Raw genomic sequence first — 72,089 nt, 5'->3', positions numbered from 1 at the left:
TCATTGCTACATAATTTTTCTTTTCTTCCATTTATTGCAATATATTAAAGTTATTGATCTAACAATCTATTTGTTTTTAAAAAGGTGGAATTTACAAGCTGTGGAATTAAAAAATCAGCTCATTGCATCTTTTGACGAGAAATTCGGAAAAAACATTTTTGACAATTGCCTACTTCTCAATCAGCAACCAACTATCATTGTAGTTCTTCAAGAATATTCCTTCAATAAATTTTTATCATCATTGAGAGAGACAGTTGGGTCTACTAAATGTTTGTAGGTTTCAAGGGCCTGCTAAAGGAGTTCTAAAGTTTGAAGGAGGGAAAATTAATTAAGAGTAGTTTAAAACACTTCCCCACCCCGCCCCCAAACTTGTCGTGTTGACTGGAGGTATTATTTAGTAGTATGATTATCAAGTGAACCCTGAATTTAATGCAATATTCAATTATTTACTCTTTTACATCTATATATCTTATGTTGCAATACATCTTGTCATAACTAGCATTTTAAGTGCCATATGTATAGTATACACAACCTTGTCCCCACCACCACCCCCTATCGTCCCCAAATGAAGACCCCTTAGTCCTCTTGTCCCAGAAACTTGTCCCCCATTCTGCTGTCACCTATCTCTCAGGGTAGTGTAACTATGGGTTTTTGATATTATGTTTTGCATTGCAATTGTTAGATTGAGTCAATGGAATGTTAGCAAATGAATTGGGGCTTGGCAAGTTGTAGCTCTAAAAATGGAGATAAATGTTAAGCAAAGAAGCCATTAACGTTGGCTTTGGTTTTTGATATTATGCTTTTCATTGCAATTGCTAAATGTGGGTCAATTGAATTACAGCTAATGAATTGGGGCTTGTTAAGTTGTAGCTCTGAAAAATGGTATATAGGTGTAAAGGCAAATGTTTAAGGAGAGACATTATCAATGTTGGTTTTGGTTTCTGTTATGGTTTTTATTGCAATTGCTAAGTGTGGGTCAATTGTATGACAACAACGGCCCTGGGATTGCCATTTTTGAGCCCATATTTGCAGCCTGTTGGATCTAACTTTTGGCATGGAGTGAACTTTGCTACTGCTGGTGCTACTGTTAGAGAGACCAACTTTATTGCCCCTATTTCTCTAACTATTCAAATCAATCAATTCAAGGTCTTCAAGCAAAAGGTTCTTGACAGCATCAACACACATGGTATAGATAGATACAAGCTCTGATAAAGTTGTCATTCTTTTTAGAATTCAGCTGGTTTACTCCCTTTACATGCATTAGTATATCTCCATTTGTATAAAACATATTTAAAATTAATTTGCATCCAGCATGTTTTTTACTGTTTGGGTATCTTACTGTTGTGGTCTAAGTTATGGTTCAGAGGGGACTAAATAGTCTTTTTGTTTGAGGTTTCTTTATTTTTTACATTCTATTTTGTCCAAGTTGTTTTGGGTATGATCTTAGTTTATTTTTTATTATTGTAGTTTGAATGAAGTCAATTTTTTTTTATAGATGTTAGAATCATTAACAATACTATCTATCTTCACAAATTGTATTCAATCAACTAAATTACAATTGATTGATTTAACAACAAATTATTATAACTATAAAAAAATTAACAACATCAAATCAAACCAAATTTTCAACTATATACAAATATTACATATTTTTATTTGAAATTAGATAAAAGATGATTTTCATTGATAACTTAGGTGGCAAAGTACTCCAGATCTACAGTGCAGCATAGGTGCCACCCTTAATATTTTTGTATAACCATTTTTTCAGTTACTGTTAGAGCCAACTTACTCTCTTAGTTCCTTTTTCGCATTTTCTATGAATGATTCCCATTCTATTCGTCAAAGTCTATTGTTAAGGCTCATCAAAGTTAAAAGGAGGAATTATGAGTACTCTCACTGCAAAGTCTTTTTTCATGTTTCAATGGGCTAGTTGAATATTGCCCGATAGACTTTTGAAGTTACAAAAGATAAGTACTTCTACACTATAAGATATGATTCATAAAAACATTTAACATTGAACTGTTGATGTTTCAATCAGCTAGCTGAATATTGTCTGACAGACTCTTGAAGTTGTAAAAGATAAATCACTTCTAAACTATAAGATATGATACATAAAAACATTCAATATTGAAATGTTAAAAAATGGTTCACCAAGTCTAAAAAAATTAGTTTTTAGCATTTTTATATTGGAATGAGATGAATGGTGGTTTTATGGAAGTAATGGTAGTAGGTTTAAAACTCTCAAATGAGTTTTAATAATATATTCTAAGTTTTGATTTGTTTAGATGGCTTATATATGTGTGTGTGGATATTTATTTATTTTTCTTATAAAATTTATCTATTACTGTGATTTCAAATGAACCATCTAAATATGAGGATGACTTCATGTAATAGGTCCTCTCGACTATCTTCCTTCCGAAGAGAAATTCAAATTTGGTGCTTACGTTCTAGAAATAGGTGGCAACAATTTTAACTATGGATACATGAACCTCAACCTCACCCCTGCCCAAGTGAAACAAACCATGCTTCCCAGAGTAGCTAGGGCAATTGCAGGAGCAGTGTAGGTTAGTAAAACCTATGATACCCACATGCAAACTTCATTTGATAGATGGATGAATAGTTACTGAAATAAATTGTACAGGCATTATATGATGAGGGAGCAAGGATAGTTGTAGTAAAGGACATGGCACCACAAGGTTGTGGCTCATTCTAGCTCACTTACTTTTCCCCCACTGATTTTGACCAATACGGATGCTCCACCTCATTAGAGATGAAGTGGGGCTGACCCTTGACACTGTTGGGAATGAGGTTCTAGGAACTACTGCCAAGATAGTGCTGATGAAAGATTCAACAACAATAGTTAGTGATGGAATGACTCAGGAGGTTGTTGAGAGAAGAGAATCAAATTAGGAGCATGATTGAGGTATGCTTTCTTGTCTCTGTGTGTGTGTTCTTCGGGCCTTAACATGGACTATTAGTCTTATGCTTTGTAATTAGAGCACTTTAGTTTTATTCTTTATGTTATTTCTTCTTTGTCTGCACCTAGTATCTCATCATGGTTAACACTGTGTCTTTTTTTGAGCATATCAATATATTGGTGAATAATAACTCAATAGAGAATTGTGCTATTGTCAACCTAGCTTGTAGAATGTATTTGACAATTGAATATTTTCTTTATTTCCAGGTTTCTGAACAAGATTATGAGAAAGAAAAATTGCATGAAAGAATTGCTAAACTATCCAGGGGAGTTGCAGTTATACAGGTGAAGTTATTGAAATGTGTCTAGTCTTCTGTAGTGTTTCACTGTTAAATACTTCTATGAGTAATAGATAAGTTTTGTCAATGATAAAGTCTTGACTAGTAATCCTTATAAATTGTAATGTCTCTCTCCTATTTCCAAAATTATTTCTAATCTATTCTCCAAACAATTTATTTGTGATATAAATACTTAATTTTTTGATTTACTTATGGTTTGCTGGTGTACTTTGATTGTTGTGGTTTTCTCAGTATAGGCAATGCCACACAATATATTTATAGTTGAGCCACTTGTAACTGGATGTAGAGCACTTTCAGATTTATTTAAATACCAAATTGTGTGATAGAAACTCTTATTATATTTCTTTAGCAAGTTAAATATTAGAAAGCTTGCCTACCATAACACCCCCCAAGTCAGATTATAATTTCTAAGAACCAAAATATGATTAAACAATTCTCATCAGCCTAAATGTAGATAGCTCTTTCTAGTCCTAATTGCAGATAGCTCTTTCTAGTCCTTATGAAACCTGTTGAATTTAAGTAAATTGACATTGTGCTTGGGTGTACAATCTTATTCAATTTCATTGGATGTCGTACTGGATGCAAATAGCTCATGATGTCTTACTGGATGTCGTACGTGTGAATGATATCTATTCAGATATCATATGACAACCACTCAAAGGTACAATGTCACATAGTACAACATCATTATATGATCCAATTAGTACAACATCATTATATGATCCAATGGTGAAGGGAACATAAGCTTGCTCCTTCACATCAACATAACATCCAACATCCAATCCTTGTGCTTTGTAAGGACTAACATGTGCTATTCTTGGTAGATTCAATTTGTTAACCATCTCAAATGAAACAAGATTTGTAAATGAACCACTTGAAACAACAACCTTACAAATTTTACCTTTACATCTACAATGTGTCTTGAATATTTGATACCCCTGATTGTGCTTTGTATCCTCAGCCATGATGACCACCATGTTGGATACAATTGATAATTGCATGATTGTCTTTGATGTTACACAAATGTCATATCAGTCATCAGACAGAGTCTACCAAGCTCAGAAGGTAAGTACAGCTGTTGACAGAGTTTACCGAGCTTGCAAGGTAAACAAAGGAAGTTCAGTGTTTACCGAGCTCACTCGGTAATCAAAGGATTTGTTGCCGAAAGACAGTGTTTACCGAACTCACTCGGTAAACAAAGGATATGAGATAGGTTGTCAGTATTTACCGAGTTCACTCGGTCATCGAAGAAAAGAAGCAGACAGTGTTAACCGAGCTCACTCGGTCATCAAAGGAAAGTCGGAGAAATCGGTGTTTACCGAGTTCACTCGGCAACTGAAGGATTTCACGAAATTCTCTGTATTAACCGAGCTCAGTCGGTTAACACAGGAATTATTTTCTGTGCAGTATTTACCGAGTTAAGTCGGTCAGTGAAGGATTTCACGAAATTCTCTGTATTAACCGAGCTCAGTCGGTTAACACAGGAATTATTTTCTGTGCAGTATTTACTGAGTTAAGTCGGCCAGCGAAGGATTTCTCGAAGGTTAAGTAATTAAAGTTAATTACTTTATATAATGTATGAAGCCGACTCATAGATTTATAATTGTAACTTGTATTTGAGCCGACTCAATAATCTGAAAGGTATATATGAAGGATCAAGTTGCGAATTCAAGTATGGAAGTATGAATGTGAAAAAGCGAGCAGATATGATTGAATATCTAATATGCGAATTATAAGGAAGGTCAGAGCAAGTTTTTGAAGGATCAGAGATGCAGAGTTGCATTTGATCAAGAGAGGAACAGAACAGAGATCTGTATCAGCAAAAGATAAGTTGTATTTATTTCAGATCACTCATTGTTACTTTCTAACAATTGTAACAGTGTTTTCAAAATCTCTTAACAGAGTGGGTTTAACAGCCTTTTGTAAAATCCTCTAACAAGGTGGCAATTCAGTTGAATTGATCTAAAGACCTCTAGCAAGGCCACTCCTAGCAGGGTGATTAAATCCTCTAACAAGGTCGCACCTAACAGTGTGTTTTGTAACCTTTAACAAGGTTGGCTCCTAATAGGGCTCACTTCAGAAGAGTGAAAAACAGTAACTAGTTACATTGGTGGTTTTTCCCATATTGGGTTTCCACGTTAAATCTGGTGTTTCTTGTCTCTTGTTTCTTGTGTTTTCAGTTTGATTATATGAGTATCAACAATGAGTATTTCCTTTGACATCTTAAGGGACTTGTGGAAAAAGTTTTTGTAGTAACTGATTCACCCCTCCCCTCTCAGTTACTCCATTCTCATTTCCAACACACCATACCTGCTATCAACCTTCTTCAAACAACAACCTTAGAAACCACCTTCAATCCAAGATCTATCTGATTTGGAATCACCACTTTGGAACACTCAAGGAGGATAATTCAACTCCAAGGCCTCAACAAAGGATTCCTTGTCTTCAAAACCTCAGATCTTCATCCCAAACCATCAACAACTAGATCTCCAAGCTCTCCCCAAAGGATTCTACTGAGCTCTAATACCACTTGATGCAGAGCCTTTCAATATCCCCTTAAGGAACCCTATTCAACTCGAGGACTCAACAACGTCTTGGAATCCACTCAAGGAATTAGAGTTCAACTCAACGATCAACTAGAAGTCTCTGACTTTAGGAAACCAACAAAACACTCCTCTTGAACAGGTTTACTCCCCTGAATCATTTCAACCAACTTATCAACTCACCTTGCCTTTGTTTCAAATTCCTTCTCCTTGGGAACACTCCTAATGCACCCCTCATGCAACCAACTCTTGATCTCTATACTCAAGGATTCCCCTGTTAGAATCTGAAAAGATTAATAACCCAGAAAACTAGTGCAAAGAATAAATATCTGAACTATGAATGCAAATGATACAAAATCAAAATAGCATCATAGAGTTAGTCTTCAAGAGAGTGATGCAAATGCTAGAAGCAAAATAGCATTAAGAGGATGCAAAAATAAGAGATGCAAATACAAGCCAGGTAGCATGCTTATATAGGCTAGGAAGAGGGAGGAGGTGGCAACACCAACCAATGAGGAGCAACCATCTATCGGACTAAAGATAGCAAAGTATCTTTCCAAGATAGCTAATGGATGCTCACATGTATGAAGGTGACACCTCACAACCATTCACCTAATAAGACATGCTTTATTAACTTCAACGAGATTATTAAAAGTGTAGGAAAAACCTAGCAAAATAGTAAAAATAAAAAACTACACTAACACCCCCCCATAAGCGAAGCTTAGGTGGATGTAGAAATGGGTCCCGGCAAGTCAAGCATGATGAGGTACCCATGTACATAAAATTCCCCCAAAAGAGAGAGAAAATGGACTCCCCAAAGAAAATTAGAACTCCAAGTGAGAGGAAGCAGCCCCCCAAAAGATGAAGCATCCCATACCCCCAGCAAAGCTTGCAAATTTTGTCTAGTAGATCCACTTACATAGAACAATTTTTCTTCCCTTAGAAAAAGGGACAAGATCCCAAGTGTGGTTCCTCATCAAGGAACTATACTCTTCCTACATAGCTATATCCCACTCAAAAATACCAGAAGCCTCATGAAAGGACTATGGATTTGAGGCAATAGCAATGAAGATATGTAGAGCATCCTGGAATTGTGAACGAGTCTGCTTGGTGTCTGATGGATCCCCAACCCAATCACCTGCAAACTGCAAGGTCTATCTAGCCCAAAGTGGACTAGAAGATGGAGAATCTAGAGGAGAATCATCAACCTGTGAATGATGACTAGGAGAGGAAGGAGGTGAGTCCTCTGAATCACTCTTTGCATCAAAAGTGGAGGTAGAAGACTGCTCAAGTGAATCTGACCCATTAGAAGATCTATCATGTATTCCAAGTGACTCCAATGTCAAAGTAGAAGGCAACCCTGTGACCATGCTCTGATGGTTAAGCTGATGCAAGTAGTGGAAGTTAAGATGGCCAAACTGCTCATGCCATAATCTACTCACATCATTAGAGTGAGTGAGTGAAATAGTCAAAGGAGGATCAGGAACAAAGTGAGAAAACATATAGAGTCGTGACTGATGATCTGCTCTCCCAACTGCAACTGTAGAATCATTGTGCAACTCGCGTATCTCCACTGAATCAGGAGTGAACTCAACCTGCTTGCCTAAACTTGTGTGAGTGATCTGGTATACCAATAGGAGATTAGTTGACAATGAGGGTACACAAGGAACATCATGGAATGTCCCATCCCCCACATCAACAGACCCTCTCCCACACACCTCAACAGGAGTATTATCACCCATCAACATAGAAGGCATAGTACATGGCTCCAAGGATGCAATTTCTTCCTTAGATGAAGCCATGTGGTGTGAAGTACCCGAATCAAGAACCCAAGTGGATGGTGAGGAAGCAACTACAAAAAGAGCCTTGCCCTTTCCTTTCCCCTTGCTATTTTCTTTTTCTTTGTTAGACCCTTCATTAGAACTTTGTTTGATAGACTCAGGAACGCTGATATTATTCTTCTCAAGAATGTATGTCAAGTGATCAAGTTGTTTCTGCAAACATTTATGTTCATCATGACCAGGTCTTTTACAATAGGCACATTTGACCTTTTCTTTCTTAAGCTTATCGCCCTTGGAAGATGGTGTATCGATAGTTGCTTTTGAAGCAACTAGTATTTGATCCTTCTTCTCCTTGTTATTCTTTTGTTTCTTTTCCTTACTATTTTTGTAACTACTTTGCCCTTTTTGTTCTTTTGTGCCTTGGTTGGCAGCTAAGGCATGTGACTTAGAGGACTTAAGAGTGCCCATCTGGATTAACTTGTCCTATTCTCGAGTGAGATTGACAATAATATCATCTAAAAATGGCATGGTGAATTGAGTACCAAGTGCACCCTTAGTAGCATAGAAGGTAGAGACAAACACAGAATATTCTGAACTTAGCTTAGAGAGAATACTAAGAATCAATTGTTCATCTTTCTTTTCAATTCCACATTGTTTTAACTGCAACCTTAGTGATTTCAATTTGGTGAAGAAATCTTGGATTGTGTTGAAATTGCCTGGACTCAAACTAATTAATTCATTTTCCAACATATGACCCCTCATTGAATCTTGTGTGCCAAATAATGTTTCTAGCTTTGCCCATACTTCATTTGGTGTATCTAAAGACTCAATGTGAAATAGCAAGTTAGGAGAAACAGAGAAACACAATGTTCCAAATGCCTCATCACATTTGTTAAACCACTTAGGCTTATCTTCATCTTTAGCAGGTTTAGTTTCAAGTCCCATAGTTATCCTATTTAATCCAACTTTCCTTAAGTGAATTATCATGCATGATTTCCACTCAAAGTAATTGTATGGAGTTAGGATAGGCATATTTGTTTGATCCATGATGAAGAAATGCAGAGAAGAAATGCTAAAAAGAAGAGAACTCAGCCATGACAATGCCCCCCACTTTTTACTCAATCAAAGAACCCCCCCCAAAGAAATATGATTTGGCACATTATTTTAGTGCGTTTACAACTACCACTAGAAATAAATACTTAGTGGTCTTGATTTCAATGCATTACAAACTCTCATGAAGAGCATATGCTAAAAGTGAAACTTGGACACAATAATCAAGGAAACAAATAGCACCACTGTGATCTACTCGAAAAATCATGCACTTTCAAAAAAAGAATCGCCTCGATACGAGGTCGTATGAGAAAGTTATGATCCTCTGAAGTTTCCAAAACGAGAACTGTGCATAGTCACGGCCGAAAATCTGCAATTTCTGAAGAATTCATGCATGAAAATCAAAAAACAACTCCACTAGTGGATAGAGCACAAAAAAATAGCCAAGTTCATAACAAGAATCATCAAAATTGGAGTCCGTATGAGCAAGAACGAGACATTTGAAAACTGCATTCAAATCTGTGACTGCCAATGGAGAGGGGTATGGTTGTAGCTTTGCATGCTCGATTCTGCAAAATATACAGCTTGCATGCAAAATCTAAAAGATATCCAGATGGTTTTTTGGGGCTGCAAACAAAACTCAAAAAGCGTTTTTCTTGCTGATGTACACAAGATGTTGCTGTAGTGTAAATCAGATGCCTTTAATAGTAAAAAAATGGCTCCAAAAATCAAAAAATGACCCCAACAACCAGAATATGACATGCAAATGCTGGATCAGCTTCCTAAGTCCATCAATGGCATGCTAGAACTTGCAATACTAATTGAAACCTCCAAATATGCAAGTTGGTTGTTAGATTTGAGATTGAAACCCCAGAAAAAAATCATTTTTGTCAAAACTTTTCTGATTCTCAGGATCATCCAAAGATGCAAGAGAAGAGCATACTTCATTTTTTAAAAAACTACAATAAAGTTTATTAGCCCCCCCCCCCCCCCCTGAATCTCTCAAATAAGGAAACTAAAATCTATTCGTGCACATAGAAAAGCTCTGATACCATGTTAGAATCTGAAAAGATTAATAACTCAGAAAACTAGCGCAAGGAATAAATATCTAAACTATGAATGCAAATGATACAAAATCAAAATAGCATCATAGAGTTAGTCTCCAAGAGAGTAATGCAAATGCTGGAAGCAAAATAGCATTAAGAGGATGCAAAAATAAGAGATGCAAATACAAGCCAGGTAGCATGCTTATATAGGCTAGGAAGAGAGAGGAGGTGGCAACACCAACCAATGAGGAGAAACCATCTATCGGACTAAAGATAGCAAAGTATCTTCCCAAGATAGCTAATGGATGCTCACATGTAGGAAGGTGACACCTCACAACCATTCATCTAATAAGACATGCTTTATTAACCTAAGCGAGATTATTAAAGTTGTAGGAAAAACCTAGCAAAATAGGAAAAATAAAAAACTACACTAACATCCCCTGATCCTTACAATGCTTCAATACCCTTCAAATATCATAACTAAGAAGTTTCAACCTTCTCCAATCCTTAATTTTATCTCAAACCTCAAAACTGCCTTCAATAGGACTGTCCTACTAGCCCTGCTTAGTTAGTAACTTGCACTTTACTCTCGAACTTCCCAAACAACCTAGTAACCTCTTCACCTTTTCAAATACGCTTTATTGAGTTCTTCAAACCCTATGAATCTCATCCCTTCAACCTGTGACTGATGAACCTTTCTATGACTGCTCCTACATGCAACTAGGCCTAATTAGCCTCCATTTAAAAGCAACTCCGTTTTGCTCTCACTCCCAACATTCCAAACCTTGACACAATCTTAAGGAATCTATTAAATAGTAGGATTCCTAAATTTTTTTGCACATCTGTTCATATCTAATCACTCTTTAACCAAACCCTCCTTTTAAGAATTTCTAACCTAGGACTCTCAAGAAAAGACCCTTCTTAGACTTTCAAAACCATTCAAATGGTTTAAACACCTTACAATATTCTCCCTCAAATGTTTCCAATCAGTATTTAGCCAATCCAACCCTCAGTTCCTCTTATCCAACCTATGGTGCTCTCCAAGTGCACCTTCACTGTTTTGTCCACCAGTCATAGTTCTGCCAGTCTACTCAAAGACCTGCACTCATTTCACAGTAAAAGACCTGCAATCATATGATGGGGACTCATGCACAGGTGGCAAGAGAAGAGAAGTTGAACAACAAATTGTTGCAAGCCAAGTCATAGTTATATCAGAAACGGGTAAGGATCAAAACATATCTTTCTAAAGTTCAGTGACATGTCTATTCCATAGAACAAAATTTTAGTGGAAATCATTGTCAATTATAAACTTGAGTTCTCAACATGTTATTAATTACGAAATGTGACGGTACACTCATAGGCTCAGCAAGTTTATCTGACGTAGCAATCCAAGCTACAGATGACAAGCGCTCAAGCAGGGGCGATAGCAAAAAAAGTTGCTTAAGGTTTCTCAAATTTCCAGTCAGAAATGTTGTACGTGACTTTATAGATGGACTACGAGCTCTATGGAGAACAAAAATACAAATGGGTAATTAGTCACAGGCTTCTAACTTCTGTGTTATTCTTAAATTCTTCATTAATATACATGTTCATTCCGTGGGGCAGAAATTAAACATGTGCTTATAGTTAAATATAACTTTCCGCTATCTCATGCTTATGTTATTACAGGTCCTTCCAATCTACCAGAGAAAACTGAGCCCACTGAAGCTGGTGAAGATGCTCCCTCACAAACAGGTGAAGATGCAACTTGAATATTTAATAGGAATGAAGCTAAGTAAAAATGAGATCTTTTTGTGTTTGCAGTTACTAATTCATATTTCTTGCGGTTTTAGACAATCTGCAAAATTCAAGTTCATCAATTCTTATAAGAAAAATGTTGTTCGTGAGATATAGCCAAGGAGAAGAGGATGCCTTTTTCTACTTTCAGAGGTTGGCTACTGAAAGCAGGAAACTTCCTCGTGAATGGAAACGCCTTCTCAATTACCACAGATTGGTGTGATACATTTTCTCTGTGAGCAAAGAGGCAAAGACTTTAGCTGGATGGCAAGTAAAGTTATAACGTCAACTAACCTTGTATTTTATCCCTAAAGACTTATGAAACCTTGTATTTTATCCCTAAGGACTTCTAAAAGACCTTTATACACTTATAACCTCAACTAACCCAACTCAAGCCTTATTTGGCTTATGTTGCCAACATTGGCAATTTACAAGATATTGCACTTTCAGTGCCTTTTACCCCTTTAGAGGCTTTGATAGCCTTATTACATTATTTTGGACATTAATATAAACTTGTTACACCTAAATGACCCTCTATATCTCTCACATTACATTGAATGACTCTTAACTCTTCACTTGTGCCATTTGGCCTAAATTTGCCCATTCTTGGCAATACATTACAATTTTGACAATTTCATGCTTCCCTTACATTTTATGGCTTCAATAGCCATAATTCATCATCAAATGACTTGACATGTCTTCATTAGGCATTGATTGCCCTTGGTACCTTCATTGTCTCCTTCATAGCTCCTGGTGTACCTTGTAGCTTCCTATGTCCATTGGGAGCCCCTGCACCAAAGTTCCTCTTGGCTCTCTTTAAAAGATAATTTTTGAGAACAATTTTAATTTGATCATATAGTAATTTTGTTTTAAAAGATAACATTTTAAAAAACAGTTTTCACTCATTCTTGTTATTCTGCAGGATAAGGATTCCCTATCCATTCGAATGGGGAGTGCACATATTTGATGCAGGACAAGCATTTGCAATGATGGCTTCTGCTTTTGTCTCACTCATTGAGGTTAGCTTGTCAAATTCCAAATTTTAGTCTTCATATTTGATTGTTTTTGTAGTTGCTGACTACTTTGTTAATTATCCATATGCTGCAAAGTGTATTGATTATTGTGCTTTGAATTGGCTTTGTATTGATGTTGTGCTTTGTATCCATATGCTGCAAAGCATAAATAATAAATATTTTGTTGCATGTTGCAGTTGCCACTAGCCTGGTGGACATCTATGCAAGTTGTGGAAGAATACACATGGCATGTATGTGTGTGTATGTATGCATGTTTCTTTATGTATGTACATATATAATATCTATATGTATGTATATAGCTATGTGTGTACATGGATGTATAGCATTTTTAATGGAATACCTCAAAGAAATGTGGTTTTATAGCATTCCATAATTCTAAAATACGCACAAATTGGGATATATATGTGGATACATGCATGCACTACAATTTTATCACATGAACGTATGTAGAAACCTGATTTTACATGCATGCACTACAATTGTTTGAAACCTGATTTTATTTGAAAATGAAATTTTCTTGAAACCATAAAATATCTGTGCAAAAACACCATCAATTACACCCTAAGAACGCTATAACCCTTGTCACATTTGAGCAACACAATTTGTGGCACCTTGCACCTTGATGGCTCTCATGGGCTCCTTTGGCTCCAAAAAATCTACTCTCTTGGATGCCCTTGTAGGTAATATCAATTGGGTTTCCAATTCCCATGAAGTAGATGATGAATTTCATATTTGATTTGTGATTCGTGAAGCTTTTTAGATGTTTTATTTGTGTTGTGGAAATCAGGTAGATTGACAGCTAATGCATTTTAGTTTGGATCTATCAAGCTGAATGGCTGAAAGCAAAAGCTCTCCTTTGGAACTGCTGTATGATTTAATCAAAGAAGTATTTTTTGGGTGAATTGTTGATGTTTGATGTTATATTCTTACATGGGTGTTTTTTTCCTCTCCTCTTTTTTCTTGTAGGCATATGTAGCTCAAGAGGATACTCTAATTGGGACCTTGATGGTGAGAGAAAGCATAGCATACTCTGGTCGTGTAAGGCTCCTTGATAAAATGCCCTAGTCAAAGAAATCAGCATTAGTAGAGTCTACACTTGTGGAAATGGGTCTTTAGGAATGTGCCAACACTCCAATAGGAATCTGGCACCTAAGGGGAATCAATGGTGCAGAAAAGAGAAGAGCGGACCTTAGAAATTCTAATGAGGCCAAGGTTGTTGTTTCTGGATGAACCAACAAGTGGCTTAAATAGGTATGAATCTTTCTAAATTGGTGGCAGATACTAAATCCATCATCAAGGTTTTTGTTTGTTAGAAGTTTTGTGGATGTTCCTCAGATGATACCATTGGTTCAAATTCATCTAACAAGGAACCTTTCAACCCAACGACAGTTGGTTGAATTGATTATATTGTGAAGTCTTATATTTGTAAGAGGGAGCCGCTATTATAGATATATAAGAGGGAGTCGGGTGTACTTGAAGAGAATGTTTCGAGACTTGTTCGTGCAAGAAAGTAATAATAATTTATATTGTAGTCAGCTTCAGTTTTATCTTTCCATTGAAGCTTTTAGTCCAAGGCAAAACTAACAGCATATAACAACTAGATGCTTAATTAAGAGTATACCATTTAAGCAAAACATTTTCAGATTTTGTTCAATAGTTACACACTTTTCTAACTTGATAAACCTTAGATGTGACAATGAAGATGGTCATGTCTAGTCTTGCAAGCTGTAATGGACTGTTCCTAAGGTTTTCCAAGCTCCTAAATAGCTATGTTTTAGTGATTTTTCATTCTTAGCACCTGAATCTACTTTGAAAATCTTGGGTGCAGCCTTCATTCAGGTGGATTCTAACCACTAAATGCTATTCACAAGTGTTCAGTCCTACATATGATCAACACCAACATCATATGATAAAGGTGATGCTTTTAATATGGATGATATAGTAATCAAAGGTGATTAAATGGTAGTTAACTTGTGTTTAAAAAATTGGTAATATTCAAAATGGAAAATCAAGAGCATTGTGGAGGAACATTACATTCAGGCATCTTGTCAAACAGTTCACATGACTTATCTATGCTTCCATTTTGCAAGCATGTCTCCCAAGGAAAATGCTACTACTTCATCTACACTGTCGAACAAAATCCTTTATGCTTTGATGGATGCCTATAGCTTATCCCAAAGCTCTCATTCAACAATTATGAGATGATCAATCAAGAGGAAATAGTTGAGAGCTTAAAGTGACACAATTCATTTGTAATGCAAGTTCATTTTGGATTTGATTGTGTATTTTTTAGTGTCATCGTTTTAGATCACTCTCCGTAATCCATCATTAGACGGATGAGAGAGTGTAGGATGCATGCAAAATGTCATATCATACGCAAGGCATGTGAACTGTTTTATAGAATGCCTAAAATTTTTTTTACACCCAGGCGTTGGTAGAAATTTCTACCTTCATTGGTCAAAATTTTTGACCTTGATTGGTTGAAATTTCTACCTTCATTGGTCGAAATTTCTACCTTCATTGGTCGAAATTTCTACCTTTCTTGGTTAACATTTTCTACTTTCATTGGTCGAAATTTTTACCTTTCTTGGTCAACATTTTCTACCTTCAATGGTCAAAATTGCTACCTTTATTGGTCAAAATTTCTACCTTTCTTGGTCAATATTTTCTACCTACATTGGTTGACATTTCTACCTTTATTGGTCGAAATTTATACCTTAATTGGTCAAAATTTTGACCAATTCCCAACAGAACTTGTGCCATGGTTATGGAAGTTTTTCGACCAACGTATTGGTCAAAATTTTGACCAACCTACTGGTTGGTTGAAATTTTGATCAAAAATTTTTTTACCAATGGGTTGGTCGAAGTTGGTTGAAGTTTGGTCGAAAACTGGGTCAAAATTTCAACCAATAATGGTCGAAAAATGGTCTTAGATGTAGTAGTGGGTGAATTAGTAACCTCTAAAAACTTTATCAATTTCAACAATTAATTCCAATGTTCCAATAACCATTTAGTTCATCATATCTTATCTAATTGCATTCATGAAAAACTAAAAACATAAAACATTTATAACACTTAAACACAATGATTTGGTGACCCAGAAACCTTCCAAATAGAAAGTAAAACTAGGGTGGGGATGATACCCACAAACTTCAATACTGCAGCATAAAGTTGGCCTATTAAGGCTTACATTGATCACCTCTAATGATCTGCCCTATTAGAAGCAATTAGGACTGCTAGGTCCACCTTGTTAGAGGATTTACAAACACACAATTAAGTATGCACTTAGTAAAGAGATTTAAGAAAGATTGGTAAGTCTACCTTGTTAAAGGATTTTGATTGGTTCACCTATCAGGTTGAAACGATAGATCTCTGAATTACAACTGAATTGTTGATATAGATTCCTTGATGTACTGATCACCTTTATGTGATGGATATGTCTCTACTACTCCTTTTATGATATGGCCTTCACAATACACTCTTTATTTGCTGCTTGTTCACATTTGCATTCTTACACACTTATGTTCATATATTACACATTTGGATATGATACAATACATTACATATATACCAATCCAATTTACAAAATTACAAAGTCAACCATCACACAAGTTAACACCAATATTACAAAGTCGGCCCATATGAAGACACTCGAGTTCTAAAGACTGACTTGGTGAAGTTTTGATACTCGGCGTCCACTATCATTACTCGGCATCATCATGCACTCAGTAGAAGTAGAAGCTTGGTCCATACTAATCACCTCAAAGTAGTCTTGAACTCAGTTTGCACTGGTGACTCGGTAGATACTGTGTAACCTGGCATAAACTAGATTACTTGTTTACCATGATTGTACTCGATAAACATTGACTTCCTATTACGTGAACTGCTAGCTCAATAGAAACTGTAATGCTTGATAACCACTAAAGTGCTCGGGTTGAACTGTTAGACTTCACGCTAACTGAATTCACTTGGTAACCACTAAATTAGTCTAGAAGACTCGGTAGCAACTATAATGCTTGGTGGCTACTGAATTACATGGCAAACACTGCAGACTATTCAATGAGCTCGGTAACCATACAAAATCTGAATAATTGTGTGTCACTAACAAAAAACTTGACTGATATGTCAACACCCACCACCCGAGAGAGTTTCCATGTTTCAACAAGTTAGTTAGATTTTGCATCTCACTATAGGCACAATCCTGATTGACAACACATATCTCACTTCAGTTTGCGCAAGTTGCTTAGGTTCATCAGTTTGTTTAGGTTGATCAACTTGTTCAATATCCTTGGTCCATAATCAAATTGATTTGGCTCAACTTTGTTCAGTTCTTCTTTCTCTTATATAGGCTGATGAATTTAAGGACTAATTTTCTTTCTAGCTTCAAATTTCTTGGCTGATTTTTCTCCAATAAAATAGCCAAGACCAATCTTATCATAAGGTCTCTAAAAATATATTTTCTCATCAATTTTCTCACTAGAAGAATATAAGTTTTCTAATTGTTGCTTAGTCCTGGAAAAATTTGCTTTCACAATAGTGTTGTACTTCTAAATTTTGCATACACTAACTTGATGAATTGAAGTTCAGATGTAACTTTTGTAAGATGGGATCTTAAATCTGTATTCTCTACTTTTAGATTTGACTCAATTTTTTCATTGTCTTTCTTTAAGCTCAATTTCAGTTCAGTGATCTTACATTCATATTTCAGGATCTCTTTTTTTTCTTCAATCTTGAAAATTCATCACTATCCATAATTTGGTATTTAGGTTCTCCTTTGGATTTGGGATTACCAATCTTGTCTTTCATCTTTCCAATGTAGTTTGTTGCATCTTCATATCTTTCTTTCTGTAGGGCCCATTTGTCGTTGCACCAAAAGCTATGACTATTAGTGAACATGGAACACCACATAATTAACCACCTATGGGTAGGGGAGTGTGTCGCATCACCCAAAAATCTCCCCCTTGACGTGCATACCAAGTGCTTACGCAGGTCGAGAAGGCACCGGGGAGATTTGAACCCATGACCAGGCCAAAACCAGGCTTTGATACCAATTGTAGGGCCCATTTGCCGTTGCACCAAAAGCCATGACTGTTAGTGAACATGGAACACCACATAATTAACCACCTGTGGGCAAGGGAGCGCGTCACATCACCCAACACTTTCAAATTATCTCTTTCTTCAATGAGAATTTGAATCTTCTCAAGAGCTTCTTCTACATTGTTCTGTAACTATTCCTTATCCATGGGCATCTTACCATAGTTGTTAAGCCTCTTTTGAGTAACTCTAATTTGATACCAATTGTTAGAAATAGAGAATACTAAGAGGTTGGGGTGGCAGGGGGCAGGGTTGAATCGATATCCTCTAAACTTTAGCCCAAAATTGGATATAATCATTTACCTTATAACTTGCATATGAAAGTAAACTAATTATGTTGAATAATAAATATAACCCTGCAATAAGAGAACTCACAACACCATATTTTGTTAACCAGGGAAACTTTGACCAAGGGAAAACCCTAGTGGGGCTAGAAGAATGATCATTCCATGACTATAAGAGTCTTATCTTCATGGAATGATCTTGGATTAACATGTGTAATGTGTGGCTAACATTAATTTTGCAACAATTGCTAGAGAAGTTGGAGATCACCATAGGTTTTGGTGTTTAAAGGAATTTCATTGTTTAAGTATGTCTTGAAGAAGGTGAATCAACTCTTTTTAGGTTGCAGAAGTGTTGGGAAGGGCAACATATAGTAGACCCTAGATTAATGAGGGTTTTGAAGGGTGATTTGGGGATTTTGGTGTTGGAGGTCATGTAGATCTAAATTGACTAGATATTTATCTAATTGGATTCAAATTAATATTTTGTACAAGTGACAAGGTTGGGTGTCAAGTTTTAAGAGCGCTTCGTTTGTAAAAGTGACCCATTTCTAACCTAAAAACTATCACAGTCAACTATTAGGGTGTATTGGTCCAAAACAACACACAATAAGATTTTGGTATGTGGAAGTCAAACCAAAAGGGTGCTCAAATATATAGTTTTTCCTGGTATAATTTTGGAGAAGTTTGAAGAAAAGGGGAGAAAACAATATATGGAGGCCTAGTTGGTCACTAGGCCTAGTAGGTCAACTTTGGGGTTTGCCAATAAAATGCGAAAATAAAACTTTGTGAGTAAGTTAGTTTGAAGAGTTTGAGTTGGTAGAAGTTTCTAAGACCACTGGAGGTCTTTGGGCAAGTGGTTTAGATAGTTGGAGTCCCCAAAGCCATTAATAGCCTTTTCTAAATATTATAAGGCTTTGAAACCTCTTGGAGCTATTTAACAAGGTTACTTTAATGTTGTTGTGGCCCATCGCCTTGGATTTGCATCAATTAGTATATTATTTTCATGAGAGCATTGAAAAATATTCTCATATCTAAACTTTTGTTGATATTTTGAGCATATGATTTATCTTGATATCGTGTTAGCTTGATTGCTTTGTAGAGACATGTTGCATTTATCTGTATCACTACATATCAGTTTACTCTAAGATGATTTTCTTATAACTTTAACATTTCAAAAGACTTGCTAACTTGAATATAAGAGTGGAATTATCCTTGTGGATAGTTTCCTTGTTCATTACTTCTATTTTTCAAGTGATCCATCAAGCCATACTCAAAGACATTATTTTTTGTTCACATTCTATGCACCACGAATCCAGTTGAAGATGTAATACATTCAAACCTGACCACTTCTCTTCGATCTACAAAGACCTTTTGCACACTTGAAGATATTTCAATTTCTACCTTATATTAAAGATCAAGTTGCAATATTTTTGTAAATTGGGTTTGATACCTCTTGTGGTAATATCTCCAAGTAAAGATTAAAGGCAGGGGGTGTGTTAGAAGTAATATCTTTCCATGGTTGTATTTATTTATTAATTGTGATAAACCAAGGTATCCCTTATGTGCTTTTTAATCCTCTAGTATAAGTGTGAGGACATGTCATTTGTTTATCCTCTTGTCCATGTGTGAGGACATGTCATTTTTAAATTCATTTATAAAGAAAACCGGTTTATTCCTCCTTAAGAGGATTATGACACTCGGTATACATACACACATTCATGAATGTGGCATTCATTCACTTGAGAGTTATTAAATAGCCCATTTTCTCATCTCTATATAAGAGACACTCCTCTCTCATTCTTAATACAACACACACTATATAATGCTTATAATGACCCCCCCTCTCTCTCTCTCTCACACACACACACACACAAAATTAAATGAAGTTTTTTCTTATTTTTTCCCTTCAAAAATCTCGTCTTCTTGTGATGATCTTTGCAACCACTTCCAAAATTATAGATTTATGGTAACCTTTTTTTCAATAAAACTCTCTTTGATACTTTCCTTTATGTCTTTTCATTTGAATATTTCTTATATAAATGAACATGAAGGAAACCATACAAAGAATGGTTGGTTAAGTTTGTAAAAATGCAAGAATGTGAAATAGAAATAAACAAGAAGTAATCATCTGCAAGTGAATTGAACAAACAAAATAATATAGAAATTATGAATTTTTTTTTGTAAATTCAAACAAACCATACAAATGTGTAACATCCATAAGAGTATAAAGCACTGAAAATAAAATGAAGAGCAAAAGAATATAGAAAATACTAGGTGAAGTTTGTCAATATGTAAAGGTTTGAAACTAAAACAAATAATAACATAAACAATAGAAAGGATAGATACTTCAAAAATTAATTTAATGATAATAATATTGTTCCTATTGAAAAAAAAATGAATTGAATGTGAATGAATGTTGTTAGTGGAAGAGAGCTAGTAGCCGTTGGGGGGTCCAATGGATGATACAATATTCGTTATAGATCCCTCCCAATTATCACTTTTAAAAAGCTTCAAAAAATGATAGTATGTGTACTATTAGCCGATCACATATGTACTAATAGTTGATAATTTTTTAGCTTTTTTGGTTGCTGATTGGTCCATTTGTGCGAAAGTACCATTTTTTTGGTAAGCGGAGGCAAATGTTTTTAAATGACACTTTTAGACCACCTTGCACTCTACGAGTTCTATAGATAGCTTTGTCAATGGAGAAAATTCGAAAGGTTAGCTTTAAGCTCTTTAGCCACCTATAGAAATTTACTATAGACAAAGAGTTCTAGGTTCACGAAGTTAGCCAAATGACTAGTGGGTCTCTTTCCCTACCTTACAAAATACAAAGTCAATGGAATGTTCCTCCCAGGCAGTGTCTATCCAGCCGACTAAATAGATATTAATTTATTATCTAATATTAAAGTGAAGTTACAAAACAATTGTTTTAGATTTTTAAAAATATTAATAAATTAATATTATACAAGAATCCGGTCCGCTGGATAGCCATTTTGTTGGCAACGACTATCCAGGCAGGAGGATAGATTGCCCGGATGCCCGCTCTTTCCGTCCTTTCTGACACTACAGTGTCCTTCCTGCAATGACGCTAGTTTTGTTTTTATTTATTTACAGTCGTACTCACTTAACTTTAAAGTGAATAATTTTTATTTTAATATTTGAATGGTTAATTTTTATTTGAATATTTGAATCGTTAAATTGTAATTGTATAACATTAAATAATATTATAATTTTTATTATATTAGTGTTATAATATTTTTTTTAAAGTAGATTGAAGTTTGAAATTACAATGTTTACCTTAAATTTTGTTTTCCTAGTTTAATGGTTATTATTAATATTATATTTTATAAACATTTATAAATTTGTTTTAATAAAAATTTGTAGATAGTTGAATTTAAAATTAAAATGATTAAATATATATTTTTATCTAATTTTGTTTAATTTTTATATTTTGTAAATTAATTCTTGTTCATTATCAAATAAATTATTTACAATTAAACCATTTTTATAATTTGTAATTTGTATTTTTAGATATGAGTAAATCTCTTTTAATTCATGTAATAGAACTATAGAAAAAAAATTAAACTTTTTTTTTCTTTATGTAAATTAATTAATTTCATATGTATAATATAATTTGCTATGTATAATAAATAAAGAAAAATTATTTATTATCAAATAACTTTATCAAATAAAGTTATTATATAGTCTTAAAAGAAAAATTATTAATTATTAAATTTGAAATAGAAATTGCATTTAAATGGATAATAAAAATGTGATATTGTTATAGAAATAAGATAAATAAATTTATTTTTATCTAATCGAGTTATTTTATTTAATATGTTTATATTTATATAAAATATAAATATCAATGTTATAAAATATTTTTAAAAAATTATATTTAAAAAAACTTGACAATATTTTTATCCTATTAATACAAATTTTGATGATTTTCAACAACTATTAAAATCAAACGTATTTTTCTTGTAAAATTAAAATTACATTTATTGTTGGTTAAATTATTACACTTAATAATTATATTTGTCAATGTTTTAATTGATTTTCTGCCAATTTATGAATGTTAACATATAATTTTCACTTTTTAAATCCTCTCTACCCTCATTAAGCCGAGAGGCTTTCTACAGTGGCAGCAATCTTCAATGTAAACATTTTTCATTTTGGGAAAAAATTGACGTTCATTTACATGTCTGTCAGAAAAATAAAATAGAGATAGACTAAATATAATTATAATTAAAATCATGAAAATTACAGAGAGGAAATGGAAGTAAAAATGAGGCAGATCAAGAATCTCGAATCATTTTCTCACTCCTCTTAGACTCACATAAATATGCAATGATTAAAATTATGAGATTATGAAAATAGGTGTCTCGAGAAGGATATCTCTCGGCTTATTCTATATATACATATAAATATATATAAGCTAGTTTATATTGTCTTATACTTAGCAATTTACAAGTTAAAAATCTTTGAAACTATTTTACACTTATAATTTTTAATAGTTACAAAATTATAATATTTTGTAAAATCATATACATTTATTTAAATAATAATAAACAAGTTTAATATTAATGATATTAGTATTTATTTTTAAATATATAAAATTATTTTTAAATCTATTTTAAAATTAATTATTATAACGAAAAAAATTATAAAATTTTGTTAATTAAAAAAAAAGTTTTTTTAAATATTATTATTTCTACTTAGCTAGGCACCGTGTTATTGCTATGAAAAATTGTTCTAGTTTTTTTGTTAATTAAAAAATTATAATTTTTCAGTTATTATTATTTTTAACTATATATTGTTAAAGACAAGTACTTATGAGTGACTTGTTATTTATAGTAAATTATATTATACATACCAAATTAATTAATTTACATAAAGAAAAAAGAGAAGTTAAAAAAATCTTCTATAGTTCTATTACATTAATTAAAATAGATTTACTTATATCTAAAAATACAAATTGTAAAAAATATTTAATATTAAATAATTTATTTGATAATGAATAAAAATTAATTTTCAAAATATAAAAATTAAACAAAATTAGATAAAACTATATATTTAATCATTTTAATTTTAAATTCAACTATATACAATTTTTTATCAAAAAAATTTATAAAAATTTATAAAATATAATATAATAACCATTAAATTAAATTTTTTTTTTAAAGGTAAACATTGTAATTTCAAACTTCAATCTACTTTAAAAATATTATAACATTAATATAATAAAAATTATAATATTATTTAATATTATACAATTACAATTTAACGATTCAAATAAAAATTAACCATTCAAATATTAAAATAAAAATTATTCACTTTAAAGTTAAAAGTTAAGTGAGTACGACTGTAAATAAAAATAAAACTGGCGTCATTGCAGGAAGGACACTGTAGTGTCAGAAAGGACGGAAAGGGTGGGCATCCGGGCAGTCTGTCCTCCTGCCTGGATAGCCGTTGCCCATTTCGTTCGGCACCGGCTACGGTGCAACATATTTGCACTGAGTTGGGCAAGCTGCCCTACCCGTCTACACACCTGTGCTGCTCTCACTACCATGTCCCGTGCTGATAGTTCAGTCAGCGAAATCAATCATGCTGTTAGTCGTCCTCCTCTGACATGGGAATAGGCAAGTTCATGAGCGAACAGATTACTTTTTTATTATTAAAACAATTCATTTCATTTTAATATTTTGAAGTTTAGTTTAATGTCTTAAAAAAATCCTATTATCTATTTTAAGGTTTATTTTAATGTCTAAAATTATACATAATACTTTTTTATTTGAATATTTACAATGATATGTTGATTTATTTTTTTATTTTTTTATCTTAAATAATTTTAAAATAAAGAATACTAAAATAATGCTTATAAAATTATAAAATATTGAAAACACTCATTAAATTAGAAAAAAATAATTTAGTTTTAATGCTATATCTATAATAATATTTTTAGTTAGAATTTGTCAAAATTCTTTATATGGACTTAAGTTTTACTCATATTATTGATGTTAGGAGATATTTTTCACAACAAATCAAATTGTGATAACATATTTGCACCTAGCCTGCTGCCCGTTTACATGTACTGCCTTACACGTGCCGTAACCCTAATGTCCTTCACTGACACAGGAATAAACGAATTCTGAGTGAATTAAATCTCATAACTGATTACTTTACAAGTTCTTGAGCAAATTAAATCTCATAGCTGATTACTTTTATTATTATTAAAACAATCCTTTTTAATATTTTAGTTTAATGTCTCAAAAAAATTCTTGTTATGAATTTTAAGGTTTATTTCAATGTCTAAAATTATCCATAATACTTTTTTATTTGAATATTTACAATGATATGTTGAATTTTAATTTTTTTTACCTTAAATAATTTAAAAATAAAGAATACTAAAATAATGTTTAGAAAATTATAAAATATTGAAAACACTCATTAAATTAGAAAAAATTAATTTAGTTTTAATGTTATATCTATGCTAATATTTTTAATTAGAATTTGCCAAAATTTTCTATATTGACTTAAGTTTTACTCATGTAGATGTTCGGAGATATTTTTCACAACAAATCAAATTGTAGAAATATTTATACCTTAAATATTTTCACCTTAAATATTTCTACACTTCAATTTTTTTAAACCAAACCTTTCTTATAACTTCTTATAAGGTTTAGTTCTATGCATAGCCACCATAAAAGTATATTTTATAATTACATTAAATTTTTTTATCTATTTTAAATTTAATTTTACATTTTAGTAAGTCAAATTTTTAGTTTTATTTTGCATTTCATATTACTTTTTCCTATTAAAAAACAAACATTCTATGATTTTTTAATATCAAAAATCATTTTTAAATTTTTCATTTATAGATCTATAAATAAATTTTAAATTAAAGTAGTATATAAATTATCCTTTAGGTTAAGCTATATGGAACTTTATGATGTCTTCAAAGGATATTGTTTGTCACTATGCTACTTGGGAAATTCACAGTGGAGAGAAAGTAAAGTTTTGGGAAGACTCATGGAATGGATTTCCCCCTCTATGTAGACAAGAAAAGTTGGATGAAGCACGCCTAGTCCTAAAAGCTGAGTGGGGCTCCTCTTTTTGGGACTATGTTTTGGCAATTGAAATTCATTCAAGAAGGGTTCTCTGGAAATAACCTCCAACATATCTTCTTAGTCAGCCAAGTCTCCTTTCTTTGAGGGAGACTCTTGTTGAAAGAATTGTTTTTCTTTCTAATAGGGAAGATATAGTTATTTGGGCCTCATCCAAAGGTGGTGATTATTCAATTAAGGAAGGTTATTATGGTCTACAACAAACAGATAATTCAAGCAGGAAGTGTAGAGCATTTTCCTTTTGTCGAAACTCTACTGTGTTGCCCAAGGTTGGATGTTTTGCTTGGCTAGCCCTTAGAAAAAGAATACTCACCAGTGAACGATTGTCTAGGCTAGGTATTGCTGAATCTTTTATTTGCAAATTATGTAACAAGGAGCTAGAATCTACAGATCACCTCCTTCTCTAGTATCCCTTTGCCAATGTTGGGTTTTTGTGCTGAACAAGCTTCAAATGTCTTTACCTCTACCAAATAGTCTTTGGGACCTATTTCAATCTTGGCCAGTTCTATTCTCAAGATCTTTGTTTGCTAGTATTTGGAAGTGCATCCTAGCTGTTGTGGTGTGGGCCATCTGGTGGGAACGTAACAAGATCATTTTTCATAATGAAAAATCGAACCTAGAATCTATTTTGGATGGGATTGAGAATGCAATTTCAGAAAGAGTAAATGCAAATATATTCAATTGTATGAACAACATTTCAGTATCTGCTTGGGATTATCTTTTTCTAAAATTATGGAAAAAAATTAAGTTACCTCCAAGTTTCTCTGCAAACTGGAATTCTAATCATCAATCTGATCGACTTCATGTAAAAATTTTCTAAAGTTAAATTTTGATGGTTGCTCTCGTGGGAACCCTGGTAAGTCAGGATTGGGTGCTTGTATTAGGAATTGGCAAGGTGAAGTAGTTGCAATCAAAGCAGATGTTTTACCAGTTGGCCCTAGCAACCTTGCAGAAGCTCAAGCCCTATTGGTAGGTCTAATTTTGGCAAAGATATGTAATGTTTCCTTCATCCATATTGAAGGTGATTCTCAGGTAATTATAAATGCTTGTCTCTCACGATCTTCTCATACTTCGAAACTAACCTATATCCTTCAACAATGCTGGGATTTAATTGACTCTTTTCAAGCTACTTGTTTCTCTCATACTCTGAGGGAGGGCAATAAACTAGCTGATTGTCTAGCTAATCTTGGTTGTGAAGGCTCCATATTTCAATCTTTCCATTCATTGGTTATTTTTTTGAAATTTCCATGCTAAGCAGAGTGCCATATTTGGGACACAAAGAAGATGAAGGAAGCTTAATAGAAACTAGTACTATAATTGATTGACACACTTATCATTTTATTGGCTATTAGTTTGCACACTCTTTGTGCATAAGGATTCATCTTCTTGCTGAAAATGGAAAGTACAGAGCTGGCCTTCATGGTTCATGTCCCAGATTTTGATTTGGATGGTATTTTTTGGTTCACAAATGCTCCAATTATATAGGAGGCTCAATGCTTTCTTGATTTTAGTTAAATCTTTCAAAAGAAGAGGTTCATTGGAATAATTGGACCTTACACATTGTTGACTATTTATATATACCATATTTTGGGAACTCTTGCTCAGTGCAAAGTATACCTTTAACACTTTTGTACTTCGGCAAGGATTCAGAGTTTTCTTGCTAGTTTATTCTCTGATGAGCCCTTGAACTAGTTTATTAATAAATCTATTATATAAGTGCTATGTCACTTTTTGATTAAAAAAAAAAATATTGACCAAATTATAATTAAAAATATTAGTATAAATATAATTTAAAATAAAATTAAGTTTTTTTCTATGTTTGTTTTCAATATTTTATAATTACTTTATTTAATAAAAATTATTCAATTATTTTATGAGAAGTTTTAATATTTAAAATAAAAATTATAGATTAATTTTTTTATTTGATTATTTAGAATTATAAATAAAAATATATATTTTTTATAGTAAATTTTTAGCTTATTATAATTTATGCATTTGGAACATTTTATAAATTATGTTTATATGTTTAACAAGTTACTTCAATACTTCTATATTTAAATAAAAAAAAAATATTGCAAATTTTGTATTTTTAATTTTTTTTAATCAATTAGATATCATTTCTTAATAAAATTATTCTAATTTTCAAATGTAATATCACAATTTGATTTGTTATGAAAAATATTTCCTAACATCAATAATATGAGTAAAACTTAAGTCCATATAAATTTTTTTGGCAAATTCTAATTAAAAATATTATTATAGATATAGCATTAAAACTAAATTAATTTTTTCTAATTTAATGAGTGTTTTCAATATTTTATAATTTTATAAGCATTTTTAGTATTCTTTATTTTAAAATTATTTAAGATAAATAAATAAATCAATCAATCAACATATCATTGTAAATATTCAAATAAAAAATATTATGTATAATTTTAGACATTAAAATAAAAAGATTTTTTTAAGACATTAAAGTAAACTTCAAAATATTAAAAAAGATTGTCTTAATAAAAAAAATAAAAAAATAAAAATCTGTTCGCTCATGAACTTCTCTATTCCCATGTCAGAGGAGGACAACTGACAGCATGATTGATTTCGCTGACTGTACTGTCAGCACGGGACATGGCAGTGAAAGCAGCGCAGGTGTGTAGACGGGCTGGGCAGCTTGCCCGGCTCGGTGCAAATATGTTGCACCGTAGCCGGTGCCCATTTCGTTCCTCCCCTATGCTATGTACCCAGCGATGGGACAAAGAGGTAGTTGTCTTTCCAGCTCACTCTCCACTAGCGCGGAAAACTTCTCCATCGGGACGATATATTAAACAGGCGATGCGACCCAACGTCTCCTCGCTACCTTATCTCTACGCGCTTTACGAACGAGACAAGAAAGTGCCTCGGGATGTGACACACTGGCTTCCGCGTTTGCCCTCTTTTCCTTGAAGCTGCCTCCCACCTGCTCTACGTTGACTCCCTTCCGAAACACAATTTAAATGGAGCCTCTGCCTTCATTTCCTCTCTGCTCCCCTCTTTTGGTATTTTCAAAGGTTTTGCCTTTCACAACTTTCTCATCATCTTCATCCTCTGTTTCTTCCCTGCTTTATTTTTCAAAATGTCTTCCACGGCGTCTTCATCTTCGTCCTCTGCCCTGCCTGCCACTGATATCGTCGATGAGATTCTAAACACGAAAGCGGATAAGCCCGACTTCGATCTCAGCCGATTCGTTGCGCAGGTCGATGTACTCGTGGCTCACTACGAGGCTCAGCTGGTACAAATCACCCCTGCGCTAATTTTCTTCATTTCATTTGGGGTTTTCTTTAGTTCATTTGGGTTTTTCCATATCTTGTACCTGCTAAACAACACCACTTTGTCTAACAATTTCCAGCGGAACAAGAAGTCCATCAGAGACAAATTGAGTGAGCTGCCCTCTGCAACAGACGCTTCTAATTTTGCTGATCAGGTGTCAACAAATGTGAAACTAATTGCCAATGAGGTAGGTATAAGCGTCTTGTGAATATTTGTTTATGTTTTCCATCAATTCTCGTTGTGTAGGGAGTTATTGTAACACCGGTGAACAATAAAAACGTGTGTATTAAGTATTCATTACATTTTAGTGTAAATAACTTGTAACATTTCTGGTTTCTGGGTTAGATTGTGTGCAGTGATGATTAAAAAACTGCACACAATCTAACCCAGAAACCAGAACTCTTATGCATGGATTGTGGAAATCTCATTGATCTAACTTGTAACATTGTTATTCACTGTTTGCTATGAGATTATTCTGCATCATTTATTGATATGAGATTATTCTCCATCATTTATTGATATAGGGAAAGGATCTCGTAATTATTGGGGGCATTATATCAGTGACCTCCTCGTTCGTTTGATCTTTTAATTATAGTCATTAAAACAGAGGCACAAGTGCCAAAGTTCCCATCTTTAAGTGTTACATTTAACTGCTAACTGCGTAGTTAAAATTAAATATAAGAATTAAAAATGATCGCATACATTGTAGATTGTTTCTATTGTTTCATTCTCTATTATCTTGCCTCAACATTCCATGTCCCATGGATTCCGAGCTTTCCAATTGATTTTCCCCTTGAACGAACTACACCAAGTGTGAATCCGAAAGTGACATTTAACTGAATTAAGTGTTACATTTAACTGCTAACTGCATAGTTGAAATTAAATATAGGAATTAAAAATGATCACATACATTGTAGATTGTTAAGGTCGCCCAGAGAAGGTGGACCTTATATAATGAGATTGTGGAGTGACAATGCAATGGTGGAGGCTTTCATTGCCTGCTTTTCTCACCAACAGCAATGGAAAATGAGGAAATTTTTTCTTAGGCATGAATTATGGTCATATTCATCTGTTCACAGTGTCGGGCATGAGGAATGTAACATCGACCACTTCATATGTTTTGCTAACAAAATTGATGGAAATAGAAGGAACTTTTCGGGCTTTCCGGGTAAACACAGCTGTTGGAATTCTGTGTGTGGGGTGTCCAGCTGGCCCAATGCATCTGGAATTGCTGAAATTAGCCTTACTATCAATATGGGTGAAGCTGAAATCATGAGGATTCATTGATTCGTGCTTCTCAGTAAAGGAGTTTTGAAATAATGATTCATTGGCCACTCCTAGCCTTCTAGCTTGTACCGAAGGTAGTCACTCCTTATGGAGAACTTCATATCTAGACATGACAATGAGTTTCAAAATGTATCTACTGTATATCAGATGATCCATTCACATTATTATAAAATACAGTAAAATTTCTTAGAACCCATATTTTATGTTGTTGTAAGTTCATAAAGAGTCTCTGCAGAAGTTTCAACAAATGTTGTAGAATGACAAGTCCAGAATTTATGACTATTTCATTAATAAGAAAATACAGTAAAGTTATGACATGTGTTGATGACTATTTGATTATTTAGTACGTCTAGCCCTACATTTTCTGTTTAAGCCAAATAGCTTACAACTATTTTGTTACAATGGTCTCTAGCCTCGACTTCCAAGCCTTAGCTCTACCTTTCACCATCTCTTAATAATCCTTCCTGCAAACATTGAGGTTCCATTGCACTGGCCTCAAAATACTTTATGTTAATTTTATTAGATATCAGATTGATTGTGAAGAACAATATGAAATTAGAAACAAAAGATGGCAGGAAAATAAAATGTTTGCATAGATATGAGACTTGTAAAAATCCTATATAAGATGCAAATCGTTAGAAGAACAAAGTTCAGAGCCTCATGTCCCAGAATTTTAAAGAAATGCATACGCTGCATGTTAAAGAATTTTCTTAAATAAGCTGACTGAGTCTGTAAACAAATTTGTAAGAAAATTAAATTAAAAATTTACATAGAGTTGAGATGTGTTAAACCTCTATAAACCTCAATTAATAATATCAACGAAGATCAAAGTTGTGCATTACAGTTAAAATATAGATACTGCAAGCTACAGATTTGTTTGAAGAAATTGCCAGAAACTAAAAAATAATCTGTAAGAAGATATGTATACAAAATTGGTCTTTTTGCCAAGCATTAGAAGTGGAGCATTCAGATTTCAACTCAGAAAACAGAGCATGGAGTATTCAAATCCCAGCTTGCTTCTCTCTCTTTTGTTTTGCCCAACATCATAGATTCTCTGTTGTCATAGCTAGTAATGAAAACTAATTCTAAATTTCCTGAGCATTAGAAGTATGATGGGATATTTCTTTTAAAAAGCGACAGAACTCACCTCATCTTTCAGCATGTGAAACAATGTAGACTCTCGTACATTGTCGAGTCCTAGAAATAAAATCGTTGCCTCTTTGAGTGACAGGCCCAAAAAAGCTAGACTTCCTAAAAACCAATCCAGACTGATGATATTAATATTTTCCAACCTTAATACTCGTAATTCTCATGAATACTTTGATGGGTTTTAATGGTAATCTTATAGGAACCAATATTTTATGGAAAGAAAATTTTCTAACCCTGAAGCTCAAAACTGAGAACTGCTAACAAGAAGATTACTAGAAGGGGTTAAAAATAGCACAAAAGAAATGAGTAGAATAATAGCTCTTATGGAAATAAAACACTGACATTAAAATATTGCCCAAACGTCTCTAAAAATTGAAGTTATAATAATTCCTTACTTTTCAAGTTACAATTTTCAAATCCCCTGTCTTTTGAGCCTAAAGACTTCCTCTCTTCAAGCTCCATAAGCTTAAATAAAATTACCTGAAACAAAAGAAAATAATAAAAACGGCCCAAAATATTGTACGAGCACAGGAAGATTACAATTTCAGGAATATAATAACCATGAAAACAGAAATTCATGTTTCTTCTTACCTAAAAAATAAATTACCTGTAGATTTAAAAATAAACATACACCAAAAAATAAAACTAAAGAATTCATTAAATATTGAAAACTTCAGCCAAGCCTCTTTTCCTCCGACTTAATACGGCTTGGAATGAAATATCTGGCAAAAAAATCAATAATGATAAAGACAAAAATTTAAGACTGTTCTTAGACGGAAAATGCCACAACCCTAGAACATCCTCATGCAAATACTGTAAACAACTAGAGTCTAAATAACCCTCTAAACAAAAGCATTCACAAGAAAAATAGCTAAAACCCCGCTGTCACAAGATTACTTACATTTGCCACATCATTAATGATCTCCCTGAGAATTTCCAATGAGTTCCTGCCAACAAGAGTTACTTTGTACCAATCTGCAATGCAGAAGAAAATATCACTAAGATTTTGTTATGCAAAACTTCATGGTGATTTTTGTGTAAATGAATGAGGTGAGCGAAACTGTTTCGAAATTTTAAACAATTACTAACTAGAGAGTCATGGAATCCTTTGAACACAGATATGCACAGTGATGGATTTGTTGAAACAAGGGAGGGAATAGGGTATGGATTGATTCCTCGATCCTGCCATACATAAAATGCTTTTGCTGAAACAAATTTAAGGCTTTGCTATGTGGGAGAAAAATCTAGAAGAAGTGACGGTCATGTTTCCTTTTTACTAATTAAAATTGTACAATATTAATTTTCTCATCGCTATTTTATGTGACGGCCAATAGAATTATTTAATTCTTATAAACATATTAAAATGAATCAACTATACAATACATAAACTGATTTAAAAATACTGAAATTTGATTTGACCAATAAAATTATATGTGCATCTAACGATTCTAATAGTTAGCTGGCTATGCTAGGAACTAAAAATCAATAGCTATTAACATATGTATTTATAGGGTGTTATATTTTGGATTTTTTGGTTGGCAATTGGTCAATTTAGGTACTATTATTACAATCGAATCCAAAATAAGCATCTTTCTACAATGACTATTAGTGTCACGGGGCTGGATTTAGCTCATGCCGAGGACGAGTCTTGTCTCTTAAAATCTCCAACCACATTTGTCACATGTGATCACTACTTTTGACTCCCTTGTTGGTTTGACCATTTTTGTTCACCTAGACTACGCCTTACCTCCAATCTTCATCAAGTGCCTACACACCCGATTGCCTTAACATACACCCCTGTGGAATAGAAGCATATGCAAGAATCCCATGGTTCTACTTCCTTTGATGCACCATGCACGCATGCTCGAGCTCCTAGCTCTACCCTAGTTTAACCCAAGCTAAACCCCTTACTTAAGCCCTATACTGTCTTTGCCTCAGTGTCCCCCATAAGACAACCTTGCTCCAACACCAACCATGTGTGATGTCAAGTCCCCTAATCTCTTTATCACCCGTGATCACCATCATGCCACTCCTTGAATGCCCAAAACTTCCACAACTCCTCTTGTTATAGTACTCTTACTACCTTAGCCAAGCACTGTACCACTGTACTAAGAATCACCACAACTCCCTAGATGAACACTGCATCCACCTTGAGTGACTTAGACTACTGAGTCCTCCCTTGCACACTACACACACACCACCCTAGCATGTATACTCGGTACCCCTAATGCACATTTGAACATCTCCTCTACTCAAAACTTGTATGCTATCCTAGCACACCCCTGTCTCCATGAGGCTTCATCACTTATTAGGCTCCCCCAACTTGCCATGAACCTTGAAGCTCAAACCTATTCTCCACAAAACTATTGACTACCTTAGCCAAACACTAAATCCAAACAATGGGCCCCAATTGCCTCAACACCACATCTATGTCTACATCCCATTGTTGTTGAGCACCTTGTTACTCATGCATCCACTGCACTCAAACCAACCCTTTGTGCATATACACAATCTTAGTCATCTCAAATTCCTTTGCAATACATACCTACTTGAGCACCATGCTCTTGTCCTATGATTCACCCAATCCCTTGGATGTTGCACTTCCTTCCAACTCACCTACACCACCATAACTTCACCTATGATCTACTAAATACTCATTTTAGTCATGCACCACAACCCATCATTACTTGCCATACATCATGACCTACCTCTTCGAGACATGCCCTATAACCGCCTCTTTAGCTACTTAATACACATTTGTCTCATGGCTTTGCTTGTAATGTTTTGTGTAGTGCAGTGGGAGGTTTGTACAACAGCAATTGGAGGGGCACAATACGGTGGAGTGAGTGGAAGTACAGTAGGGAGGGTTGATGGCCATACGTTGCACAAACAGGAGACCGTACGGGGGTAAGGAAAACGCCGTATGGTGGTTGTAGGAGTACGGTGGGGGAAGAGAGGAGGATGTATGGTGAGTGTTGGACGTCTGTACGACAGGCCGTACTTGGTGTGGATGAGCAACAAGAGCAATGTACGACAATGTGTATAGAGGGTGAAGGCTGTACGACCAAGGAAGAAGCAGTATGGAAATGACGGGAGGCCACACGGTTAGGTATCCAAACCTAATATAGAATTCAATTTGGTTCATACACAAAACACAATAGATCTTGATAAAATCCACACAATAATAGAGACTTGGATGTGAATAATAATTGTCGAAAGATGGTGCTTCGATCCGATTTGCTAGGACCGAGCGAAGAATTACATGCAACAACAAAATAGGGTGAGGGGTGAATCCCATTGAAACCACAAGGCCAAATAGGGAAGATATTTCACTTCCGAAATGGCGAAATAATCTAGAACTCCAACAGGAATTCGCAGTACATAGAAAATAATCCAAAAGCATGCCTAAAACAACCTACAAGAAGGCCTTATAAAGGGCTTCGGGGAAACTTCTCGAAGGATTGCAAAATAGCAATAAGTCGACAAGTACAAAAATAACCAATGGGCCCGAGAGATTAAATACATTGATTCTCAGCCATATAACAAAATATTATTATTTAATAATATTGGGGACATTACAGTCCTCCATGCCCAAATATTGCTTGCCCTTAGGCAGTTGCAAACTTGGATGCTCTAGAATTTGCTCACCTTCCCAGGTGGCATCCTCGACAGGAAGATCCTTACATTGCACAAGAAACTCATTAATGGTACAAGACTTGAGCTTCTTCTCCTAGACATCTATGATCTCTGTTGGTTCTAAAATTAGTTTCCCTTCTTCATCAATGGGAGGTAATTCCTTCGACATTGTGACACGTTATCCAATAGCCTTTTTTAGTGATCACACATGAAAAATATTGTGGATTCAATTCCCTTTAGGAAGCTCCAATTCGTAGGCAACTTTTCCTACCTTTCAAACCACTCTATAGGGTCTGTAGAAGCGTGGTTTTAGTTTCTCCTTACCAGATGTCTTCAGGGAGGATTGTTTAAGTCAAAGGTATACCAGATCACCCACCTCAAAACTTCTCTCAATTCGATGTCGGTTTGCAAATATCTTCTGTTGATTTTGAGCCCTTTGTAGATTTTCCTTGAGAGATCTCATGATATCTAAATTCTCCTATAGCCAATCTTTAGCCTCGGCGCACAACTATCTCCCAATGCCAAATCCATGAATGATGAAGGGTCATAATCATACAACGCTTTGAAGGGTGACATGCCTATTGACATGTGATAGGTAGTGTTGTAACAATGCTCACCCAGATGCAACCAACACACCCATGCCTTTTGCTGCATTGAAACATAATTCCTCAGATAGCCCTCCAACCATTTGTTCACAATCTCAGTCTGTCCATCTGATTGTGGATGGTAGCTCGTACTTGGTGACAACTCCGTTCCCGCTAGCCTAAATAACTCCATCCAAAAATTGCTAAGGAAACAACTATCTCTATCACTACTATATTTTGTGGAAGACCATGTAAACGAAAAACCTCACAAAAGAACAACTCAGCCAGTTGTGGTGCTTGGTACCCGGTGGAAATGGAAAACAAATGGGCATACTTGGTCAAACGATCAACCACGACAAAAATGCAGTCCTTCCCCTGAACTTTGGGTAGCCCAGTGATGAAATCCATTGAAATGCTTCCCCACTTTTGATCAGGGATTGGCAATGGTTGGAGAAGTCCTGTAGGTAGGGTATGCTTATATTTGTTTTGCTGACAAGTAGAACATTCTTGTACATATTGTAAGACGTCATTCTTGAGGCACTTCCATGTAAAACGTTCTTGGATTTGCTTGTAGGTTTTTAGGTATCCTGGGTGTCCAGCCAACGGTGAATCATGCATCTCCTTTAGAATTCTTTCCTTCCTTTTGGACTCGGGTACTAGATAAATCCTGCCCTTGTAGTAGATAATATCATCAACCACCTTATGCCTATCATCTTGTACATGACCATCCATCAACTAGCAAGCAAATGTGTTCTTGGAGTATTTAACCAATAGGCGTTCCTTCCAATCTGCTGAAAATTCAGACAATGAACATATTGTAGGCCTCCTTGATAGAGCATCAGCTACTGCACTATGCTTTCCTTTCACATACTCAATATCAAAGTCAAAAGCTTCAATTTTGCTCACCCACTTCTGTTGTCGTTCATTTAAATCTTTCTGTTCTAAAAAATATCTTAGGCTGTTGTGATTTGTCCGCACCACAAATTTTGCCCCAACAAGATACTGTCGAAACTTTGTTAGTGCATGCATGATTGCAAGCATCTCTTTACCATAGATGGAGTACAATTATTCTGCTTCTGAGAGTTTTCAACTCTCGAATGCAATGGGGTGACAGTTTTGCATCAATACTACCCCAATACCTTCTCCTGAAGCATAACACTCCAAGATGAAGGGTAGATTGAAATCGGGAAGTGCCAGGACTAGGGATGAACTCATAACTTCCTTCAACTTGTCAAAAGTGTGTTGTGCCTTCATATCCCAATGAAAAGATCCTTTTTTTGTCAGGTCTGTCAGTGGTGCACTAAGTTGTGAGAACCCCTTCACGAACCTTCTATAGTAACTGCACAATCCAAGAAATCCACATAGATCAGAGAGAGTTTTGGGAGGTGGCCAATCCAAGATGGCTTGAATCTTTTCCTGGTGTACTTGAACCCCTTGAGCACTGATTATATGCCCTAAATACAATATCTGTGTCATTCCAAACTCGCATTTAGATGTCTTGGCAAACTGTGATTGTGACTCCATAATTTCGAGTGCTTCATCCAAATGCCTCAAATGTTCCTGCCATGTCTCACTGTAAATAAGTATGTCATCAAAAAACACCAATAGGTACTTTCGTAGTTGCTTGTTGAAGATGTGGTTCATGCATGACTGGAAAGTAGCTGGAGCATTGGTTAGACCAAATGACATAACTAGGAACTCATAATGTCCATAGTGGCAACGGAAGGTGGTCTTCTCCACATCTTCATCCCTCATGCGGATCCGATGGTATCCCAAACGAAGGTCTATTTTGGAAAAATAGAGTGCACTATGTAACTCATCCAATATTTCATCGATCTTGGGGATGGGGTACCTATTTTTAATTGTTTTCTTGTCTAGTGCACGATAGTCCGCACACATTCGGAGGGTTCCATCCTTCTTCTTAACCAAAACTACTGATGATGCAAAGGGACTAGAACTAGGCCTAATCCATCATTTCTCTAGGAGTTCTTGGATCGTTTTTTCTATCTCCTCCTTAAACCTTTTTGGATGGCGATAGGGTGTAGTGATGATGGGTTTGGCTCCTTCCTCCAACTCAATGATGTGCTCAAATCCTCTATGTGGAGGGATGCCTGGAGGGATGTTGATGAAGACCGTACTATGGTTATCCAACACTGTGTGAAGCTCATCATCTTGGTGGTCGATTTGTTGTACTTTCATCAATTTTGTTGATATCAAACATTGTATTGTCCAAACAATGTCATCATGTCGAAGAATAGCTTCCATCCATTGTGCTGAGATTTCCTTCGGCCCTCCATTTGACATTCCCCTGAGGACCACCTACTTTCCATCCACTTCGAATGAAAACTCCATTCATTTGAAGCTTTGTGTGTACTCGTCCAATGTTTCCATCCATTGGATGCCAATAATTACTTCCATGTCATCTAGATCTACTACAAAGAAATCTTCGGTCACCGTATGGTTTCCCATGGTAATGTTAAGTTGTGGGACCAAATGGGTACATGATAGGAGGTTTCCTTCGCCTACCTTGACTTGGAATCCCGTATGTGTCTCCTAGTCAAACCTCTTCGTTCCACAAGTGATGAATTAATGAAATTAAGTGTGGCCCCACTGTCCAGCATAGCTATGACCCGTTGTCCTTGGAGAGTTCCTCGTACCCAAAAAATAATACACCTCGGAGTGCTCGCAAGAGCAATGGTTCCTCCTTGATGTACTAGTGCAACAATCCTCTCTGCATGATTTATGTTTCCCTCTTTCGCAATTTGTTGATCATCTTCTTTGACTCGTGGTTCCTCATCCTCTTCATTGTTTGACATCACTTCTATGTAATGGATCTTCCCCTTCCCTAAGCATCGGTGTCATGGTTCCCATGTGTCCTTACAATTAAAACATAGCTTCCTTCTCCTTAGATCTTGTGTCATAGCTTCATCTGTTGATTGCTTCTTTGGATGGGGCTTGTTGTCTTTCTCCTTTGAAACGATGGGTGGCCTAGTATGTGAATAACTTTTAGACGAAGAAGTGGATGTTGCCATGTCCCATGCCTTCTTGATTGCTGCCACAAGTGTGTCAAGGTTAAAACCCTTCACCCAACCCTTTAAGGGTTCAATCAACCCATCCATGAATAAAACAAGTCTTCTCTCTGAAATGTCTGTCAACTGTATGGATAGCCTCTGAAATTCTGTAATGTAGCTCTCTATTGATCCAGTTTGCTTTAGTAGTGCCAACTCCTTGAAGTTAAGTTCTAGATCCCTTCCGTCAAAGCGATCAATAAGTCTCTTTGTGAACTCGACATATGAAGTGATATGATTATGATCGAGGGTGACCATCCCATGGTGCCACCATTCATGGGCGATTCCCTCCAAGTGAAGTGCTGCAAACTTGATAGCCTCTTCTTCAGGCATGGGGTTGAGCTGGAAGTATGTACTAGCCTTTTGAACCCATGCTCGTGTTGATGTATGCCCAGATCCATCAAAACATGATAAGTTTATCTTTCCAATCTTTCGTCTAATGTCATCATTGTAATCACCCTGCCTCCTAGAATACCTCATCCGCAAATCCACATAATCCTTGAAAGATGGAATTGATCTTGCATTTCAAGGAAAGTAGGCTCTTGCTCCCTAGGTTGTTTTAACTGTCGTGGAAATTTTGGCATCATTGGTCATGTGTGGGATCGCTCTGTGTGAAGCCTTTCATTGACAGAATTGTCACCATGCCCATTGTGTCCTCCATTTGACCTTCCTTGTGCCGAAAGTCAAAGGGTCTTGCCAATTTGATACTACCCCTTCGCCAAGGTCTCACAAAGCTGTCATGGTCCATTTAGCAAGGTTTCACTGAGTTGTTGTTGTCCACTTGTCAACTCCCTTAGAAGTTGCATCATTTTAGCACTTGATTCACCCATTCTTCGTACTGATCCAGATCTTGGCGGCATCCAATATCACCGAAAGGCTGGCAAGATCACCAGCTTTGATACCACTGTAAAGGTTCGTACGGTAGCAATTGGAGGGGCATAGTACGGTGGAGTGAGTGGAAGTATTGTAGGGGAGGGTTGATGGCCGTACGTTGCACAAATAGGAGACCATATGGGGGTAAGGAAAAGGTCATAAGGTGGTTGTAGGAGTACGGTAGGGGAAGAGAGGAGGATGTACGGTGAGTATTGGGCGTCCATATGGCAGGTTGTACTTGGTGTGGATGAGCAACAGGAGTAATGTAAGACAATGTGTATGGAGGGTGAAGGTTGTACGACCAAGGAAGAAGTAGTACGAAAATGACGGGAGGCCACACGGTTAGGTATTTGAACCCAATACAGAGTTCAATCTGGTTCATACACAAAACACAATAGATCTTGATAAAATCCACACAATAATAGAGACTTGGATGCGATAATAATTGTCAAAAGATGGTGCTCCAATTTGCCAGGATTGAGCAAAGAATTATATGCAACAACGGAATAGGGTGAGGGATGAATCCTACCAAAACTACAAGGCCAAATTGGGAAGATCTTTCACTTCTGAAATGGTGAACAATCTAGAACTCCAACATGATTTCACAGTACATAGAAAATAATCCAAAAGCATTCCTGAAACAACCTACAAGAAGGCCTTATAAAGGGCTTCGAGGAAACTTCCTGAAGGATTACAAAATAACAATAAGCTAACAAGTACAAAAATAACCAATAGGCCCGAGAGATTAAATACATTGATTCTCGGCCACATAACAAAATAATATTATTTAATAATATTGGGGACATTACATAGCTCACTTCGAGCACTCCCTTGGAGCGCCATATCCTGATCACTATCTTGGACCAACACAACCCTTGAGATATCTTACCTTAATGCAAATCCAACCAACCAAGCAACCTAGATGTATACCCAGCGCACCACCCCCTTTGATATCGTTCTACATAGATAATTGGGTTTGCCACACATCCCCCACACAACTCCCCATAAGTCCCCAATGCTCCTACTTGAACAAATTGTTTGCCTCCTACCACAAGACTAGGTATTCTACTTCCCTAGCGTCTAGATCTTAGACAACTCATGTTGATCCATCACCAACATTGGCTCAACTACTCCACTTCACTAAGTTAGGGACCCTTGCATTGTCATCAAACCTCACCATATCATGATAAGGCGATGCTACTCTGCTTCACTCCTAAAACTATATGTCGCCTCTATCCCATCTGAAGACTAGAGGGAAAGACTACTCTTCTTCGTCCCTCTTGAGGGAGGTTGACCACCTAAGTCACCCTTGATGCACACTGACACTTACCCTTCATGGTACACCTCAGCTCAGTTCCATGCCTTGCCTACACCACAACCATGCTATTGGGAACAACACATAAAACATCATCTCATTGAGGAAATTTTTGAAGAAAAAATCATAATAAAAAACTGAGGGCACAATGTCTTCTATTGCTTAGACATTTTGTCAAACAGTTCACAGTTAATGTTCCTCATGCAATGGTAGCATTCAAAACATTCTTTGCTCACATGGAATAGCTAATTCATTGCAAAACAGGGTTGTCAATTTCATACAACCACGTGCTTTGGATTCTTTTCTCAACTGATATTTTATTGGATGGAAGTAAGCATGGGTTACCTCACCTTGAAGAGTTCCTCTGTCATAAAACAATGATATCAACCTGCTTTGGAAGGGTTGGTTTTCAAAATATCCTCTACCCATGTGGAATGCATGAACCGTCACACGTAGACATTATTGTTTTCTCACCATAATAGGCTTTGTCTTTATTCATCAATCCATCACTCAGTAAGCAACGAGTTTCTTTTTTCAACATACTTTGCATTGGAGACGCCTAGCACTATGGTATCAATTACTCAACTTCACATTCCTTCTATGTGTGATTGGGATGAAGTCACATGGCCCTTGAAACTTATAATAAAATTCTTTTATTTTGGATGGGATCTGCTATGAGGTTATCCTCATTTTCTTTGCAACATTAGTTTCAAACACTTTGCCTCCTTCCATCTTCATTTTCAGATACACACCTAAGACTTTGAAATTTTATACTTTTGCATAAAATGACAAAATGACGTCTTTCTGAGAGTACTCATCGAACTATGCACCATATTGATATTAATTTCACCTTTGGTGTGGAGGAATCAAAAGTTTCTCAACTAAATCATTGTATTTTCAAGGACTCCAAATGAATCTCAATTGTGCAAATGACCTTTCATATCATGAGCCTTCGGTGATAACTAACTCTTATTGAGATTCATTAACTTCATAACTTTTAACTTCTTACATTTGGGCAAAGAGGTTAAGAATTATTTCCAAAACACGTGTTTTGGGTCTCTTGCTTAACCTTATTTATATTTGGGGGTTAAGGTTTGGTGTTCAAAATGTGTGTTTGAAGTGCTTTGTTTTAGCTCCTTTTTGGGTAGGGGGGTTAAGGATTTAAATTAAATTACTTATTTTGAACCGCATTTCTTAACCTCTTAATGTCTTAAGGGTTGATATTCCGATTGATAATATGTGTTTTGAGAGCTTTTATTAATGTGTCATAACTTGGAGTTAGGTGGTGGATTTTAAAAATGTAAAGTGCTAGGGGGAGCTAGACTTGAGTTGGAGGCATTAAGACCATAAAATTATTGGAGGTTCTTTTAAGGATTGAATTGTGGCACACTTGAACACTTTTTGATTCAATACGATAGAAATTCGCATAATCTGACGATTAGAAAACCAAGGCAACAAGGTCAATTGCCTCAATATTAATCATTGTGTCCTTTCATCTAAATTTGAGGAAATGACAACTAAGGAAGCTGAGAAGGTTAATGTGCAAGTTGATCTCGTGGTTCCTACTTCTAGAGGTGTTAAGGAGAATCCTCATGGACCCTCTATTTGTGCCCTTTGGACAAAAGATGAAAAAAAATGATGGGAGATTATTTAAATCAAAGAATGTCGAAGGCATTGAGAAGATGAGGGAGATTTATGATAAGAAGATTGGGTATGTCGTGGACTAGAAGATTAATAATCTTGATACCACCCACGTAGAATTATGGATCACAACCATAAAGTGGTCAAGGCCTCCAAATAATATGAAAACTTTGGTTGCTAAATTGGAGAAATTCCACTATGAAAAGACCATTGTGGACCTAGAACAAGATAAAGAGGTTGGTATGAAGAAAGAATCAAGTCAAAGAAAGAGGACTAGGGAAAGCACAAAGACGACAACTTTGAATCCACCTTTGAATAATTGAGAATTGAGGAATGTGGCTTTGAAGATGAATCAATTAAAAGATGAAGCCATTGAGACTTTGAAGAATTTTGGCTAGTTTTGTTGTGTATGCTTTTGATCCAGCACAAGGTTTCTTGTATTGATGTTATGTTCATTTTTTTCAGGGGTTGGGTTGGGATTTGCTTTGAGACTTTTATTCTCTATTAGTCAAGGTGTTTTTTAAGTATGTTCAGTGTTGCTTAATAATCTTTATGTAAAGGGTTTTAGGTCCCTTCAAATTTTTCCTCAATCAAAAACATAAATATAGTAGAAAAAGGGACATGAAGACAATAATCATCTCTCTCTCTCTCTCTCTCTTTATATATATATATATCATTTATATTTTAACATCAATTTTTATTATTTAATATTTTTATTCAACAATGAGATATTAAATTATATTTTATGTATTTAATATAAGAAATATCGAAGACAAATAATATATTTTGTGCAAATATTTTATTTAATATATTATTGTTAAAATAGTGAGCAAACACAATAAAAAGTAAATTCACCTACACCATTCAATATGGTACTGTAATTTATATACAATTGGATTGGCTTTCAACACATTATTTCATGGCTTTATGAGTCATATTTTCGACTAAAAGACTTTCTAGGGGTAAGCAATTAATCAACTAACCTACTAACTAATTATATATTCTAACAAGAGCTTTGAGAGAGCTTGAGTCCCTACCTTTTGCAAGGGTCGAGCAATAGATTGATGTCAAGATTCCTAGGAAACATGTCACATTTGTACTTAGATGAACATCATACATACAAAATTTGATTAGAAAGCTTTGTTGTTCCAGCAGATGTCATCGCTTATTGTGAAAGTAGAAGAATTATCAAAATGTTCTTTAAAAACAAAATTCACAAGACTCCTCAAAGGGAACATGTTGGAGTTGATTGGTAAATAAGGATAATTAAGTTTTTTAAAATAAATTATATTTAATTTCTAATGTTTGTGTATGATGTGCCAACATTTAAAAATATAGACTAAATTATTAAAATATTATAAAGTATATATATCTTGGGATCAAGAATATAATAATTATTAATATAAAAGATATTTTATTATTTAAATTGCAACTTTTTCAATGACACTTTCTTATTTTTTTATTGATTTAAACAATAATTGATTTTATTGTTAATATTACAGATAATAATATTGTTAAATTTTCTATATAATATATATATATATTTAAAAATCAATACAATATATAATTTTAAAATAATTATATTTTTTAAAGGGCTTTTAAAAAGTAAACAATAATAGTAATACAATTTTCAATTTTAAAATAACTTAATTATATATCATGAATTTTGATAAAAATACATTTTTATTAGTATTTATTATAAAATAAACAACCACAAAATATAATATAAGTGAAACAAAATTTGAATTAAAAACTAAAAACTTTAAATTATACTTCTTGGATTATATGAAATCTAATCTATATTAAAATAACAAATATAAAAATTACAATACAATAAAATATTATGAAAACAATTGTAAACAAGAGCTCCTTTTGAAAAATAATAACCCTTCAATAGGCAAATGTAACCATATAGAATCATTGGTTAGAGTAAAATTTAGATTAAAGTTAGAAATTAAATTTAGTTATTTTCTGTGAGAAAATTGCAATAACATTATTCTATTTTTTTTTAATATTAACTATAGAGAGATAAAAAATATTATAGAAAGTTCATAGTTGCTTTGAATATTTAATTTCTTAAACATGTCTATTCTTTAAATAACTCCCTTTTTTCTATGTTTTAAAATAGGAAAAAAAATAATTTTTCTAAGATCGAATGAAATAATCTATCACTAAATTCTAATTTTTCAATTTATTATAAAACATCTTAAAAAGTATAATATATATTTTTTAAAATCCTAAAGTGTTGAAAATCACTTGTATATTGATAAATTACATAGAATAATAGAATATGAATGCAAATTTTGTTTTGTTAGAATAATTTTAAAGAGTTAAAAATGCCTATGTTCATAAAATTGAAATCAATTTAATAATAAGAAATATTTTAAATAAAACATATGTTTTTAAATGATGAAAATATTAACTACTTGGTAATTATTTGAAAAAACATTTGAAGTAAAGATATGAAATATAAATGTTTAAAGTAAAACATATAATGTAAAATATTAATTAATTAAAAAAAAAAATTTGAATTTTGTATATGAGCAATATTTTGAACATCATAGAAAAGAAATAAACTAAAAAAAATTGCAAATTTGCGGGGCACCCTTGTGCCTATTTTTAGCCATTACAAATTTGCCAACAAATCTGTCAAGATTCGTTGAATTATTACATTAGACTGACACATGCTAATATCAATAGAAAGCTTGACAAATGGATGATAGATATTACTAAAACAAAAGCAATGGTAAAAAATTAAAAACTAGCAAATAATAATTAACAATGAAAATACAGTTGCACTCATTGGAATACGAATCCAAAAATTAGAGGCTGATAACACCTAAATAAACTTAAATGAAGTACTTATTAAAATAAATTTAAACTGCTTGCCTCATTCAACCGAGAATAATCAAGTTGATAGTGTTGCACGTGAATCACAAACACTGACTTACTAGCAGCTTTTTTTGTCTTTATACTATATTTCATTCTCAAAAATTCGATTTTTCCACGAAAATAGTTTGGGGCCAATCAAAATTAAGAAATTAATATATTTTGTAAATGAATTAAAAAATATTAATTTTAAAACCTTAATTCTGTCTAATGTTTTTACTTTGAAAAAATTTAATTCTATAATAGGAACATTAGTTGGTAAGGCAGGGACTAATAAATTAAAATATTGTGCTTATAGAGTCTATGCCTTAGCAAGGAATCAACCCATTCCAATTATCAAACAAACAGTCAGATCAAAGTGAAATGATTTACAAACAAATCAGAGCCCTCTCGATGAAACCGGAAAACTCCCAAAATTCAGATTTGAATAATTCGCCAGCAATCAAGAAACCTTAATTTGATTCTCCTTCCCTGCCACGATCAAGAAACCTGGATGACAATTTGACCGGCATAACTTGCTCCGGAGACTTCCAGAGCTGGTTTCCAATGACGCTTCCAGAGGTTTACTGGTTTTCGTTTATTCTAATTTTTCGAGTCAATAAGTAAGAATTACCCCAGTGAGATTGACCTCAGCCAATCAGAAAAGAAAAATTAATCGTGAAAAATTTCTAATTTCAAAATATACTTGCTTTTTAACTTTAGGAATGCCTTAGATCTGATTATAAAATTTAATTGTGTAGCTAGTGACATTTGACTAAAAAATATAATAGAAATTAACTATTCTTTTAATTAAACAATGTTTATTAAGAAATTTTATTTTGTTTATAAAATGTTTTAGTATTTTTAAATTTTTTTTTTTGATGAATGGGTCTTTTTTGTGAATAAATACTTCTATTGGTTTACTGGGTATAATTTATTTTATTGAGAAATGGAAGAGTAAATACTAATTCTACTTGTTGATGATTAATTCATTTCAATTTGTATTTGGTTTTGTAGATAAAAGAATATTCTGGAAACACACATGAAACAAGTATTAGAGTATTGAATACTATTGGAAGTGTTCATTGGGTTGCAGTGGGTTTCTTAATGGTGGGCGCAGTTTTGCAAATTTGGGATACAATTGAAAATAACAAGGAAGAGTGTCTAAGACTTTTTAAGTCTATGATTGACTTGTCAAAAGTAATCCTCCAACTTTTGAATGTTCCAAGTTCACAAAAGGAATTGCATGGTAAATTACACAAGTCTATACAATTAATAGTGGAAGGAGCCATCCAATGTTGTTTGCAAAAGAAAAGGAAAGGACTTGAAAGGTGCATAATAATTTCAAGTTTGAACAATTTATTTTTAAGAATGCATAAATATATTTATATTTGTCTTTTTAATTCTCTAATGTGAGGAGTAACATTCAAAGAAACTACTATAGTTTTTTAGATTAATATTCTAGTTTTTAAGATATTATTATTTCTATACATGAGACCATAAAATCTTTTTGTTTAATTGAATAATGTACAGATTTTGGAAAGGTTCAAAGGATAAACAAGAGCTTGAACAACTCAGCAGAAATATAGAAGACATGGGGGCGAAGCTTCATTTACAGATTAGTGCCTCTACTTTCAAGGGTGTGCAAAACATAGGCAATACATTAATCTCCTTAGTTAGTCCTCCACCCCGTATTCCCTCCCTCAACCATGATGCAGGTAAAAACATCATCAACTAATTGTTTTTGAGCTATTATTTGGTTAGTAATATAGGTGCTATATTGACATATTGTGCCATTTCACATGTCATTCTTACTAGCAGTTGGAATAGAGGATAAAATTAAAGAAGTCATTGAAGAACTTGATTGGGAGAGTGATAGTGCAACATCAGCAGTGGTATTATATGGTGTTGGTGGGTCTGGAAAGACCACACTAGCAGATGCCGTTTATTCCTCTCTAAAAGACAAACTTCATGGTTGGAAACATTGTAAAGCTATCCTCATTCAAAGCCTAGAAAGAAACCCCAAAATAGAAAAAATTCAATCCTCAATTTTGCATGATTTGACTACCACCAAACATGATGTAAAAGATTACCGAAGTGGACAGCAGAGCCTAAAAGAAATCATAGAAAAAGAATCCGTCTTCTTGTATATTGATAATGCTTTGTATCTAGAACCACTAGAAAAGCTTTTGCCCAAGGATTTCACGAGTGCAAAGAAGTTTCGATTACTTCTAACAGCTAGAGAAACAAATGTCTCAGGAACAATTGAGTATTGTAGGATTGAACCTTGCAAACTCTATGACATAGGATCTCTTTCTATTGATGGAGCTCTTGAAGTGCTATGTAGGAAAATTGACAGAAAAAAAGTAAAGGAAACTATATTGCAAGAAAGACCAAAGGTGAGGGAAATAGCAAAGAAATGCAGTTGTTGTCCATTATTTTTGGAGGTCATTGGAGCTTATATTCATCAACGGAAGAACACAGTTGACTCTTATGAGCGAGTATTGCGTTGGCTAGAATCTGGAGATGATTTTGGTGGCAGTGAGAAGTATAATTTTGATGAGTCAAGAGTTTTGTTTTCCTACGAGGGGCTTAATTCAAGTAGCAAAGAAGCATTCCTTGACATCTGCTCATTCTTCTCTTGGCGGTGGCCGAAGTGGGAGTGGGAAGAAGTTGCATACATTGTGGGAGAGGAAGAAATGAAATGCTTACAAGAAGGAGCTCTGATCAGGAGGGACGGAAAGAAGATAAAGATTCATGATCTCATTTTAGCAGCTGGTCGTAATAAATCGAAGCAGACTCGAATAAAATGTGAAGAAGATTTTTCTTTGATCTTAAAAGATAAAGAGGTATGCATAAATTTTCATTATTATATATATTACTTCTTTTAATTTCTTTACACACAAGCTTTATGAAAAATTCCCTCCTTGAGTTATTATAACATGCTTCAGAGTGTCTCTGAATTTCGACAGCTTGCTTCCCAAGTAAAGGGAGTTTGGATGAAAGATCTGAGGCGTCGCTTGGTGATATCAGCAGAAGAGTTGGACGCAATGAGCCGATCCTTGAGAATATTTTATATGGGTTGTAAGATAGGCAATCTGACCGTTGGGAAGGGAAAATGCAGCAAACAATTTGACCAGCTGAGATTTCTTGATGTGGGCGGTGGGATGTGCAGCTTACCAATCGATATATTCAAACTCAGTCATTTGAGATACCTATCAATTGAGGATCCCAAGGAGGATGTCATTTTGAGTTCGTCCATGGCAAGTGGTCAATGAATTCCACATAAAAATAATTTATTTCTTCCGAGTTTTCGTATTTTCCAAATTTTTAGCTATGAATTAATAATAATGATGTTTAGTACTTGCAGTATGAGTAGAGAATTTAGATTCTTCATCTTCATTGCAGAATACATGGAATCACGGAAATCGGGCGTCTTGGTTCATTAAAGCAGCTGGAAATCGGGCGTAGATGCAATGCTGATGGAATTTCCCACTGTTTTCCAAATTTACATAAGCTGCAAAGGTTGAAACTCTCCCAATGTAAAGGCCTAGAAGAACTGCCCCAAGCTCTTGTCAAGCTCCGACATCTGGAGAGGTTGGATCTGAGTTATTGTAGGAATCTGAAGCAGCTGCCAGCTGGATTTGGGGGGTTGACCAATCTTACTCGGCTTAACCTGTCAGATTGTAAAAATCTGAAGCAGCTGCCAGCTGGATTTGGGGGGTTGACCAATCTTACTCGGCTTAACCTGTCAGATTGTAATAATCTGAAGCAGCTGCCAGCTGGATTTGGGGGGTTGACCAATCTTACTGCGCTTAAGCTGTCAGATTGCTCGAGTTTGCAAGAGCTCCCGTGTGATCTGGGAAAGCTCACCTCATTAGAGTCATTGAGTATAAGAGGTTGTTCCAGTCTGTTTTGCCTTCCCCATAACCTTGGAGGACGCTTGATGTCTGCGTTTGGATTTGATATATTATTTTATGGCTGTTCGAGTTTGAGTGAAGTACCAGAAGATATTTGCAACAATACAATGGTCACAAGTATTTCATTAGAGGGATGTTCTAGTTTGAAGAGGCTTCCCAGCAGGTTCGGTGAGCTCACTTGCCTGCGACGTTTAGACATGATAGAATGTAAAAGCTTAGAAGAGCTGTGTAACGGCTTTCATTGTCTCGGAGGATTGAAAGAATTAAATTTGGAAGATTGCAAGGGCTTCTCAAGCCTGCCTCAAAATTTTGGAAAACTTAGTTCTCTAGAAACATTAAATTTGTCAAAATGTGTTAAACTGGAGGAATTGAGCAGCGACTTCCATTGCCTTGCAGCTCTAAAATACCTGAATCTGTCCAGGTGCGATAGTTTATGCAATCTTCCAGACCGTTTTGGCGAGCTTAGCTGCTTGGAAAGTTTAAATCTATCAGGGTGTTCTAGTTTAGAAAAGCTTTCTGATGATTTCCATCTTCTCCCATCATTAACAAGACTAGAACTTTGCAAATGTGAGAATTTGGGTGGTGAATGGATGGATAGTGTGGGGAATATAAGGAGCTTGTGGCGCCTCGACATTGTTTGCAGTGAAAGAATAATACAGCGTTGGATGGAAATGAAAAGTCAAAAGAAGAGGAGCCTGGTGGTGGTAACAGACTTCCCTCAGGTATAAAATTGTAATTTTGTTTAGTGCTAAGGCCGTATATATTTAATTTGGTGCAAATAATTATTCTCTGGGGAGTTCCATTATTGTTTTGGCTACCAATCTGAATTTAGAGGTGGCCTTAGATTGGATATGTTTAACTTACAGAATCACTTTTTCTATTTTGGTGCGAAATTTTAGACCGCATTGCATCAACTAATTCTAATTGCATTCCAGTTGCAGGGTAAAGAAGAAGGGAGAAGGGCTCTGTTGTTGGAAGGGGTGCTAGCAAGGGTATTTGATGAGGAAGGGCTTCTGCTTGACGCAGATGAAAACCCCTTCCATCCATCCTCACTTCAACCACAAAATCCAATCATCCTCATCATTGATATGCGCAATGGCTTTCGGTGGTACGAAGCATTAATGAGAAAGAACCTGCAGCAGCTGCAAGAGAATTCAAAAGAGTTGCAAATCATATATATTGGGAAACATTTTAAATCATTAATATCTTCCGAGTGTGCGGCCCTCAAAATCGTGGCTCATACGCCTGATAACTTCAGGACTTCCTCATTCTATCAGAAATTATACGCATCTTTTAAAGGAGCAGCGGGTAGCATTGTAGTTTTCCGTAGCACTCATCAATTAGAAGAAAACAACTTAAATTTCCTGTCGGCGTGGGAAGACATGTCTTCTTATATGTTGAATCGAGCGGCCTTCTTAGGAAACACTCCGAGAGAGAACAACCTTGAATTGCTAAAACAATTGCTGGTAACTGGAGAAACAGATTATCTCTTGCTGGGTGGAAACCGTCAGGTATTGTTTTCGAGTAATTCACTTTTAATAATTTAATGTCGTTTTGATTGGGTAGAAATATTTGAGGCTAGCTTGTAAGAGTAAAAGAGAATGATGATTGCAGGTAAAGGTTGCCGATTTACAGGGGAAATTGATATTACTGCTCATCACATCTCTTAATGTAACAACCATGGCGCACACCTCTGCCGTGAAAGAAATGTATGTGAAAATGCAAGAGAGTGGCTTCACTAATAAAGAGAGTGGCTTCACTAATAACTCGGTAGAAGTAGTTTGGGTTCCAATCGTAGATGGAGACAAGTGGGAGGAGTTTGGGAGAGGGGCTGTCAATGCTCCGCGGGACACGTGGGAGGAGTTTGAGAGAGCGGCTGTCAATGCTCCGTGGCCTTCGGTACCAAATCCATGGTTGATAAAGGACATAATAGTGTCTTTTAGTGAGGCTTTACAGGGAAAATATTATCGTCGTCTTCGTAAGCCATTCGTTTGTGTGGTGGACGAGAAGGGAAGGATATCAAACAAAGATGCAATGGCGATGATAGAGAGGTGGGGTGTGAAGGCGTATCCATTTTCAGAAGCTCGTGAAGAAGAACTGATCAAGGCAGAGTGGGAGACATTGAGACTCAACTCTTCATCCACTTTGCAATTCGTCTTTCAAAATATCGAGTTTCTCTCAAACAAGGTGAGTTTAGAACAATTGTAACCTTTCACTTCAGCTATGCGCTATAAATCTCCGAGCTTATTTATACTAAATTTCTTAATGATAAGAACTTGGAGTTTTTGGTGATAGGCCAAGGAGGTGATGGATCTTGGTGGAGTAATGACGTTGTTGTGCGTGGGTTCACCTAAGAAGATGATAGAGCTCGCCCCTCACTTGAATTCTGCTTTGACAACGTTGGGAATGGAATTCAATGTGCTTTATGTTGCCCACGACCGATATGGGTATGGAATCAGTTCAGATGATTATGACAAGGCTTGTGAGAAGCTCAAAGAAAATGAGTCGGAGATGTGTGGCATAGCAACACTCCCCTTGTCTGACATAGAAAGATTTTGGCGGCGTATTAAGTTTTTGCGAAAGGACTTAATGAATGGAATGGGAATAAATGAAAGGATAGTGAAGGTGAGAAGAATGGTACTGGGTCTTGCTAGTGCAGATAATAACTGCTACCCGGAGCCAATAGTAGTGGTGGTGGATATAAATGGTGAGATTGTAAGTGGGAGGGGAATGGAAGTGGTAAAAGTACTGAGTGATGGTGAAGAAGATAGCAAGGAAAAATTGGTGGTGGACATAAAAAAGAGAGGAATTGAGAAAATTATGGAGAGCAGGTGGAGAGATGGAATCATCCATCCCAAATATCATCGCCAACATCCTCTGCTCCAACTATCGCTTGATGAGGACCCTGGCTGCAGTTTATGCACTCGTCCATGGATATTATACCAATGTAATGTATGCGAAAAATATGCAATATGTAAAGAGTGTGCAGGATGAGAGGTAAGAGATGACATAGATTGCGTATGATCTATCTCAACTACTAACTTATTTATATATTCTATCTCAATTTGAAAAACACCTGGTTATATTTGTTTTAATTTTTTTTAATACTTAATACAAATTAAAATATTATTTATATATTTCTAAAATAATCTAAGAACTTAGCTTTCCACTTTTACAAATAAAAAAAATTGAACCAGTTACAAGGACTTTACAATAGGAAAAAATCAAAGCATCCTTTATATATTGATTCATCTAAAGTTAGATGTATAAATATGGAGACAATTTGAAAGCATTCTTTTATATTTTGATTCATGTAAAGTTAGATGTATAAATATGGAGACAGTTTGAAATTACTTTCATTGATATTTGAAATTGCTTTAAGAGTTGGAAGTAGAAACAATGTCACTTTGGATGATGAATTTTATTCATGTAAGAAAGATATTAAAGCTATTCTTATCTGACGCAAGAATTTAGAATCTCTAAAATGACAGTGTTAATCTCTTTTTTTTATATAATAAGAGAGGAAAAAAGTATTGAAGTATTTAATCCTAGAGAATAGCTATAGAATCCCAAAGGATCATTGTAACCTTTAACAATGCCTTAGAAATTAGCTTTTTTATCTCTACAAAATTTTAGATGAATCTCCTAGTAAATTAATTTGACCAAACCAAGGTTGTATTGCCTTTAGTGTTTTTGGAATGAGAATCTTGTCAATTGTTTCTACTTTCATGCTCTATTTATATATTGTTGAGAATATAACCTAGATAAAACTACAAGTCTGATGGTATAGACTGTACCTTCTCTTATATATATATATATATATATATATATATATATATATATATATATAAAATGATTGGCATTCTAATATAAATATATATTGCTCCTAGAGGTGCTGGTGATTTCTAGATGATGCCTTGTTTGGTGCTTGACTCAATTAGTTAGTCATAACTAAACTATATATGCTAGATCGCCGATTTATGAATAATAACAAATTTTGTTAGTGCCAAGGGTTATGTCCCTTGAGGGACATACCCTCTAAAAAGGGTATATATTTGGGCTGTGAATGCAAATTAGAAGACACTGAAATCTATAAGTCTGCTCTTCTAGCAATCTGCCCAAATAGAATCATATATAGAAATGTAAACATTTGTAGAACATGCATGGACATTAACATGGTTTAAGAACCTGGTCGCAAATGAGCACGTATGAATCTATTACTGATATGAATATGATCGTTGAAGATTTGTGAATTGTCATCTGAGTTGCACAACATAAACTTTTCATGAGGATATTGTATCCTTTGCATTGTTGTAGAAGTGTCAAGTCTATGAGTAGTCTATGGTGTGTTCTGAGATGGAATAAAGACACTATATTCATTTCCAAGGAAGAAACAGGTTATGGCCTTCATATTACCAGTCGGATTAATGAGATACAATACAAGCCCGAAGTGGGGAGTGGACTATATTTGAGAAATTGGACAAGATTGCATGCATAAATTGCAGGTGAAAGTCGAAACACATGACTATAGCTCTACAAATTTCTGAACCATGGCTTTGTGAACTCCAAGCTCTTCCTTTCAGTTCATTTGCAAGATAACATATCATACAGAATGCGGGACATTCGAGTTTTGGAATGTTTGATAAAAGTATGATACCCTCAAAACGCAAGGAATGATGCTAATAAGCATCTAAAGGAAGCAATGATATCTTAAACATATTCCATAGATATCAATACACAACGTATATATATGGACACTTATAAGAAGTGGAAATCATTAATTTTCATACACAGCGGCAAAAATTAAATAAAATAATAATGTTGTATGCAAGGTAAAAGCACATATTTGTGTCACCATTTATGATACCAAAACCTATTTTGGTCAAATCTCATTTCTCTACAGAAACTCAATTTTTTTCAAAAACTAAAAATACCCTTTTATAGATCTCAGATTCAATATCATCAGTATATAAATTTTTGAGTGTTTTGATTAGTTATAATATGTTATAATTTCAAAATATTATAATTCAATATTTCAACATTTCAGAAGATGCTCCCTAAAAAAAGGAAAACAAATAGTAAATCATATCAAAAATATTAAAAAATTATATTTATCTCTAGAGGAGAAAATTCTCTTCACGAGTATGTAATTTTTTTTCAAGAAGGTATAGATTTGAAAGGGAAGTTTTGACAGGAGGAAAAAACTGTTGGATTTTGATAAGGTCGAACTTGAGTACTTATAACAAAGAAAATGTACCTAAAAAATAATTATTTATTTTTTTGTTCACTAGCTATACATGTCAATTATAAGATATTTTCAAATCAGAACAAAAAAATATGATTTGCATATACTTGTTTGACGGGAACTACACCCTATATTTTTTACAGTTGAAAAATGGACTTCAAAATAAAATAAAATGAATAAATTTTTACTCAAAAAAATTATAAAAATTATAGGCATAAAATTCATCCAATTCTACACATTTCATCAGTTTACATCATCTTCATATTTTAAATAGAGATACCTTTTTTTTGTCATTAATGTTGAACTATCACATTCTGATATCTTGTTTCTTTATAAAACATGACATAGGTTTGTGCTTTTACCCCGTAGCTTAGTAAATCACCAGCTATGATATCCTTTGCATCTCTGTTGTCTATTAAAGATGGTAATTATTGTGAATGTTCAAACCCCGAAAAGAGTCTTTCACCATCGATTCTAAAATTTAACGTGCATCTCTCATTGGCTCCTGTGTTGTGATTAGTATGAAATAACATTTATGAGATATGATGTTTGGAGGTAGACGTAAGGCCAGGTTTACTATCAAAAATTTCTCAGCGAGTTTGAGCAATCTTATTGCACTTGATATGTGCTTGATATGATATACCATAGAGGATGTCTGCCAAAGTATGTTTGAGGAAAACATTTGCAAAATATCTAGATGGCAATCTGTAAAGATTTAAAAGATAATAATAATAATTAAAAAATAAAAAATTCTAGTTGTTTATTCGAATACCATTGAGAGTTTGGTGTATGTAGAGGGTAAAGAGAGAAGGTTTTTAAGGCAGAACGACAATCAATCTCTCCCTCAGAAATATAATAGACAGTATGAACACAAAGATTAATAAATAAATAAATAAATCTTTGTACGATGAAGACCCAATCGCCAATGTTAAAGATAGCAAGGAATCTTCAACGATATGCAGGGAACACACAAAAATCTCGAAGCGTTGTCCATACATGATGAAGGAATGCAACATTAGAATAGCTTGAAGGAGACTGCGCAGAAAACACCGACCGAGAATAACGTCAGGAACAATTACAGAAGATCTCTAAATGGTGGTAAAAGACCATGTGAAATATTCAAATAGGGACTAATCCTATCATTTATTAAGATATAGAACAATAATATGAGTATGTGGTGTAGTTGAAAGAGCTAAAACGGTACGAGCAATATATAAAAAGACTTTGGCAAATACACATCTTCAAATACCATTATTGTGAATAATATAATAATGGGGAAACCATTGATCAATACTTTTGCATTGTAAATATTGTTTTTGACATCTTTGTGAATATATTTCACATACTTAATGGACAGTGTCGTTTCAGATGGATCCTTCAAAAAATAACATGGACAGTGCCTTTGAATGGCATCCTCAGAGTAAATAGTGTGTGAAACTGATTTTGGAAAAGTTTCCTTAAATGAATATAATCAACAAGGATAAGGCCAAGCTTCAAAATGATCATCTTTGGTAGTAGAGATACATAAATGAAGATAACTCGTGGATAGAATCACTGATGAGATGCACATGGATAAAGATTACATCATGAGACTATAGATCATTAAGATAAACATTTTACTCAAGGCATTTTTGATCTTCCTTGAAGTCTAAGAGGGAGTGTTAATGATTGTGGACTTAGAAAAGATGCATTCTATATAGCCTTATGACTATTCAGATTATTAGTTTTGGTTCTCTTAGAAAGAAGGGAATAAACTAACATCATGCTGTGACACCAAGATCATGGATATTAGCATGGTATGCCTTCCTAACAAAAGGAGAAGCTAAATGATCTGCAATGGTGAATCTTGACTCAGAGGAAGTAAGCCATGCTTTATTGATTCTTGAGTAATAAAAGATTTGTAGCAAACAATCATAAGTATCATCTTATAAGAAGGTTATATGTTTGAGAGAGTACCTAGAAGATCAAGTTGACTCTCCAGGATCCAGGTTATACAAACTCAGACTGAGTGTACCATGTCAAGATGGTGTATATTCATAAAGTACAAAAGCTTTCATCAAGGTTATGATGGAAAGATAAGTATCTATTGTACTTGAGCTCTTCTTTTACCTTATGTCTATAATATCTTTCATTTTTTTTGTAAGAAGAGTACATGCCTTGATTTGTTTTCTAAAGAATGTTCTTGTAGGAAAGAATTTTGGATTCAGAAGGAGTCTGACATCTCATCAAGGCAACCTTGAATAAGGAGCTTGGAAGATTTCATATCAAGTAGGAGTATTGAAAATCTAAAGTGAGCAACCATCTGATGGGCCTACCTTTATAAACATCATGGTGTGGAAGCATTTCTCAGCAAACAGTCTTGCAACATCAGTTTGCAGTAACAGAAAAGAATCTTCCAGCACGAATTTGCTGTGATAGCAAATGATCTTATGGTGTTTTAAATCAGTAGAGGACTACTAAAAAATCTTGAATAGATTCAAGACTGTGTTGTGAAAGAAACATTTCGATGTCTATGAATCACAACTTGGATAAAGAAAGAATTTAATTATTCTCTAGACTTTATCCTTAAGTATTGGAAATTAGAAAGCAGGTATTCTTATCAAAACTCTTTGAGAGTGATCATCTTAGGAAAGATCTAGGTATGATTGAATTGTTTTATATTCTTATGATAATTTATATTATTGTTAGGATATTGACTGTTATGGGGCTTCACCATTTGTATTTGTTATTTAAGAGGTGACAATCTCTGAGATAATGTTTTGACCAGTACAGAACTATTGGCAGATTTGGATGAATTTAAGATCATGTTGTGATGGAGGCATTTCTATGTCTAAGAATCACAACTTGGATAAAGGAAGAATTTAATTATTCTCCGGATTTTACCCAGTGTACTAACAAATCTTAATTCAGGATCATGTTGTGTGCCTATGAGTCACAAAGGAAGAATTTAATTATTCTTTGGATTTTATCTTGTGTAAGGCATTCTAGTAATGGATTGCTGGTAGAATCTAGATCTTGGATGAAATCAAGATCATGTTGTGACAGTGACATTTCTAAAACTCCAGACGTCACAACTTGGGTAAAGGGAAAATTTAATTATTCTCTAGTCTTTATCCTGAGTATTGCATTCTATGCAATACTGTTATCACAAGCTCAGGTAATACTTCATATCACAAGCCTTGTCAAACACCTTGTGTTACAAGCCTAGGTGATTTGATAGTTTGTATTATGAACGATGCTTAGTGATTTGATCACAAGCTCCGATGATAACTTATATTACAAGATTTGTAATATGATGTGTTTTCAGGTATCATTTGTATAATGATACATCATGCTTGAAATTCAGAAAGGTATAGAGTGCATATCTATCATTAGTCATCTCTCTTGATGTTATTAGTCACTAGAACATATTGTTCCCTCTAGACAGATCAAAATTTTCCTTGTGGCTTTTATAAGCCTTCTTATTTACTAATGTGGTTAGTTAGTTACTAATCATTAGTAACTCTTGGAATGGCCACCAATCTTGAGGAAACAATTATGTTGTTAAATAGGCCAACCTAGAGAGGGACATGTCCATTTAGTAGATTTTACTATAAGATCCAGATGAGTTTTAGATCATATTGTGATGTTGACATTGCTATGTTCATGGGTCCCAAATTGGGTAAAGGAAGAATCTTAGTATTCTCTAGGTTTATCTTGTATTCTGGTAGATCTTAAACTCAACATCTCGTTGTGATATAGAAATACCAGTTTCTACGAGTCACAACATGGGTCTTATCACTAGTAGCAATGATTTGTCATATCACAGGTTTAGTAATATGACTTTGTATCATGTGTTCTATGATACCACATACTAAGAAGAGACAGATAGATATAGAGTATTAATTCTTGCTTAAACATCTGTATTGGTGTTGCTAGATATGATATCCCTCTGTAGGATTATCAGGTTAAGAGGGAGTGTTAAGAATATAACCTAGATAAACCTACAGGTTTGATGGTATAGACCGTACCTTCTCTTTATATATATATATATATATATATCTAATGATTGGCATTCTAATATAAATATATATTGCTCCTAGAGGTGCCGACGATTTCTAGATGATGCCCTGTTTGGTGCTTGACTAAATTAGGTAGTCATAACTAAACTATATCTGCTAGATCGCTGACTTAGGAATAATAACAAATTTTGTTAGTGCCAACGGTTATGTCCCTTGAGGGACATACCCTCTAGAAAGGGTATATATTTGGGTTGTGAATGCAGATTAGAAGACACATTGAAATCTATAAGTCTTCTCTTCTAGCAATCTGCCCAAATAGAATCATATATAGAAATGTAAACATTTGCAGAAGATCCATGGACATTAACATATACCATTCTTTCAATTAGTGTTCAAGAACCTTACCTTTTGTCAAATCAAATGTGCATTCTTTAGGATTTAAAAAATTCCAAATTATTATGGTTTGTCAAGAATTTTTTTCTAATTTATGGTAACAATAATTATCTTTTGTCCTTTTGTAGTAGTTGTCAAATAAATTTGATACAGTACTATTATGGTATCAATAAATAGTGTAAATACGACATCTATATACCTCTAAAAAATGCAACAAATACAATTGTTAGATCCACATATCTTACACTAGGATTAGTAGAGACAGTCCTGTATTATATAGACTCATCTTTCACTTGGTTATAGTGTGAGGATGCATTGATCATGTATAACAACTCACATCCAATTATATTTTGTAACATAGCTTTCGGGTTTGTCAATGGATAATTGTTCTTTAAATAGAGGACACCCTCAAATTCTTGAATTCTAGACATAATTATCATAAGACCATTGGCAAGAGCCTACAACACAATGGTAAATTGTGAGCCCCTTATTGAAGAGGTATTGGGTTCGAATCTACTCGTGCTTAATAAAATAATAATTAATAATAATACATAATAATTAATCTTGGCTTCGGCCTCTTACTGATAAAAAATAAAATGATCATAAGACCATGGAGAAATAAATTTATTTGTTATTAGAGAAATAATTCTAGACCCAAATTATTATAAAGATATAATATTATAACAAGAGTAAATCTAAATTTATTATTTAAATTCTAATTCCTAATTATATTAGAACTACTACAACAACATACTCTTTCATTTTATCAGCAAAAAGAACTAAGTTTTGGAAATTTTTTGGGGGTCAGTTACAAAAATTGAAGTTGGGGGTTTGGGGGGGTCCTCTACAAAAATATGGTTATGAATTTTAGGAAGGGAATTGAGCACCAGGGGAAACATAGAGCAGGAAGGGGGTTGGTAAATTGGGAAAAGAAGGGCGAACGATCTTATCCAAGCAAGCACAAAACCCCAGGTTCCCATTTTTGGCCTTTTTTCCATTAATTGTTATGCTCAATATACAATTCATGTTACTGGCATACTTGTAATCTATGTGCTTATTATCCATATCTGGAGTAAATAAATTATCAATGCATGATAAGACCCATTCTTGACTACATAGCAGAAACACATAAAAATGTAATGTTGTTGTGTCCAAGCTTTTGCATTAACTGTGCGATGTATAGATATCCTCCTATCATTGTAAGGTACAACTAGTTCTCAGAGTTTCACTTTGTGGCATGATATCACCCTGAGATGTATTGGAAAATCAAATATCTGGCATAAAGATATCCCTGTGTGTAACAGTCATTGTTAACTCACATTAGATATCCTTTCATCAAGTCTAGTAGTCATTTGTCTCTTATCTTCTTCTTCCATTATCTTGTCTTCTTTAGCTTTCTTTTTCAGTTTAGTCACTTCACATAGTTTTACTGATTGAATGAACCATGCTCTCTTTTTAATCCTTTAACCTCTGGGTAAGTGCACAAAGTTGTGGTGCCAAAAGGGGGGTATAAGTGGACACCTTTTTCCTGAAATCTGCAAATTTTGAACTTCAACAAGAATTTGAAGATAGTTACGCTCAAAATTTTCAGATATGACAAAAAAAAAAGTCTTAGTCCTTTGAATCTAGTTTCTAAACTACAATTTTTTTTTCAAAATGGTTTAGTTTTAGGCCCTCAAAAAAGGGGGCCACAAAAAGTGGTATTGTTTATTCCAAAAAAACATAACACAGTACAAAGTGTGGCCCCCCTAAAATTTTAACTTTTTTTTTGAAATTTTTTAATCGCTCTGGTCAAAAGTTACTTAACACTATGTAGTTTATCCCAGATTTTTCGAGTAATTTTATAATGTCTATTTTTTTTTAACGAATTTTTAAACTAGACACATCCCAAAAACGTGAAATATCTGTGTGCTCCCCCTAGAAATAATTGAAAACTAATCTAAAATCAAAACTTTTTTTTTCCAAAGTGTGTAGAATGGAGTCTAGTTTGTAAAAAACTAAGTTGTTACAAAATTCGATGAACGAGCTAAAATCTATAGCCCAATTAGTACGTGGTGGTTTTTGACAAAAAATGAACATACATTCAAAAGAAATTATAGATGAAAGGCTTGAAATAGTTCAAATTAAAAATAAATTATATGGTTAGATAGCTAACACAGAGACCTATAATGCTATGTAACCTGATCTTATCGATACCCAACCACGAGAAATCTTGAAGGGGAGCACAGAAGAAAAAAAATCATTTTTTGTATGTTTGCTGGAAAACATGTCTCAGGCCTGTTCATCAAATCCAAACCTTTGGGTTGGATCTCCAAGGAAAAACCAAGCCTTAGTCTTGGGTTTGATTAAGGTTTAAATAGCGCGTGCGCCCTATAGTGTGCACACGCTATTTAAACCTCAACTCTAAATAGTGCATGCGCGCTATAGGGCGCAAGTACTATAGTGCGCACACACTATTAAGATGTAAGTTGCAAAAGAGAACTAGGTGGGGAGGGATAGGGGAATGGCTATGTGTGTGCATGAAAGAGATAGAGAGAAAGTAGGGGATAGGAGAGGGGAGAGAGTACAAGATGGGAGAGAGAAAGTGAGAAAGAGTAGGGGTGGCAAAGAGAGTATAAGATGAGAGAGAGAGTAGAGGTGGCAAAGAGAGGAAGTGTGAGAGAGAGTACGGCTGGAAAAGAGAGAGTGCGGGATGGGGGAAAGAGATTTAAAGTAGGGGATAGGAGAGAGAGGAAGTGTGAGAGAGAGTACAGGTTGGGAGAGAGAGATTTAGAGTAGGGGATGGAGGAGAGAGAGAGTAGGTGATGGGAGATAGAGTGGGAGAGGAAGAACTTGAGAGAGAGGAGGATGGGAGTGCATGTGTGTGAAAGAGAGAGAGTATGGAATGGGAGAGGGGGAAGACAAAGTAGCTCAAGAGAGATTAGGGGATGGAAGAGAGAGTAGGCGATGGGAGAGGGAGTGGGAGAGGGGGAGACAGGGGGAATAGAAATGTGTGTAAGAGAGAGAGAGAGAGAGAGAGGAGGGGATACGAGAGAGTGTGAAAATTTAAGAGAGACTAGAGGGTAGCAAGGAGAGAGGGGGGATGGGTGTGTGTGTGTCAAAGAGAGAGAGTCAAGAATGATAGAAGGGAGAGAGCGATAGAGAGAGGAGGCAATGGTAGAGGGATGGGAGAGAGAGAGAGAGAGAGAGAGAGAGAGAGAGAGAGAGAGAGAGAGAGAGAGAGAGAGAGAGAGAGAGAGAGAGAGAGAAGGCGGTGGGAGAGGGAGTGGGAGGGAGAGAGAGGTGGAATGGAAGCATTTAAGAGAGATAGAGTAGGGGATGGGAGAGAGTAGGCAGTGGGACAAGGACTACGAGAGAGAGAGAGGGGGGGAATGGGAATGTGTATTTATTTATAAGAGAGATAGAGTAAAGGATGGGAGAGAGTGTGAGAGTTTGAGAGAAAGTAGTAGGGGATGGGAGAGAGAGAGAGAGAGAGAGAGAGAGAGAGAGAGAGAGAGAGAGAGAGAACTTGAGAGGGATAGACAGTAGGCAGTAGGAGAGGGAGTGGGAGAGGGAGAGGGAGAGGGAGAGGGAGAGAACTAGGGGGGATGGGAGTGTGTGTGACAGATGTAGAGAGTAGGGGATGGGAGAGAAGAAGAGAGTGGGGGATAAGAGTGTGTGTATCTATGAAAGTGAGAGAGTAGGGGATGGGAGAGAGTGTGAAAGTGTGAAAGTAGGGGGTGGCAGAGAGAGTACGATGATGGGGGAGAGAAAGTAGGCGATGGGAGAGGAAAAGAGAGAGGGGGGATGGGAGTGTGTGTGTGTAAGAGAGATAGAGCAGGGGATGGGAGAGAGTGTGAGAGTAGGGGGTGGATGAGAGAGAGAGTACGATGATGGGGGAGAGAAAGTAGGCAGTGGGAGAGGGAAAGAGAGAGGGGGGATGGGGGTGTATGTGTAAGAGAGATAGAGTAGGGGATGGGAGAGAGTGAGAGTGTGAGAGAGTAGGGGATGGGAGAGGAGAGAGAGAGTAGGGGATGGGGGAGAGTGTGAGAGTGTGAGAGAGTAGGGGATGGGAGACGAGAGAGAGAGCAAGGGATGGGGGAGAGAAAGTAGGCGGTGGGAGAGAGAGTGGGAGAGGCAGAGAGAGCTCATACAAGATGGGAGAGAGAGAGAGTAGAGAGGGAGAGAGAGAACTTGAGAGAGAGAGATAGTAGGTAGTAGTAGTGTGAGTGTTAGAGAGAGAATAGGGGGTGGTAGAGAGAGTACAACGATGGGGGAGAGAAAGTAGGCAGTGGGAGAGGGAGAGAGAGGGAGAATGGGAATGTGTGTAAGAGTGACAAATTAGGGGATGGAAGAGAAGAGAGAGAGTAGGGGATGGGGGAGAGAAATTAGGTGGTAGGAGAGGGAGAGAGATAGGGGGGATAAGAGTGTGTGTGAAAGATCTAAAGAGCTGGGGATGGGAGAGGAGAGGGGGTGAGAGAGGTAGAGAGAGTAGGTGGCGGGAGAGGGAGAGTGAGAGAGAGTAAAGGATGGGAGAGAGTAGGAAGAGAGAGGGAGGGGATGGGAGAGAGAGTACGGAGGATGGGGAGTGATGTGTTTTGAGAAAGTAGGGGGTGGCAGAGAGAGAGTACGACGATGGGGGAGAGAAAGTAGGCGGTGGGAGAGGAAAAGAGAGAGGGGGGATGGGAGTGTGTGTGTAAGAGAGACAGAGCAGGGGATGGGACATAGTGTGAGAGTAGGGGGTGGCAGAGAGAGAGAGTACGATGATGGGGGAGAGAAAGTAGGCGATGGGAGAGGGAAAGAGAGAGGGGGGGATGGGGGTGTATGTGTAAGAGAGATAGAGTAGGGGATGGGAGAGAGTGAGAGTGTGAGAGAGTAGGGGATGGGAGAGAAGAGAGAGAGTAGGGGATGGGGGAGATGTGAGAGTGTGAGAGAGTAGGGGATGGGAGATGAGAGAGAGAGAGCAGGGGATGGGGGAGAGAAAGTAGGTGATGGGAGAGAGAGTGGGAGAGGCAAAGAGAGCTTGTACAAGATGTGGGAGAGAGAGTAGAGAGGGAGAGAGAGAACTTGAAAGAGAGAGATAGTAGGTAGTAGTAGTGTGAGGGTGAGAGAGAGTAGGGGGTGGTAGAGAGTACGATGATGGGGGAGAGAAAGTAGGCGGTGGGAGAGGGAGAGAGAGGGGGAATGTGAATGTGTGTAAGAGAGACAAAGTAGGGGATGAGAGAGAAGAGAGAGAGCAGGGGATGGGGGAGAGAAATTAGGTGGTAGGAGAGGGAGAGGGAGAGAGATAGGGGGGATAAGAGTGTGTGTGAGAGATCTAAAGAGTCGGGGATAGGAGAGGAGAGGGGGTGAGAGAGGTAGAGAGAGTAGGTGGTGGGAGAGGGAGGGTGAGAGAGAGAGTAAAGGATGGGAGAGAGTAGGAAGAGAGAGAGGGAGGGGATGGGAGAGAGAGAGTAGGGAGGATGGGGAGTGATGTGTTTTGAGATAGTGCGTACGTGCTTTGTAGTGCATACGTGCTATAGTGCGTATGCACTATCTGAAATCACCAAAAAATGGTCAAAAACCAACCTTGGGGCCCATTTCATCCATTTTAAATTTTTGGTCTGTTATTTTCTCTGTTATTCCGACAGAAAACACGAGTTTCAACATCTAGCAAACACTATTTCAGCACTTTTGGAAGCTAGCAAACACCAAATTCAATCATTGGATACGTGATTTGAAGAATTTTTGAATATTCTTTTAATAGAAAAGGTTAGTGCAATCCATTTTAAATATTGTTTGTCGATATATAGATACAAATTTGATTATAATTTGATATGTTATGTAATATATAGTGAATTCATTAAAAATTGTATGTTTGAATGAAATGTTATTTCGAAATGGTTAGAAATTTGACAAGTCGTTTGATATATATTGTGTATTCATTCAAATAATTATAATTTTTATATGTAATTGAATAATTTGTAATTTACACATTTTAAGTAATTCGAATGTTTGAATAATTTGACATGTAGAAATCATCATCATGCCAAGGAAGAAACCAAAGATTCAAACAAATGCAGATAGGGAGAGAGATTTGACAATTAAAAGAGATAAAATGAAATTACTACGTGAACAAAGAAAATTGCAAAGCAATGATAAAGAATTAACTTTCGAAGAGGATCAAGAACCACCAGTACAAAGAAACAAGGAGGAAGAATTAGAAAGACAAATAGAACGAATGAGATTGTTACGCTCAAGAAGACAATTGAATTGTGAAGCTGCACCATCCTCCAATGTTGGAGTCATATCATCCGCTACACCATCTTCGAATGTTGGAGTCATATCATCCACTACACCATCTTCCAATGTTGAAGTCATATCATCCTCTCATGTTGAAGAGACACTGATTTATAGATTCGACGATATACACACTCCATCATGTCATGTTGAAAGCACAACATCAACACATCAAGTAGGTGATATTCCATCTTTTACATCTTATTGCTAGGGCACATCATCTTCAGTTCAAGGTACACAATACACTTAACCTTATATTGATGTTCAAAATGTTGAGAGAATTGAAGAGATTAGAACACCTAGAATTCGTTTTAGAAAACCAAAATATTTGATTGATATTGATACTAACATTTTGAAATCAATGCCTGACAAGATTAGCAAGCGTACTTGTCAAATAAAATTTAATCATATGTGGAGATTATTTTTTGAAGAATTAAATATTACAGTTCAATGCCAATTATTTGTTGAAATGATGAGAAATTTGAAATTTAGGCCTATCATGAAGATTCTTGGGCTAAGAACGATGGATGATTCAAATGAAAGAAATATTGTAAAGAATCTAATGAGTGCTTATGACAAAGTGGGTTCTAAATCATGCACCAAAGATAGTAATATCACAAGACGAGTACTCACATTGACAATAGTAAGTAGCCAAATGAAGAAAGCTCGACTCATGAGAAAGACAAGCAAAAAATTAAAAATTGGTAGAGGTACCTTAAGGAGAACCATGCTAAGGCGTGAGAGATTAGAAGATCTAACAAAAATGAGTTATGGACATTTAGCAGTAGACTACCGCGAAAGGATAAAGAAATTAGTGAAGCCTTGAAATCATTGATCGAAGATTTTTGGAAAAATAACACACGTGTTTCTCCTAATCAAAGAGATGTTGTAAGAAGGAGGATTGGTAGCCAAAATCGCGAGCCACATGCGAAACATTTTTTGGACTCAACTCAGACACAATTTTTTGCAAAATTTATTGGTATGTATCCTCAAATTCGAATAAGTCAAATATTTTTTGAGATGGGTAAACCTTTTTATGTGAAAATTAATCACACATGCACAACTTGTTGTTGTAGGATACATATTGAATTTTCTAACCATTTTGATGTTTTTAGGCGCATATGCGTAGTTTTGCATTCTCAGTTTGTTTTGCAGGATTGTGACATAAAAGAGCCACCAAGATCTTCAAGGGAATTCATATCCAACATTTTATGTGAAATAGAGGACGACCAACAATTTTACAAGACATCATGCTTGGATGGTACGTGCTTATTTTGTGATTCTTTGCGACTTTTATCAACTTGTCAACATATGGATAGTACACATGCAATTGGAAATGAAATAGTAGATTACAGAAAATTCAAGACAGTGACATATGCTCTAAAAGATGGGAAACATGGTAAAAGATGTGATCTAGTTATTGAAAAGATTCCAGTGTATGAGTTCATGAAGATTTTTCGTGAAAAGATTATGTACGAGTATGCAAGGCATACCCATAGAGCTCGGTGGTTGGATTTGCAATTCAAGTTGTGCAAGGATACGTTTCCATTGGATACCATTGTTTCGGTTGTAAATTTTGCAGAGAACTACACACTACAACCACAAAATGAGGTGCAAGCAAAGTATTATACATCTCAACAGGTTTCTATATTTGTTCACATAACATTCATGCATTCACCTACAAGTACAGAGGACGACAGGAAGATTTTGAGGGAGTACCATTTTTACATCAGCGATGATCGATCACTTTTTACGGAGTTTGTACATGGTTGTTTTCAACTATTTTAGGGAGATTTGGATAATAGGGGCATATCATATCGTCAACACATTATTTGGTCAAACAATTGTGCATCTCAATTCAAGAATGCATGAATGTTCTATTGGTTGAGCAGGATGCACAGGTTGTGTAGAATTCAATATATGTGGAATTTCACAAAGGCTGGTCATGGTAAGGGAGAGCACGATGGTGCAGGCGCATGCATTAAAAGAGCTTTGGCTCATGAAGAACTAAAGTACAAAGATGGAGCAATATTGATAGATGTAAAATCCATCATCCAATGGTGTAACACTACAATGGGTCCAGGTAAGGAAGGTGAGTCTACAGTTCGTAGATTTTTTTGGTTGATAGATAATACTAACATTGCACCATATCAAGATTGTTGTACACTAACAGGATCTAGTGAGTTACACTCTTTCAGAAGCTCTGATGCAGGTTCATGGAGTATCCACACACAAAAAATGGTGTGCTATTGTCCATCATGTGCAGAGGAAAATTGGGATGACTGTGAGTCAACTGAATGGGTGGACAAATGGGATATACGGGTTTTGGACCCAATTAACATCTATCGTCCCCCACAAGCACTGAAAATGGTAGAGATGGATTCATCTATTGACTTTGACCACTTGTCAGATTTAGTGCAACCTGGTAATATATATATTTATATATCTTTGTAATTTCAATATGTAACTTTATAACTTTTACCCAAGTATTTTCTGAATTAATGACCACATTTTGTACATTTGTCACTACAGGCCATGTTTTTGCTATTATTGCACCTGAAGACAATGAAGAAGGGACATATTATTATTTGTGTCATTGTGTTGAAGCGAAACAAAAATTGGATCACTCGGTTATAGATGGTGAAGGTTTAGAGTACCATGTCGGTGCGGTGGTTGTAACAGGCACATGGCTTAGACAATATCCTATGAAGAATCCTAACTTGTGGTTATTCGAGGATTGGCAAACAGAGAGGAAGATTCTTCATTATTCAAATCTTGTTGTCGCATCAAATGTCCACTTGATGAAATATGGTGGAAAATCACATAATAAGATTCTTTGGAAAGTTTGTGAGTCAGACCATGAGGCAATACTTGAGACATTAAAATGTCGAGCAGATCCAGTTGGCTCATTAGATTGAATTGGGAGAGAGAGAAAAAGTGATCAATTGGATCCAAATACAATGTTACAACCTCTTCCCCAAGACTATCACATGACTAAGGTGGACCGTATTGTTATGATGTGTAAGTGATGAGATTTAGTTTTGATTTGTTTAGAATATAGATACATTATTTGAATTTATATTAGATTCTTTAATAGGACCCATTTTTTTAATCTTATCTTAGATTTGTTATTGTGCTAATTCTTCATTTGTAGGTCACCAAAGAAGAGGGCTAATAAAGTTGACGCACAAGTGATAAAGGGTGAGATGCCAAAATCATCTGCGAAATGGTATTATCAATTCACATCCTCAATATTTATTAGTGTTCTTTGTTCAAGTACCATTGTATGATAATCATCTTATGCTTGGAATTGCAGAGGTTAAATTATGTCAATACTAAGGTTTGTAGCATCAATACTAAGGTTTTTAGCATCAATTGGTCATGCTAAGTATAGTAGTTGTATCATGAATCCTTCTGAACCAATATGACTAAGATTCTCGGAAGAAGACTAAATCATATCATCTGTCTACTCCCTCTTTATATAAAAGTTTGTCAAACAATGAGAATGAAACATTGATTATTACTCCCCCCTCAATGTAAAATTCTCATTGATTGCATTTTGTAAATTTTTAAGTCACTATCAACCTCTATATCATTGTATTCTTCTTATCATCAAATTACACAACAATGAGAATATGAACGATGACTTCTTCACATGAACCTAACAATTATAAATGCTACACCTTAATAAATGTTTGGGCTTGGTCTTTACCGTTTGAGCTTATAATACAATACATTGGCTTCATTTTTATTTGGAAGTATTTATTATGTTTGTTCCAAAAGTTATTCTTCATTTGCCAATATGAAAATGCGACTATCATGAAAGGCATAGTCTTATAATTTGTAATTTGTATAATGGTATAAAAGCTTGGTTGTGGATTTGAATCCATTGCCCCCATGACCCTCCTTCTCATGCATTTATTCTATTTATTCTTCTACCTCCTCCTCCGCTTGGCCATTTTGCAACACCATTTGGATGGAACTCTAGCCTTCCTCAAAACCATTATACATGACCTCTCCTTCTTCAAGATATTCTATAAAAAGTTATACTAGTGAGCATGTTAGGAAGACCTTGTTATATACACTAGTCATCTCCCACTTGTTGTCAATTAAAGACAATTAGGGATTTATTTTGTTCCCCTAGTTGGAAAGAGTATATATCTAATGCTGTACATTTTACACCTATATGGCATTATTGGGCATATGTTTTGTATAATTTTTTCTATGTATGTCATTTTTTACATATATTTCATGTATGACATTATTAGACATATGCTTATGATGTTTCAAATTACTAATAAATGAATTATATGATATTGTTAGACCTTATGGAATCAACTTTGAATTTTTGTTATCACATTGGTTTGATGCTTGTATTCAATCAATCAACATATTTTCCTTTTAATTCTTCCACATTTGGAATATCCATCTAACAATGAACTTATGATACTCCCATCAAGAAGTGCATGATTGCATGGTTTTATGGTGGATGTCCCTCTCTTTTTTAAATTCCAATTTTATTCATCTACATGAGTAAGGGAGATCAATTCCATTTCTTTCAATTGTATTTAAAGGTCATTAAAGTTTTTTCAAACAATGTGATTAAATAAATATTATTCAACATTTACCTCTATCATCAAGGTTGATTCATTCCTCCTCTTATTTTACCAAATAATTTGGATGAATCACCCATGGCTCCTTACATTTCTTGAAGAATTTTTTCAAAGACTTTGCAACATGTCTTCTCTTCTTCCATATAGTTCATGTTCATTGAAGACATTTGGTCAAACAATATATATGCTTTGTATATTCTTACAACACCAATAGTCATGGTACAATGCTTACAAGATCCATAGTTGAAGAGAAGCTATGTGAAGCTTCTAGAACCATGGACCTATACTTAATTTAGTATTATTGCATCCATATTACTTATGAAAGTGGAACTTTCACATAGATAAGTAGGGAAACCAAAATTGAAAGCCAAACTTAACATAGAAAAGTAAAGCAAGCCTCAACTATATTCTCATTAAACACTATGAACTCAAATATCTTTGGCGGAGCATATCTCAGAGCTCATGCAAGATATGGATGAGGTTCCAGTTCCTACAAGACCATGTTGCAGAGACCTACAATAACCTCTCTCTCTTTTTGGAGACTGCATTTCATTTTCATTCTACAATGCCATCTCGGGTGATGTTGAAACTTGAAGTGTTGGCCAGTACAAAGTTGGCAACTGCCAAATCTCTCTCATCTTTCGTCATGGGATCAAACTGTCTACTCCATTAGCTCTGAGTGGCTAGGTAAACCCTATCCCCAACCTTGTCTTGTCCCCTTCAGTGCTCGAATGTTCTCAGGCACGCTGAACTGGAATGTCCCTAAGGGTCACTAAATCCCACAGAGCTGCAATCTTTGATGGGGCATATCTCGGAGCTCGTGCAAGATATAGATGAGATTCCAGTTCCTACAGTACCATGATGCAGAGACCTATAATAACCTCTCTCACTTTTTGGAGATCGCATTCCGTTTTCATTCTACAATGCCATCTCGGGTGATGTTGAAACTTGCAGTGTTGGCTAGTACAAAGTTGCCAACTGCCAAATCTCTGTCATCTTTCGTCGTGGGATCAAACTGTCTGCTCCATTAGCTCCGGGTGGCCAGGTAAACCCTATCCCCAACCTTGTCTTGTCCCCTTCAATGCTCAAACGTTCTCAGGCACGCTGAACCGGAATGTCCCTAAGGGTCACTAAATCCCATAGGGCTGCAATCTTTGACGAGGCATATCTCAGAGCTCATGTGAAATATGGATGAGATTCCAGTTCTTACAGGACTGTGTTGCAGAGACCTACAATAACCTCTCTCGCTTTTTGGAGATCACATTCCATTTTCATTCTACAATGCCATCTCGGGTGATGTTGAAACTTGCAGTGTTGGCAAGTACAAAGTTGCCAACTGCCAAATCTCTCTCATCTTTCGTCGTGGGATCAAATTATCTGCTCCATTAGCTCCAAGTGTCCAGGTAAACCCTATCCCCAACCTCATCTTGTCCCCTTCAATGCTCAAACGTTCTCAGGCACGCTGAATCGGAATGTCCCTAAGGGTCACTAAATCCCACAGGGCTGCAATCTTTGACGGGGTATATCTCGGAGCTCGTGTGAGATATAGATGAGATTCTAGTCCCTACAGGACTATTTTGTAGAGACCTACAATTCACATTCCGTTTTCATTCTACAACACCATCTCAGGTGATGTTGAAACTTGCAGTGTTGGCTAGTACAAAGTTGCCAACTGCCAAATCTCTCTCATCTTTCATCGTGGGATCAAACTGTCTGCTCCATTAGCTCTGGGTGGCCAAGTAAACCCTATCCCAAACCTTGTCTTGTCCCCTTCAGTGCTCGAACGTTCTCAGGCACGCTGAACTGGAATGTCCCTAAGGGTCACTAAATCCCACAGGGTTGCAATCTTTGATGGGGCATATCTCGGAGCTCGTGCGAGATATGGATGAGATTCCAGTTCTTATAGGATCGTGTTGTAGAGACCTACAATAACCTCTCTATCCTTTTGGAGATCGCATTCCATTTTCATTCTACAATGCCATCTCGAGTGATGTTGAAACTTGTAGTGTTGGCCAGTACAAAGTTGCCAACTGCCAAATCTCTGTCATCTTTCGTCGTGGGATCAAACTGTCTGCTCCATTAGCTCTGGGTGGCCAGGTAAACCCTATCCCCAACCTCTTCTTGTCTCCGTTAGTGCTCGAACGTTCTCAGGCACACTGAACCAGAATGTCCCTAAGGGTCACTAAATCCCACAGGGTTGCAATCTTTGATGGGCCATATCTCGGAGCTCGTGCGAGATATGGATGAGATTCCAGTTCTTATAGGATCGTGTTGTAGAGACCTACAATAACCTCTCTATCCTTTTGGAGATCGCATTCCATTTTCATTCTACAATGCCATCTCGAGTGATGTTGAAACTTGTAGTGTTGGCCAGTACAAAGTTGCCAACTGCCAAATCTCTGTCATATTTTGTCGTGGGATCAAACTGTCTGCTCCATTAGCTCTGGGTGGCCAGGTAAACCCTATCCCCAACCTCTTCTTGTCTCCTTTAGTGCTCGAACGTTCTTAGGCACGCTGAACCGGAATGTCCCTAAGGGTCACTAAATTCCACAGGGCTGCAATCTTTGATGGGGCATATCTTAGAGCTCGTGCAAGATATGGATGAGATTCTAGTTCCCACAGGACTGTGTTGCAAAGACCTACAATAACCTCTCTCACTTTTTGGAGATCACATTCCATTTTCATTCTACAACGCCATCTCTGGTGATGTTGAAACTTGCAGTGTTGGCCAGTACAAAGATGCCAACTGCCAAATCTCTCTCATCTTTCATCATGGGATCAAACTGTCTGCTCCATTAGCTCCGGGTGGCCGGGTAAACCCTATCCCCAACCTTGTCTTGTCCCCTTCAGTGCTCAAACCTTCTCAGGCACGCTGAATCGGAATGTCCCTAGGGGTCACTAAATCCCACAGGGATGCAATCTTT

The 72,089-nt window shown here is 35.4% G+C and overlaps 2 protein-coding genes across 2 annotated transcripts; both read left to right on the top strand.

Moving 5' to 3' along the window:
* The first annotated feature begins 28,029 nt into the window (after positions 1-28,029).
* On the top strand, positions 28,030-48,972 carry LOC149529297 (putative disease resistance protein At1g59780). The gene is made up of 7 exons (XM_089811725.1): positions 28,030-28,276; positions 28,394-28,501; positions 45,753-46,066; positions 46,269-46,453; positions 46,557-47,584; positions 47,708-47,998; positions 48,144-48,972. Exons 1-7 carry the CDS (start codon positions 28,121-28,123, stop codon positions 48,204-48,206), a joined length of 2,145 nt encoding a protein of 714 aa, XP_089667851.1. The 5' UTR covers positions 28,030-28,120; the 3' UTR covers positions 48,207-48,972.
* Positions 48,150-51,792, top strand: LOC149529296 (uncharacterized). Its single transcript, XM_089811724.1, has 4 exons — positions 48,150-49,377; positions 49,591-50,166; positions 50,270-50,842; positions 50,951-51,792. Exons 1-4 carry the CDS (start codon positions 48,682-48,684, stop codon positions 51,647-51,649), a joined length of 2,544 nt encoding a protein of 847 aa, XP_089667850.1. The 5' UTR covers positions 48,150-48,681; the 3' UTR covers positions 51,650-51,792.
* The last annotated feature ends 20,297 nt before the right edge of the window (positions 51,793-72,089 follow it).

This window comes from Cupressus sempervirens, chromosome 11 (genome assembly GCF_028749045.1).
Source record: "Cupressus sempervirens isolate cs-2001-9-10 chromosome 11, ASM2874904v1, whole genome shotgun sequence".
Taxonomy (NCBI): domain Eukaryota; kingdom Viridiplantae; phylum Streptophyta; class Pinopsida; order Cupressales; family Cupressaceae; genus Cupressus; species Cupressus sempervirens.
The sequence above is the reverse complement of the archived record's forward strand: the minus strand, read 5'-3'. Positions and strand labels throughout refer to the sequence as shown.

Bases quoted from the DNA above. Each gene is read 5' to 3' on its own strand.
- LOC149529297 (XM_089811725.1), top strand. From the start codon at position 28,121: ATGTCTTCCACGGCGTCTTCATCTTCGTCCTCTGCCCTGCCTGCCACT. The intron at 28,277-28,393 runs GTACAAATCACC...AACAATTTCCAG, and splicing joins CTCACTACGAGGCTCAGCTG to CGGAACAAGAAGTCCATCAG. The intron at 46,454-46,556 runs GTAAAAACATCA...TCTTACTAGCAG, and splicing joins CTCCCTCAACCATGATGCAG to TTGGAATAGAGGATAAAATT.
- LOC149529296 (XM_089811724.1), top strand. From the start codon at position 48,682: ATGTCTGCGTTTGGATTTGATATATTATTTTATGGCTGTTCGAGTTTG. The intron at 50,167-50,269 runs GTATTGTTTTCG...TGATGATTGCAG, and splicing joins TGCTGGGTGGAAACCGTCAG to GTAAAGGTTGCCGATTTACA. The intron at 50,843-50,950 runs GTGAGTTTAGAA...TTTTGGTGATAG, and splicing joins TCGAGTTTCTCTCAAACAAG to GCCAAGGAGGTGATGGATCT.